The sequence below is a fragment of the Benincasa hispida genome, chromosome 8 (assembly GCF_027475165.1).
Source record: "Benincasa hispida cultivar pf3 chromosome 8, pf3_genome.v1.1, whole genome shotgun sequence".
Taxonomy (NCBI): domain Eukaryota; kingdom Viridiplantae; phylum Streptophyta; class Magnoliopsida; order Cucurbitales; family Cucurbitaceae; genus Benincasa; species Benincasa hispida.
In genome coordinates, this window is record NC_143485.1 from 35,699,740 (window position 1) to 35,770,933 (window position 71,194).

Sequence of the window (71,194 nt, forward strand, 5' to 3'; positions counted from 1 at the left end):
AATTTTAGCTTAGGATATTCAATCATGAAGGTAATGGATTTTGTTTGTTTAGAACCATTAATTAGATTCCTAACTGCAAAAAAACAACAATGATTTTGAAAGGAGGAAAAAAAAACACAAATGGGGGTTGATTGAACTCTCTCTATAAAAATTGTTTTTTTTTTGAAAAAAAAAAGACTTTAAAGTATTAATTGGAAAAAAGAAAAGAAAAAAAGAAATGGGCTTTAATGGACCATATGGGGATGGCCCACTAGTGGTTGGGTAAAAGACAAAAGGAAATTTGTATTGGGAAAGGTGGCTGGCACTTGAGTTGGACACCATGAGCCTTTGTTTGTCATATGGATATCTATTATTACACACCATACCCTAACTCCAACAACAAAATGCTTTTATCCACATTATATACACATTTTCTTTTTCTTTTTCTTTTTTAAAAAACAAACCCATTTCAAATTTTCACTCTTTCTTCTTCTTCTTCTTCTTCTTCTTCTTCTTCTTCTTCTTCTTCTTCTTCTTCTTCTTCTTCTTCTTCTTCTTCTTCTTCTTCTTCTTCTGGGTTAATCATCTTTTTTAAAGAAAGTTGGATTTAGTCAATAATAATATAAACTCACATATCTTGCACAAAAAAAAAAAAAAAAAAAAAAAAAATTGATAATATGTTATGGGTTTAATTTTCACCTGCATCTAGGTTTTAAAATCGCGCACATTTAATCTTTAAGATTTGAATTTAGTTTCTATTTAGTTTTTAATTTTTGAAATATTATAATTTTTAATTATTCTTTTTTTAGTACTATAATTATTGAGATGGGGATCGAACCTCCAATCTATAAAAAAGAAGGTTATGTCAATTTTCGTTGAGTTAAACTCACTTTCACAATTTTATTTAGTCTTGAGATTGGAGTTTCATTTCAATTTGGTCCTTAGGTTCCATTTTAACCTCAACTTTTTACTAAATACTCACTTCTGTATTTGATGGTAAAGTTTATTAATTAATTTAAAATAATTGTAATTAATTAAGTTTCATTATTTTTTATTACTATTAAAATTAAATTTAAAACCGGGAGATTTTCAAAAATAAAAAAAAATAAAGAAAATTATTTACACAAAATAGCGAAAAAAATTACTATTTAATGTGAAAACTTTTCTTTCAAATTTTATTTCATTATTATTCAAAATTAATTAAAAGACTTTAAATGTCAATTACTAAAAGTAAATACTTAATGAAAAATCGATATTAGATGTGTAAATCTTGAAACAAAGAAACAAAATTGAAACAAAATCAAAATCTCCAAAGATAAAGTAATAATAATTTGAAATATAATAATTTAATGAGTAAATGTGTAACGTTTTTAAATTTAAGGATTAAGTAGAAATGAATTTGAAAAGAAAGTATTTTTTGTTAAAGAAAAAAATGGAAGCCTTAGATGAATCCACTAGAGGGGAAACTTCCTCTTGGCCCTTTTTTCTAATCAAAGGATGTGACAAGTGACCCCCACCAAAGATGATGTGAGGATGTTATTAATTGTTGGAGCCCATTTTCCCAATAACAATAAGTTGCCAAGTGCCATTTTGGATGTGAAACCATAGATGGAGATTGAATTGTTTTTAAAGGAGTGGGTGCTTTGTCTTTCACATCCATAAACATATAAATGTTTCCAAAAAATTAAAAAGAAAGTAGTTTCAAGCAAATTAAATCATCCATTTTGATTCATTAAAAACCATCACTTTGAAGCTTCCAAAGTTTTCTTTTTTTTAATTATAGACAAAAGGGTATGTTCTTGTGATCTTTAAGGGGAGAGTTTGGTATTAATTATTGTTGATATTAATCTCTCAAGTCTTGATAATCATTCATGATTAGAATGAGTGTGGGTCTCTAACTCTTCTCATTATTCCCCAAATTATTGGTTTGGTCAACTCTTTTAATATTGTCATCACTAAATGCAATTGCATGCTTTTCTATAGTGTTGATTTTCTTTTCAAACTCTCTACTTTTTCTTTCCTTTGGTCTCTTTGTGATGAAGTATTGGCTTTTGAATTTACACTTTCTTTTGATGATGTGTTGCACACATGACTTGCATATGAATGAATAGTTCTTCAATTTTTTTCAAAAGATCATTGGAGACTTTTCACTAGCATGTGTCTTCAATAATATTCTTTTGATGTTTACGTTATATTTTTACTTTTCTTTTTAAGTTTCAAATAGAGTTGTCTTAGTATATGTTTGTTCATATTATCAAGACATTCAAAATAAAATCATCAATTATATGAGATTACTTATATTTGAAAACGACAACTTTATAGAGTAGAAAAATTGAATCTTTGAAAAAGAAAAACATCCATATCAAAACCAAGACAATAAACTAACTACAAGACACATGCACTATTTATAGTGTAATGACAAATGCATAGTACAAATAATTGGGATATTAGAACACTACCTATAAATTATTCTCTTTCACTATAGTATTTGTTTAGGAGATGTGGCAGCAATAACACCATAGGTATATTTTTACTTGGAAAGGAAAAATAATTCAAAGTAAGTTGTCACTTGATTTATTTTCTTAAGATAAAAGTCCTAGTGGTAAGATAAAACTTTAAGGGAAAAAGAAACATTTTTTTATTCTTAAGCTTTAGGTATAGTTTATATTTACTCTCTAGATTTCAAAATATTACAATTTTACTTTTGAGATTTAAGTTTGTTTGAATTTAGTTCTTAAATTTTAAACTTTTAAGGTGAACACTTTCAACATTAATTTTTCATTAAATTACTCATTTTTCAATTTAGTGTTAATGTCTATAATTAATATAAAAGAATTAAACGAATATAATCAAGGGAGATTTTCAAAAATAGAAAAATAAGGAAAACTATTTACCTAAAATAGCAAAACTTTAATCTTCTTTGATAGAGACTGATATAAGTTATTAGTGTCTATCAGCCATAAAAGCTGATAGAAGTCCATCACGGATAGACATTAATAGAAGTCTATTACTGATAGACACTGATAGAAGTTTATCAGTGTCTATCGGTTTTTTTTTTGTTGCTATTTTTGTAAACAGTTTGACATTTTTTTCTAGAAAAATTATTTTAAATGATAAAATTATTGAAAATATTTACAAGATATAGCAAAATTTTAGAATTATCAATGATAGACGCTGATAGATAATGATAGACTTCTATCGGTATTTATCAATGTCACTGATAAACACATATAGAAGTCTATCAGTGTCTGTTATTGATAGTTCTATATTTTGTAAATATTTTGGTTCATTTTTCTATATTTGAAGACAACCATTTTTTCTATCTATGAATTTTTTCCTATAATAATTAATTAAGTTTCACAATTTTTCATCACTAATACAATTAAATTTAGAATTTCACTTCATTAATTATCTTAAATTAATTAGTAGACATCAACTCCAATTGAAAATGAGTATTTAGTAAAAAAATCAATGTTAAAAGTGTAAATCTTGAAACTTCTCAACAATAAAATTGTAATATTTTGAAACATATAGATTAAATTGAAACCAAACTCAAAATTTAAGAATTAAATGTGTAATATTTTGAAACTCGTGAACTAAATAAAAGCTAAATTCAAAATATGGGGACTGAAAATATATTTTTCCCAAATTTCAAATTAACTAAAAATTAGTCGGAGAATATGATATACAAAAATTCATAGCATACAACTAGTTGGAAGCAATTGTCAAGTCATAGTTTCATATCTATCCTAAAAGCAACTGAGTTAGGCACCTTTTTTTTTTCCTTATGGACCAAGGTAGGTTGAAATTAAAATTGTTCATAATATTATCACAGTTTCATTTAATGCTTAGAGATTTTAGATAGGCAGAAAAGAAAGATCCTTTTCATGTTGTTAAAGAATACGTTGTGAGGATAGATAAAGGGTCAGTGATCAAACAGAACTTCAAAATAGTAAAAAAGGAAGTAACTTTGAAGTGTAAATCAAGGTTTATTATACTAATCTTCCTCAAATTAGAACATCACTGTTCAGCGCACATCCAAGGATTTTGGCAAGTTTCAAATCCACTTTTTGGTTTTCTTTTTCTTTTTTTAATAACTTTATGTTGTGGAAATTCTTGCCAGTATATTACCATTGTGTATGCACGTTCTTTAAAGTAGGTTTTATTCATATTCTCATTCCTCTGCAAACCCATAGGCCCTGTTTCTCTTCGTTTATCCGATCATTGGGGAGCAATTTAAGTTTCATTTATTCAGGTTTTTGTTTGTATTTTTTTTTGTTTTCAGTTTAATCTTTAACTATTGCTCCCATTTTCAATCTCTTTACTGTAGTTGCTCTAACTTCATTCTTTTCATTAAGCTCAGCATTCTTGCTTGTCTCTCGAGCTCTTCCATTCACGTGAAATTCAGACATTCTTTTGTCGTCTTATGCATTTCAGTTGTCTGTATTTGGGATTCTCCAAGATGGGTTTCTTTTTTTTAACCCAATTGATTGATTGCTTCCAACCGATGGTTACTTGGGGAAGATAATTTTGTAGCTTACTTTCTATTTATGGGGGAGGTGGGGGAGCTTCTGGGGATTATGCAGATTGCTTTGATGGCTCTTAATGTAACCTAGATTTTGTTTGTTAATGATGATTTGGGAACTATGATATGATTTGGGTTTGTTGGGGTTGAAGAAGTTTACAAGAAAGAAGATGGTGTTTTGCCTGTTTATTCTGGTGGGTTTGTTTTGAAAGCTCATAAACTTTGATCTTTCTGTATAATGGAGTCGTGGAACTATGGTTCTCAAGGGAAGGGATTTCTGTCTGATGAGATGAATTCATCTACTAATTCACCTCTGAGAAGTAAATATTCTTTGTTGGGTTGGGAATTCAAGAACCCATGTAGTTTTGGGGACAACATGCTTCTTTCAAGTGGTGATCAGCATGTGGAGAATCAGAGCTTTGGGGAACTGGAATTTCCCCAAATGGTTGGAAAACAATTACCTGATGATTCTGTCAGTGATGTCTTGAATACTAAAATTGCTGGAGGTAGAAACTTGAATCTGGTTTTGCCCACTTCTCATCCACTTCATGGAGAAGAGGAGTCCACTTCAAAGTTCTCTGGCTCCATCGCAGACTCTAACAATCGAGATTCATCTCTTATTGATTTGAAGCTGGGCAGATTTATTGATCAAGGGGATGCTCACAGTTCTAAATACTGCAAGAGAGCTGCAATTTCATCTTCCACTGAATCATCAACTTCTCAGAAGAAAATGCGATCTCAAGGGGTGAATTTCCAGACAGCGTTTTGCCAAGTCTATGGATGTAACAAAGATCTCAGCTCCTCTAAAGACTACCACAAGAGGCATAAAGTTTGTGAGGTTCATTCAAAGACTGCCAAAGTTATTGTGAATGGCATTGAACAGAGGTTTTGTCAGCAATGCAGCAGGTTGGTTATATTTTTACTCATTTTCTCTTATCATTTTTTCAACTGATGACAAGTGCTATGAAAAAGCACCAAAATATTATATTTAGACAGAAATTCTCCCATGGAATCACCTCAATTCATGATTCTGTTCTTCAACAGCATTTTTGGTCTTTTTAAGGGGAGAGAGTTTTTGCTGATCTTTATATCAACTATGGATCCTAGAACTTGCTCTTTCTCATCGTGATGACCATTGGGCGTATCATGAATTCTGGCATATATTATCTTGATTAGTCAGCTTGATTTACGGACTATGATTAAGGTTGCTGCTTGATTAAAGAACTTGTTTTTACCTCCAGGTTTCATTTGCTTGTTGAATTTGATGATGGTAAACGCAGCTGTCGTAAACGGCTTGCAGGTCACAATGAACGAAGAAGAAAGCCTCAAGTCAGTTTTCATTCAGGAAGGGCACAGAGGTTGCTTCAGCCATATAATGGTATTATAGCATATATCATATGATATCTTCTTTCTATATTCTTTAACTCTTCATCGTTCCATCTCACTATACGTGACTCTCTCTCATGATCCATACACAGCTGAGTCATTTTAAACTCTTGATTGTAGATTAAACCTACATGGATTTGATTTCTTTTTTCTTTTTGTACTTGTTATTTTATTCAATTTGGGGTATAAAAATCTCACTAGGTGAAGTTCTGCTATTAAATGTTCTTTCATTTCTCTCCCTGAAAGAGTTGTTTCTTACCCTCAAAATAAAATAAAATAAAATAAAAGATGACAACTTCAAGGCTAGGCCTAGTTGAGATTGAAGAATAATGAAAATTTTGAGAGTTTATCCCCTTCTTTTAGCCCTTCTTGTGAAACATTTCTTAAGAACCTTCTAATGCTTTTTCCCCTCTTTTGGGGGAAGGGGGTGGGGAGTGAATGAAATTGTGATGGTTCTGTTCTAACTATCATCATTATTGCTTCATTTGGATCGTACAAGTCAACAACCACATTTAAAAGGTGAAAGTTAAGTGTTACAGCTGTTTATTTAAACTTTGTTGGATTCTGGTTGGGTACTTGGTAGATGAATTTTGCCTTTATGTTGCCATTAGTGTGAACCTAATGACACCTGATACTGGCACCTAGCAATTTTCAAACAAATTTTGTTAAAAACAAAAAATTCTGGTAAACATGGGTACTTATCTCATAGTGTATCTGTAGTAATGACAACTATAATACATGGAATATTTGGGTATTCTTCGCAAATAACCTGTAATTTTCAGGAGATTGGCATTTGTTGATTATTAAACGGTCAAATGATTGGTCTTTTCAAATGCTCAAGACTGGTAAATAAAAGAATCATTGCATATCCTTTTATAACTGATGAAGAATGTAACAATTTGAGAGCTCTAGCTTCATGACATTTGGATACTGGGTTTGATAAGATCAAACTGAGAAAATCTTTTCAAATTTGTCTTACTTGGAAACCATGCATCCATTTGGTGAGTAAGTGTTCCGTCGTTACGTTTAACAACGTGGGTGATGATAATAGTCATCCTTTGAATTTTATTCTTGTTGCTTAATTGTCCTATCTCTTGTTTGTCCTTTCCATCCATTTATGCCCCTAATGTTACTAGATAACTCTGGAGCAACCTAAGTTCCATTGGTGCCCTTACTGAATAAGCTTTGCTATGGTATATCTATTTTCTCATAAATTTGAGTCAGTCCCAAACATGATTTCAATGCAAACATTCAAAGCTGACAAACTAACCATTTTGCTTCTCTTCCTTCAGGGTTTATTGGCCGTATCTAGCTTCTTAGTTGTTTTAAGGTTTGAGTCTTATAAAAATTTTACAGAAGTCATCTATGGATCAGCTATAACCTATCTTTTTGAGTTTTCCCTGAGAGAATATCAAAATTGATAAAGCCGCACTGGGTTGAACATAATGAGAACTGCACAACTGTAGTTTGTTTGCTAACCAAAAGTTTTACAGTAGTGAGAGCAATTGTAAATGTTTGGCAATATCTTAAATCTTTCAAGGTATATGACACGAGAGATTCAAAGTCAAAAGATTCCTGACAGCCCTCCATTCTGAACATGTGCTGCTTGATTGCCTAGCTGTTTTTAATGCCTAGTTGACATGTTTTACCTATTTGTTTTTGGGTATTCTAGGTGTATCTTTGAATCTGATACTGCTGTTTACAGTATCTTTAAACATCTTCATTGATTCACTATATTTGTTAACCACAATATTACAGCCTTATCTATTAGTTTCTCTAATTTATCAATCTCCACTTTTTCATTAAAAAAATCACCACTTTTAATCTCATATCCTTGTAAGCACTAAACATATTGTATTCCTTTATGTTTTCAATGTAGTGAATTGCCCTTCAGCCAATGTTGTCATGTTGTTCACAATACTGATAGAAAATTTCAGGTATTGGAGACAGCAGATTTCAGGAGAAAGCGTTGACTGCAACTTCATTTATCTGCAAAGATATACTGTCCAGTGGTCTGTATTATCCAGAAAAGCTTGGAGAAAATGATTGGTGTAAGCGTATAAAAGTTGAGGGCAAGAATGATTATACTTCTATTTCTGCAACTTCACTGGGCAACAGGCATTTGAATGTGAAATCTCCCTTGCTTCCCTATGATTTTGAAGTACAGATTCCTCCTTTTCAAGAAAATGGAACTAGTACAGCACCTACAGTTAACATGTTAAGTGAGACAACTTGCCAATATTCACATAATGTGGGAGGTCCCCATATTGATACACATCCTTTGTTCCACCATGCTACCTTATCAAGCGAAGACTTTGGAGTTTATGATGCAGCATCAACCATCCAAGGACTTTCTGGAATTCCGGACTCTGGTTGTGCTCTCTCTCTTCTGTCATCTCAATCACAAAGTGCATCAAACCATCCATCCTTAGTTCACATTCCTCGTGCTTTCATTATGTCCGAGAGTCAATCAAATTACAGCATGAGTGAACTCTCTGAAAAGCTCATGGGAGTGAGCCCACAGGCTTCTTCAACTGGGATTTCGAGTAAATTTGCCTCGGGGATGAGTGAAGCTCAAATCGGTCCCATACCGACGTGTGAAAGTTGTGATCGTACTGTCACCTTTCAGATTCCTGATAGGGTTCTTCATAGATCAGGTTTGGCAAATCCCAAAGCCAATCTTTCCTATGAACGCACTCCAACTATTGACTTGCTACAACTCTCATCACAACTCCAGCGAGTGGAACATCAAAGGCACTCCATGCAGGTAAATAAATAAGAACATTATACTTTTTTTCATTTAGTTAAATGTTATTCCAAAAGTTGCTTGTGCTCTGTGGAATACATTTTCATTTTTATATATTGACTTGAAGTCTGAAGATGAAGCTAAGCACTCAAACTTTGTCTTCACAAGCAACCTTTTAGGTTTTCCTTTTTCTGGCTTAAATTGGGAACCAAAAATCTCTAGGGCCCCAAACTTCTTCATTTTTTTTTTATTTTTTATTGAAACAACCCCTTTCATTGAGAAGGGGCCCCAACCTTTGTCTTCATTTTGCTTGTTGAAATGTGATAGTTTCCTTTTTATAATATAACTCACTGGGTTCTTGGTTCAAGCACTGACAAGTACAATGGCAATTGCAAGGTATCATTAGGAAAGTACACAGGCATTTACTTCCTTGTTCTTTGTGCTGTCAGGATCAATGAGATCATTAAAGTAAGGGCCCAAATTAAAAGTAATCTAGAAAGTACTTTTTTTCTTAGCCAGACAAGAAAACCGGTTCCATCACTGTTAGCGAGAGAATGCTACAATAAATGCTTAGATCACCATTGCTAATTCTATGTTGTCATGTTATCTTTTGCCTATTGTAGTATGACAGTGTTTCTTTATGACCAACTCAGGTCCACGGAGGACTTTTTAAGTGATCCAATGTTGTGGGGAACCTCTAGATTGTTTTTAGGTTTATTGTCATCATCAAGAATCGAGCCTGTACTTGGCTTGTCTTATTAAGAGCCTATTTGGATTGATTTAAAAACACTTTTTTAAGCACTTCGAAAATCAATCCAAAGAGGCCCTTAGTTATCACTATCAGTCTAAGCTTTCTGTCAAACATATATTGCATCTTATCTATAATGTGCGTTAAGGTGCATAATGTACTAATTTTCTTCAATTACATGCTTTTTCTGAAAGGAACTCTTCTTTTGGCTATTGGTAGATAGTCGTTTACTTCACTCATTTATTGACCGAGAGTAAAACACCCCATCCTTCTCTTTATGAACACAAATTAGGCCCTTGCTCGTGGTTGGGCGAAATTCTCCCTCGACGAAAAAATGTCTAAGCACCCCTTTTACTCTTGGTACCATTAAATATCATATAGTGTTGACTGAAACTGAATGCTTCTTCTGAAACAGGACTCTGCGTAGGAGAGACGTCATGGAGGCTGGCGAGAAGTCAAAGCTTGAACCCATCACCCCTATGTCAATGGTACATTTTGTTAGCCAAGGAAAGAATAAATTGTTGTATAATCTTCCCATCTAGTACCTCTAACCTTGTCTTCTTTCCTGATTCTGCTGTTGTTTTTGTAATACTAATACCAATGCTTTTATCATGGGACTAACTAGTCGAATCCCGAAAAATTTTTGTTGTCAAATTTAGTTCATATGGTTATTGTAGTCCTCAGAGATCTACCCTTTGGTTAAGATGCTACACTTGTGCTTAATGTCTCATTGCATGTGCCTACGGTTGAAGGTTTTGTCCTTAGAAGTCCTTTCATTGCTTTCATCCAATTCCTTTTGGAAAGTTTATATATATATATATATATATCAAGAAGCAATCACTTTTATTTGAAAGGGGATCTGGGTATGGCTGAAGTTTGTTATCAACACTGGATCTGGGTTAGGATTTTCCTCTATTTGAAAGGGGAAAAATTGCTTCGAGTTGTTTCAACACTTAAACCAAACGAAAGGAAGCAAAGTAGGAAGCAAAGTAGAATGGTGTGCATAGTTTGATTTGGTTTGGTTCAGTTTTGGGTATAGAGAACAGAAGTAGGATGGATGGAATGCATGTCAATTACTGGTGTGTTAAATTTACTGACAAGATATATATTTGGCCCATATTTAGTCTCTATTCTTTAGAAAGTTTCAATTTAATTCTTTATATGTGGGTATTTTTTTTTTTTTTTATCCCTTATGATTATTTTATTATCATTATTCATTTTAGATCAACAACATTGATCAAGGTATACACTTTAACTAGTTGAACTATGCCTATGTTAATGAGACTAATATATCAAAATTTGTTTATGGACTTACATGATGAACATTGATTGAGTTTGCCAAAAGTTAGAGAAAAAAATTCAAAATTTCAATCAATATCCTACCAAATGGAGTATAAATTAAACAAATCTCTTCTATATGATATATGTTTGTAAATTTATCATCCATCATGATTAAAAAGGCTAAGACATAAGGGACTTCTAAAAAAAAGCCTATAGATACTAAATTGAAAAATACATCTATATTAGAGACAAACATATATTTAGCCTTCCATTTATGCAGTATAGATAAAGGGTAATGGGAGAAGTTTTGGGAATGATTTTTTAGTTGGATTGTGTTCCTTTTTCCCAAAACAAACCCTGCTCTTTAGTTGTACTCAAGAAAAGAGAAAAAGTCTATTCTTTATCCAAAATTTCTTCAAAACAGCTAGATATTAGCTATCTCAGATTTGGTTTCTTTTAATTCAAAATTTGAACTTAAAAGGAGGAATCTTGATCAATCATTAGCCATTACCTCCCCCATTTTCAAATTCATCTTTTCCATCATTGACTGAAAAAACGAATCCTTTTTTTTATCAATATGTTAAACAGCAACAGCTCAAGTTCTACCACTACGACATTCACTATTTTTGCCACCTTAAAGTCAGTACTGCTTCAGAAGCCAAATATTTAAGTTCCAGAATTAAGCAGGAAAATCTTACTGTAAAATAGTCAAGGAAACCAAACAAAACAGACCAATCGCTCAACAAAATTAAATAATAATTTGAATCTCTCGGGCAACAATCTCAGACTGAAATAGCTAATGCTCATCAAATTATAGAAATCATACGAAATCATCTTCTTTTACTGTGGCTAAGGTCATAATGATAAGTGAATAATAATACTACATTCTCTACCATGCTGCTAAACCACCAATACTCTGAGCTTCCAAACGAATGCTAAGCCGGTAACAACGGAAGGTAACATCAGTAAAATCTACCGAGAAGTATCGATAATTTAAGACAGATAGAACTACTTCTGGGCACCATTAGGCAGATTGGTAGCTTTACTGTCTGATGGGTTCAGCTCATCCCAAGCTTCAATCCAAGTGACCATGGCATCTGCAAGCTTGGTGAAGTATTCATCAACACCACCAAGCTTTGCTTTAACTTGCTTGGAGAGTTCAATGTAGCATTCCTGCACTGTGGTGCAATCTTTTGGAAGTTTAACAGCTTGGAAAAATGGTATCAGTTCTTCTTGCCAATATATTCCCTTATATTCTTTCTTCAGGTTCACAAATGGGTTGCTTGCTTTGCTGTGCCAAATGTAGGGCAATCCCGTCTTCACTCCATATCCAAGATGGTCACATATAACCTAGTACACAAGATCCCATGGTCCAAATACGATCAGCTACGATTGAGGTAGTGCAAAACATGGGAAAACAATAATGAAAATAACAGAAAGAATCATCTGATCATCGAATGACAATGTACCTTCATGCACCAGCCAGCCCACATATCGTCGTAGCGGCCAATTGGCTGACCATCACCCATGAGACCAAAATACATCGCTGGGCCAATCAGATCACGGTCAAATGCCAGATTCATTCCACACATGGGGAAGAGGGTTGACTTCGGAATTGTCAAGACTGCATCTACATACCTATAGTGTAGCTAAATAATCAACTTCTGATAACTGGGCAAGTAAATGCTGAACTCTAGTATAATGCAAAAGGTTTATACCTTTTATTTCTCTCAAGAGGCTTCACGAGCTGGGTGGGAGCATCATAATCCGGGATGTTCAGCCACAGGCCATGAGACACTGCAGTTAGGACACCCTCTCGGAGACTAAACGGATATCCACGGACGAAGTCAGCGCCCTCACGGTAAGGGTCGTATAAGGTATTGAAGAAGTGTGGTGTAGCTGGGGTCAGAAGGTTCTTGATGTGCTGCTCAAGTGCATTGATGTCCTTGCCAGATGGATCCTTAGCAACCTGCAAGATCAAAACCAAGAACAATCCTCAGATCAAGAAGGAACGATCTCATCACTCATTCCTGATACCGTTCTAGGCAAAACAAAACAGAATTTCTTTTCAACATCAACACCCCCATATAGAACTAAGAAACCTACATGGATCCACAAATCCAGACCTTGTAGATCATGGATCAGAAAGCTGAACAGACAGAATCTTAGCTCTAGCAATCCGAGATCACTTGCTTGCCTAATTCTGTAGCAGATCCACGAGTTTAGTCAACTACATTAGAAAATTCTAAATTGATTTGTGATCTCAGGTAAGTTTTCAGACAGATCTACAACCAACGAGTGGATTCTTTTGCTTTTTAAAGCATGCAAATTTAGGAATACACAGCTGACACCATGCATGCAGCTGTTATAACAAAGCAGAGAGTTCATAAATCCAACAATCTAAAACTCAACCAACAGCACTAAAACAGGGGAAGGCAAGATCAACATTATCAAGACTAACTATCAAAAACCCAAATCAGATATAAGATCCAAAATCCAGAACAGGGGAAAGAGAGAAGAGAAAGTACAAAACACAAAAATCTCAAATCAAGAATTGGGGAAAGACTCACAAAGCAATCATCGTCAATGGTGTAGATATATTTCTTCTTGGAGACCATGTAGCCGAAGCAACGGCAAGCAGAATCCTTAAAGGAAATGCAAGAAGCTTTAGGACCCAGAATCCGATTGATATCGTTACGATTGTAGAGTTCATAATCAAAACCCTCAGGAACCTTAATGACCTTAGAAGGGTCACCGTCCTGAACAATGATGAGATGGTAAGGCTGGAAAAAGGGCCTCCACATCTCAAGAAAATCGAGGTTTCGGATGGTGGGTATGACGATATCGAGCTCATCTTTCAACAGGGGAACTGGGGAAACTTTGGAATCCGCCATTTTGAAGTGGAGAGGGATGAAATGAAATTGTGGGTTTTGAAAGATTGAGCTTGAAATGCAATGGAAGATGGAGAAGGGTTTATATATTTGAAGAGAAGAGGTTCAAATCACACTGATTTGCACAGCGGAGACGGACCAATTTATTGACTATTCTGTTCTTTAATCTCCATTGTTCAAGTAAACGCATTTTCCTTTATCGGTTTTCTATACCTTTAAATTCCAATTTTAAGAAGTTTCGTTACATTTCTTTAATTTTTATCCAATGTAAATTATAAATCGGGATTATTATTATATGCACTTATTTTCTCAAGTAAAGAATTTGATTATCTATTACCGCCTTTGTTGTAATATATATATATATATATATATATATATATAAAAAGTGAGAATCACTTTTGATGAGATCAAACCTTCAACCTAAGAGAAGAAATCTATGTTGATTATCAAAATCTAATCTCTATAATATAAAAAAGTTAGAATTTAGTCCTATGGTTTGGTAATACCGAGACTATTTACAAAGGATTTTGTTAAACTATAGAGATTATAATAATCACCTCTTGCTAGAGTAAATACTATTTCCAAATCCCTAATTAGCTACAGTACACACTATTTCAAAACCTCCATTTGCTACGGTATTTATTATTTGCTATAGTTTTTACTATTTTATATTCATCATTTTTTTATTCTTTGCTAAAGTGTTTACTATTTTCTTCTCAAACTAAAATAGTTTACAATTCAAACAGATACCCATTTTTTAACGTTTGTTAGTGTTTATCGACATTCCGTATTCGTATTGACAAGCAATGTAATCTGAATGACGAGTGTGAGGTGATCAATTAAATTGCGTCAAAAAATTACGTTGTATCGTTATCATTATCATTATGGTTATGGTTATGGTTATGTATACCATTATTGTTACGGTTTCAGAGAAAAAAAAACTATGAATTATGATACATTTAGTGTTATTGTTACCATTATGGTTTGGCTCTCAGAGGTAAAGGTAACCATAATGGTAACGGTAAATTTGACAAAATTCTTAATTTTAGGTAAATATGATCAAAAGCGATCTAATTACAAAAATCAATCACGCATCAAAGAAAGTTTAAGAATTTTTATGAATGAGCAACTAAGTTTAGATGATCGAAGAGAGAAAAATAAAAAGAAAATTCTCAAGGAACCTAATTCAACTAGTTAAAATATATATTTTCAATCAAAATATCAAAGCTTCGAATTTTTCGTACTAACAAAAATAAATATATATATTAATTATCTTTCACAACGTGTTGACATGTTTGCGATCAAACTCTAGTTGTTATTTTAAAATGAGTCAATAGAATAAGTACCCACATCTATACATGTTCATATGGGAAGAATATTATCAATAATATTGAAATAAAAACGACTAATTGTGTCGGTCACATGGAACAAAACTTGGCAAGCGGGTCAACTCACCATATAATGTGATTAAACAATTTAAAACCAAAACTACAATTATTGATGACCAAATATCATTGGTTTAAACAATATTTTAGTTATAATTTTAGGTTATTTTAGTTTCCTTATTTTTAAAATGTTATGTGTTTTTTAATTTAACTTCTATACAATTTAATCTTTATATTTTTAAGCTTTCAAAATATTTGTTTTAGTTGACTATTTTGAAAATTGACATTTTGAAAATATATACTAAAATAAACAAAAGTTGAACGTATATGACAAGTAAACTAAATAGGAATAGAAATGAACTAAAATAAAAATATAGAGGCCAAAATAATATTTAAATTCACATTCTTTTATGTTTTAATAACTGATAGATTAATTTGAGTGTAACTAAATGGACATGACATAAATCTCAAATAGAGATGGTTAAGGATTTTTTGTACGGGATGACGGTCTTAATTATATTTCACAGATATAATTATATGTTGTTTGCCCTAAATTTTAAAAATAATGAATCGCAAACTTAGACCATTAACCCTAAGAGTGTGTTGATTATCTATACTACCCCAGGACTTAATAGCACAAACTTAACGACTAGGAGTGAAGGGAGTCATGATTTTAGCCAGTGTGAAAATCTGGTTTTTCGTACAATAATGCTCTCACACACTAAGGTCCTTTCTTTGTCCCTCCCTTGTGCTATTGCTCATGCTTGCATTCAACTAATCAAATATAATAGTAGTTCCTCCACATGTAAAATTTTTGTTGGAAGACAAGTCACATATTTCACAAATGTGTTGGGTCATTGATCTCAACCATACATATTCTCAAGAACCTCGGCATGATTTGAAGAGGTGGCTATGACATTTTGTTTCACGGAACGTCATGATATAGTAGTTCCTCCACATGTAAATATATAACATGTTTGAGATCTAGCTTTAATTTATCTACATAACCAACTAAATATAAATTTGATTTGTTTGAATAAAGTAAACTCATATCAATCTATTAGGGTTTGTGCCCTAAAGTCCCGTGTCCTATAGTTTGTAAACAACTTTGTAAGAACGCTTGTGATGTATAATATATATGATATTTACTTCACTTCTTGACTTTGCACATTTAGATGTTTTTATTTTACCACAAACCAATAAAATTAATATCCCTGGTTGTCTTTATGTAACTTAAGCATGTATGTAGTGACATACAAGTGGATCATGTCTTAAGTGACAACCAAAATAGACTGTAGTATGTGGATATAGGAGGGAAACCTTATCTTGGTAACACTACGGATACGGCCCGCTTTGTGGAATTGTTACAAGTGTTGTGATTTGTCACAGATGGTTTAATCCTGATCATTCGTGTAGCAGACATGCGAGCAGAGACATCCTATACAAAGAGTTTGTATAAGACCTAACCTCGAAGTATTAACGTCTTGTCATATAACTCCATTCATGACTGAGACTTCACTTCACTAGGATGACCATAGGTAACATGACCTCAATCCTGAATGAGTTGGGAACTCCTACTATTGAGGGCGGTTCTTTGATTTGCATGGGTGTGAGTGGCCAGAGCACCGACTCAAACCTACCACTTTGGGGATTCGTCTAATTTGGGAGCTGGAAACTCAGCTTCACAAGATGGAATTTACTCCTTCCTCGAAGCAAGGGTAAGTAGATAGATTGCACTCTTGAAAGCTGATCTTGGGACTTGAGCGATGTGGCACCACACACTTTCTCATGGCCCGAGAGGTGTTCACACATAGTAGGACTATGTTGTATTGTTCATTAGAGGGATCGGTGGTACTTAAGGAGAAAGATTTAACTACATGAGCAAAAACGGTAAATTGGTCTGTTGTAATTACGAGCATCTGTGAAGGGTCATCGTATTTATGATTGGTTATATCCAATGGACATAGAAATATATCTATGGCAAGAAGAGTTCAACTGTCGGTCTTTAGTGAAATGCTTGACAGTTAACGGATGGTGGATATCGTGACTAAAGAGTTTAATCAGCTATTCACGTACCGTTGGAGCTGCGAGCCATAGGTCCATAAGGTCCCCTTGGTAGCTTGGATACAAGTTGAGAGTCAGTTTTTGGGTCAGTTTGAAAGTTCAAATTGACAAGAGAGAGTTTGATTATATATGATATAATTGAACTATTTAATTGTATATGATACAATTAACTTTATATATGAGATACACTAATTTGGAGGAAATTGGATATAGATATGATTTATATCTAGTGGAGGAAAATACTATGATTAATATATGATTTTAATTCATAAGTTATGAATATGATGTGATCATATTGGACGGTTAAAAGGGTAATGGGATGGTGTCTCTTCTGCTTTAATAATAGATGAGTATGTTGAAAGATCACTTTGGGACGCATAAATAGCTCACAGTGTGTTAAGCATGGTGTGCGCAGACATTGTGTTGAAGTGTGTCATCGCTTAGAAAATTTGTGCCTATACGATAGTGCCTGAACGATCGCTTAGTGATTACACCCGCGCGCGCAATTCACTAAACGATCATTTATCTTTTCTTAAGCAATCGTTTAGCGCCCGATATTTACTAAACGATCATATAGACAATCGTTTAGTTTTTCTACACGATCGTTTAGAGATCGCTTACCTTTTTCTATATGATCGTTTAGACGTTCGCTTACCTTTTCCTACACGATCGTTTAGACGATCGCTTACCTTTTTCCTTCACGATCGTATACTTCACCTAAACGATCAAGCATTTTGTCTATACGATAGATGAGCCTATCTCCCACTTGCTTGATTGTTGTATATGATCTCTCTTCCTCCTTCACTCTACCAAATCCGAACAAAGACCACCCTTTGGATTCTCACTCTAAGAATACTGAGGGCTCTGAGTGGTGGTGTCATCTCTGTTTCCTTCTGTTCATGTGGAGACTATTCGAGATAGACGATTGGGTTTTCCTGAGCAATAGCTTACCGTCTCAGAAAAAGTGAGATTTGTTATGAAAAAGAAGTCTTCAACTGGTATGATCTCTCAATCTTTTTAGCATTATAAATGCATTATAGTATGTTTGAATGTATATATGAAAATTATGTCACAATGAATTGGAAAGATCTGCTTCCGCTCTAGGTACTCTTGAATAAGAGTTCCTTCACAATCATCCCTTGAAGATAGTGGAGTACATGTTTATCCGTTTCAATGTCTTTTTGAACTATTTCTAGCTAATAAATTTACAAAAAAAGCTATATCAAGTCGTGTATTATTAGCAAGGTACATGAGTTCACCTATTGTACTAAGATATGGTACTTCAGAACCAAGTAGTTCTTCACTCTCTTCTCAAGGTCGAAATATATCTTTTTTCACATCCAATGATCGAACTATCATTGAAGTGTTCAATGGGTATGCTTTGTCCATTTAAAATATTCTCAAAATATTTTTTTATATAAGTTGATTGATGAATAAATATTTCATCTGCTAAATGCTCAATTTGCAGGCCAAGGCAAAATTTTATTTTCTTGAGATCTTTCATCTTAAATTCTTTTTTTAGATATTCTATTGCCTTTGAGAGCTCTTCAGAAGTTCCAATTATATTCAAGTCATCAACATATACAGTGCTAATAGAAAATCCTGATTGTGGTTTCTTTATAGAAATACATGGACAAATAAGGTTATTTTTATACCCTTCTTTTAGTAAATATTTATTTAGACAATTATACCACATTCTTTCAGATTGTTTTAATCCATATAAGGAGCTCTGTAATTTAATAGAATGTAATTCTCCAACATTTGAATTCTATGATTCTGATATCTTTAATCATTTAGGTATTTTCATATAAATATCATTATCTAGAGATCCATAGAAATATGTTGTGACTACATCCATAAGATATATGTCTAGCTTTTCATACACAGTCAGGTTAATTAGATATCTTAATGTTATTGCATCCACCATGGGAGAATATGTCTCCTCATAATCAATACCAGGTATTTGCGAGAAACTTTGTGCAACAAGTCTCGTTTTATATCTTGTGACACCATTCTTTTTATTTTTTTCTTACAAAGACTCATTTGTATCCCACAAACTTGACATTTTCTAGTGTTTGGACTACTGGTTCGAAAACATCACGTTTTGAGAGTGATTTTAATTCTATCTCAATTGTTTCTTTCCATTTAGGCCAATCTTTACGATTTCAACATTCATTAACAGATGTCGGCTCATAATCACCAATTTCAGAAATAATATCATAAGCAATATCATAAGCAAAAATGTTGTCGACGACTATATTAGGTCAGTTCTATCTCTTTTCTATCATGACATAATTTATCGAAATTTCATTATTATTCTCAGTTGTTTTATCTTCTTTGGTATCCTTGTGAAGAGTCAAATTTTGGATATTTTCTAAAATATCCATATTCTCAAACGAGTTATTGACTACTTTTCTTTTTCAAGGATTTTTATCTTTGGAACCCACTGGCCTACCGCGCTTCAGACATATTGTTGGCTCGTTAGTTATGACAACTTATTGTATTGGGATGTCAATTTTAGAGGATGCATTTACAGCTAGTATATGTGACTTAGTCACTTTCTTAGCATTTGTAAATGCATCTGGCATTTAATTTGCTATATTTTACATATTAATTATTTTTTGAACTTCCAGTTCACTTTAATTTGTATGGGGATCTAAATGAGACAATGGATACACGATCCATGTAATATCTTTTTTCCACTTATGAATTTCTTCCCCTAATGTTGAAACGATTGTCTTATTAAAATGACAATCGACAAATCGTGCAATAAATACATCACCCGTCAGGCATTCAAGATATCTAATAATTGATGGAGAATTAAATCCAACATATATTCCTAACCTCCTTTGAGGACCCATCTTAGTACGTTGTGGTGGAGTAATTGGATCATATACTGCATATCCAAAATTCACATATAGGAAGTGTTAGGCGCTTGGCCATACATTAATTGTATTAGGGAGTATTTATGATAAGTTGCTGGCCTAATTCGTATAAGCGATGTTGTATACAGAATTGCATGTCCCCATATAAATACTGGAAGCTTTGCTCTCATAAGCATTGATCTAGCAATTAATTGTAAATGTTTTATAAAAGATTCTGCTAACTCGTTTTGTATATGAACATGAGCTACAGGATGTTCAACATTGATCCCAATTGACATACAATAATCATTAAATGCTTGAGACGTAAATTCACAAGCATTATCAAGACGATTTTTCTTAATTCCAGAAAATTATGCTCTTAACTTAATTATTTGAGCCAGTAATCTTGCAAATGCAAGATTCCAATTTGATAATAAATACACATGTGACCATCTACTAGATGCATCAATAAGAACCATAAAATATATTAATGGTCTACTTGGTGGATTAATAAGCCCAAAAATATTACCATGAATTCGTTCTAAAAAATGCAAAGGATTCAAACCCAACTTTAGCTAGTGAGAATCTAATAATTAATTTTTCTTAAGAGCAAGCAGCACGTGATAATTCATTAGATTGAAGAATATCATGGTTCTTCAACAAATGGCCATGTAAATTTTCAATAATTTTTCTCATCATTATTGACATAAGATGACTTAGTCGATTATGCCAAATAGCGAATATATCTAGATTCATGAACTTTAGGTTCATTGTTGCATATGTTTCAATTACGCCAATATGAGTATAGTATAATCCAGAAGAAAAATTAAAGTAGCAAGTGTTTCTACTATATGTTTTTCATTTTAAAAAGTGGATGTAATACAAAGATACTATGTATTATTTTTATTATTAGTTTCAACATGATAACCATTATAACATATATCTTTAAAGCTTATTAGATTTTTTTTTAGGGGATTTACTAGAATATCAAGCATGATTGATTTAGATTTTGTTCTCTTGGGTAAAATAAAGTTTGCTTTTCCAAAATCTTCATTCAAGTTTATAAAACCTAATATTGTATTGACATTTGCTTCAAGTATTATCAATTTAGAAAAAATATTTTCTACTCTTTTAATATTGTCAATCAAGTTTATATATACAATAAACTATTTGTACGAAGTAACTTATTACAAGAATTCTAAAAAAAATTGACTAATTCATAAAAATTGACTAATTCAACTCTAAGTTAGTTTCCAAGTAGAGGGGTTTTCTATGATCAGCTTAAATACCTCAACCTAGACAGAATCTTAAATAGAGTTCTCTTATAGCCCATTTTTATTTCTAATCCATAAGTTTTTTTTTCCATATAAAATTTAAAGATAATCCTACATATCTATTTACATATTTGAAAGATAAAAGCTAATATTATCATAAGATCATCTTACTATCTAAAAGATAGTATAAATAGGTGAAAATCTTTACTTTCATTTAAAGAAGAAAAACTCAAATCTTATCCAGAAATATGCAATCCAATTAAGGAAATAAATATCCTCGAAGTATATGGAGAAAATTCTGGCGGGTCTTTAACGTTCTTGGTATTCCAATAAAACGACTTCAATTTTTGAAGTAGCAGAGCCTAGTTATCACTTCAAATAGGTAAAGCCTAGTACTGATAACGTGTTGTAAAACAAGAGAATAAAGAACAAAGTGGGAAGAAGAAAAAGTAGAGGGTGAATATATTCTCTATTTAATTGTATACCTCAAAGGTCCCAATAACCAATATTTATAGAGTTTACAAGATATGAAAAGGTAAATATATATAAAAAAAATAATGGAGAAGATATTTAAAAATAATACGTGGGAATATATAATCTATGCACATCTATATCTAATTCAAATACATCTTTTTCTTTTTCCTCTTTCCTTTTTTTTTTAATTTTTTTTAATTTATTTATTATTGTTTTATTTTTATAGCATCGTACCAAGGAAATGTAAGCTTGAGTGAAATTGAATTTGTGGGTTCCACTATATGACCAATAAAAATGAACACGTGGCAGAAACCCAAAAGCCAGCGTGAAGAAGGGCATTGATTGCGTGGGATGAAGGTGACGTGTCAGCACAAAGTTTAGGTAAGTAAGTGGTGGCCGAATCGTCCAGAATGGAGTCCTTCAAAGCCGCCGGTGGCGAAGTTATATGACCGTCCGCCGTACGGCCTGAAAATAATCTTCACATAAATAATAAATGTCACTATTTCTAAAATATATTAGCCCTACACGTGGCCTGCGGATGACGGTGCATCTGACATTTTTGTCGTCTAATTAAAACTTCCCTAATTACTAAACGTCAACGTTTCACGAGCCTTAGACCCTCGCCGACCGGTGGTGCCGCTTTCCATTTTTAATTCTGACCAACGGTCAAATTTTTAATTTGAGCTTTAAATCTACCTAATAATAAGTAAAAGTAACCATTTAGTCTATTTGATTTATAATGATTTAATTCTTAAATTTTTAATTTTGTAATAATTTTATCCCTAAACTTTATCATATAATAATTTAGTGATTTTACTTTCAAATTTATAATAATTTAGTTTCTATCGTAGAAATTATTGTTAAGATTTAATAAGATTTCTTGCATAAGTAAACTGATAAACTAATTAGAGAATCGATATTTTTATAAAATACAAAGTTTACATCATAAAATAATAAAAATTAACATCGAACTTTGATAAATTTTTTTATGTTAGGGACTAAATTGTTACAAATTTCAAAGTACGAAGACTAAATTGTTACATATTAAAGTTTAGAGACTAAATTGTTATAAAATTGAAAGTACATGGACTAAATCATTACCAACTAAAGTTTAAGCACTAAATTATTACTTTCATGAAAGTTTAGGGATCAAAAGTGTTTTTTAAAATAAGTCTATAAATACTATTTTTACCTTTAAATTTTAAAAACTACAAAAAACTTATAAAAACTTTTATTTTTTTTTTAATTTGACTAAGAATTCAACTATTGTACTTTAAAAAAATACAAATCATTGTAAAAAATTAGGAGGAAGTATGCTTACTTTTCAAAAATAAAATGATTATCAAATTGGTCTCAGTGATTTTTTTTTTATTTTTTATTTTTTTTTTTACAAAAAGCACACATAGCAACAGCCAACACAACCGGAAAAGCACCAACCTCATCACACAAATTATGGGGAAAATACAATTTTGAAAAATAACTTTCTTTTTGGTAGTTAAATATCTTGTAAAGTGAAAAGGTGAAGCTTTAAACTTTTCACTTCAAAACTATAGTATTTGTCTTAGATCATTTGGTCATTTATACTTATGTTTGCAATTAATGAGAACATTTTTTTAAAGTAAAATAATAGGATGAAAAATCATATCAGTTGAGTTTTCCTTCAAAAAGATAGTATTTGTTAAATAAAGGTCAATTAAAACGCATTCCTACCAATTACAAAGTTATAACAATAGCTCAACGAATAACAAAATAGGAAGGGGAGGAGAAATCTTATTTTAATCCATTTCTAAATTTTTTTTTTAAGAAAAAAAAAAAAACCTATTTTACTTTGAATTTTTTATCTTAAAAAAAAAAAAAGTAAAAATACTTGAAATTTTTCTAATACAATAGGAATAGAATGATTCAAACTAAATACTTCATATCATTAATACATCTATATATCAATTAAATTGTGTTTAGTTTAGCATAGTTTAGTTTAGCTATAAATCTTCAAGGATTTAAATAGGATAAGTGTAACGACCCGACTTTCTATTATACTTAAATAGGATATGCATAAGCTTGACAATATATTTCTTGAAGAAAAATTAAACAAAAGCAATACAACCTTTCCTTTCATGAAATAAAGCTCAATAATGATAAAATCATAAAAGAAAACATTGTTCTGGGTACCTCTAAACCACTCTAGAAAAAATTAAATAAATAACTGACTAAAAAAATCAAATTATTTAAATGTTTGACTCTAAAGAAAATATAACACTATGAGAAAATCATTGTCATTGTCATTGTCATCCCAATAGCCCTGTCACGGATTCTTCTTGTCATACGTCGGTTTATCTTTACCTTTATCTGAAAAACATGAAGAGAAAGGAATGAGTATATAAATACCCAATAAGCGACCCACTAGGTGAATTGTTAACCTTCCTACTGAGACTCAAGTGCACATACGCATCATAGGCATAAGCATAAGGCGCGGACCCAAAGGCACGCTTTCATAAGTAGTGACCCCGAAGGGACACAGTCATAGGCATAAGTGGTGATCCCAAGAGAGTACTGTAACATAAGCATAAGATGTGAGCCCAAAGACTCATTGCATGTAATGTGCATAGCCCGGTAAGAATGCTAACAGCTATTATAGTTCAACTTAGGCATAAGCATACAGTTGTAGTACAACATGCTTAAGAGATTTGAAAATAGTCTTTAAATCCATCCAACAATCAAACATGCATCAAAACATAATATCAAGGTTTCTATGGCATAAACATGAGCTTCCATAATCCCAACTAGTCAACAAGCATATCATAATATTCCAAGCCAACATAGGAACCAATCTTAACACACATTCTTGGGTGTTCAAGGGCGAACCGACAGTAGGTAACTTACCTCAATAATTGAGTATAAGTAATTTAATCTCCCCTTTTAGTTTGAGAGACCTTAAGTCAACACTACTACCTGAACAAAAAATCAATTGGACCTATTAGATTTAAATCCATACATAAAATTATCTTAAACTTCCCCAAATCACTTATCACTTATCCAAAACGTAATGTGACTCTTAATTACTTCCAACAACCAATAACCCCAACCTTATGTGTGTGAGTTAATTCCAAGCGCTAAAACTCAAATTCCAGCAACCTAAAAATCACAAACTTACCCCACAAAATGTCCAAAAACACCCCAATTTCACCGTCGAAGTTGCTGGATAGTGCCGAATAATGCCTCGAAACTTCGATATGAACATCAACACGTCATGGGTATAACTTAACTCAATGAGCATTAAAAAACCCATTCAAGAAAAACCAAATAAACCTTAAATCTCACCCAAAAATCCAAGGTTCTAGCGATCGGAGGCGCTAAACAAATGGCAATGGTGAGCTTTACAACGATCTGCCTATGGACCTACAAGGCTGACGAATGGTGGTGGTGAACGGCGCTCGGAGAAAACGTGCGACTGGAGGAAACGCACGGGTGAAGGAAACCACGACTGAAGTCGAGCAAACGAATAGCTGGGCTGCATCGCGAACGTCCAGCGGCTTCGCGTGCAACTAGCATGGGTTTGACGATGGGCGATTGGAGACGAGAGCGGCGGCGGAGGACTGGGCTCGAGGCGATGCGGCACAGAGGTTTGACCGACGAGAAGAGAAAATGCAAAAAGAGGAGCCAAGACAATTCCTAGGTATCTTTAAACCACACAAATGAAGGAATTGCATACTCATTGAGAAGTGTGAGTTTTCATTTCTTTTTCCGCTTCCTACCACGATTTTCCTTCCTTCCAGCCGTAAAATCGTATAGCATTTTGTTACTCAACGATCGTGTAGCATTTGTAAGCGATCGTATAGCATTTTATTACTCAGTGATCGTGTAGCATTTGGTAAATGATCGTGTAGCATTTGGTAAGCGATCGTGTAGCATTTGGTAAGCTATCATATAGCATTGTGTAGGCAATCGTATAGTATTGTGTAAGCAATCGTATAGTATTGCGTAGGCGATCGTATAGCATTTTGTTACTCAACGATCGTGTAGCATTAGTAAGCGATCGTGTAGCATTTGGTAAGCGATCGTATAGCATTGAGTAGACGATCGTATAGCATTGGGTAGGCGATCATATAGCATTTTTTTACTCAGCGATCGTCTAGCAGAGCTAAGCAATCATGTTGCCGAGTTCAGCGATCGTGTAGCATTTGGTAAGGGATCGTATAGCATTTGGTAGGCGATCGTAGAACATTTTGTTACTAAGTGATCGTGTAGCATTTGGTAAGCGGTCGTATAGCATTTGGTAGGCGATCGTATAGCATTTTGTTACTCAGCGATCATGTTGCAGAGCTAAGCGATCGTGTAGCCGATCTCAGCGATCGTGTAGCATTTAGTAAGTGATCGTATAACATTTTGTTACTCAGCGATCGTGTAGCGGAGCTCAGAGATCGTGTAGATAATTTAAGCGAACGTAGAGATAGAGAAGATCGACACACAGATATACGTGGTTCACTACGAATCTGAATAGGTTTCGGGGGCAACTTCAAGGTATTTCAACAAATGCTTGATAGAGATAATCTCAACTTTTTTTTTTTTTAATTCCCACGTACTATTCCCAGACATTGTTTTTCCATGCACAACCAAACACAGTCATCCTTGATTCCCAGTAATTTTATTCCCAGACATATAATTCTCAGACATCCTTAATTCTTGGGCATTGAGAAAACCTCAATCCAAACGGCCCCTTAGGGAGCATTTGACGCGCAGGTCCAGAATCTTAAACCTGGGAATGTTAAGTTTGGGGGATTAGGTTGGGAGGTTTATGTAGTCTATGTTTAAGAAAACTGTGTTTGGAGTGAAGATTTTAGAAGTCCGAGTTTAAAAAGCCTGTGTTTGGAGTGTAGGCTTAAGTAGCCTGAGAATGAAGTGCAGATTTATAAATATTTAGTTTATGAAATATTTTCTTATATTTAATCACAAGTTAGATTTTAGATTAGTTTAAATTTGTCATCAAGTTTAGAATAAACTAAAAGATTTAAAAGAATGTTTTTTTTTAAAAAAAAAAATTGAAATAGAGATCTTGACTAAAATTATAATTTTATTCAATCTATTGTTTTAATAATTTGATATTTTGATCTTACTAGATTTTGAAATAAAATTTCATAGATTTTTTTCACTTTAATTAATTCGAAAATGATCACCTCTTTTTTTACTATAATAAACTGACTTAAAATTGAAATAAACTAGTATTTTAATAATAAATTCAATGATTGAAAAACTATACTTTTTTTTCTTATCAAATTACATTTGAGGAATAAAAAATCATAAATTTTAATTTTTAGTTTTTATTTGGTCACTAAGTTGTTTTAAACATTTTAAATCTTTACGTTTAGAAAATGATTCTAATTCTTCGAGCTAGTTAAATTGACCAATAAAAAAATAAAATGTTATTAAATTAAATTAGAGCTTTCAAACATATATAGTTCTAGACATATAACCTAAATAAATATGACTATACAATTGTAGTATATTGGCATGTTTGGAATGACTTAGAAAAAAAAATATCTTTCAAAAATTCATTTTTAATTAAACACTTTTGATAAAAATTCATTAAAAGAGAAAAAAGTACATATATTGCAATTCTTTCTTGAAAGTGTTTTTATATACAAATTTGTCTTTGTTATATACTAAGAGTATTTTTATTAATGTTTTCCAAGGTTGGTTGGTGATGGTCATCGCAGATGGCCAACAGAGTTAGTGGCCAAAATTTTGCCTAGGGGGAAGGGAGGTTGCCAGAGGTTGATCAATGGTGGTCAGAGTTGGCCAATGGCGACTGGAGGTTGGCTAACGATGATCACCAAGGTGGTGGCTAGAGTTGGTTGGTGGCGGTCGCTGGAGGTATTGCCAAAATTGGTTGCTGGCGTTTGCCGGAGTTGGCCCCTGACGATCGTCAAAGGATGGTAGCCGGAGTTGGCTGGCAGCGATCGTCGGAGGGAGGTGGCCAGAGTTGACCGTGGTGGTCACCTAAGGTGGTGTCTGGAGGTTGGCTAACGTACTTCCTAGATTAAATTAGAGAAAAAAGAAAAAGAAAAAAAAGGGGTAACCCATGAGTTTGAATAATAAACAATATTCAAACCTATGAGAAAATATCCATGCCCCAAACAAAAGTTGGGCTTAGGATGCATAACCCATCCAATCTCAACCCTTAAAACAAACCCCTCTTATTTAACAACTCATCTCTCAAATAAACCCTAATTTTTTTTTAACTAAACAAATTTCTAAACAAAAATACTCCCTAATACTCTCATTAAATTAAATAACCCACAACAAGGTAAATCTAAAAAACAACTTAGTTCTAAATCTCCAAACCACTCCTCACATATTTTCAAATCCAAAATAGAATTCAATTTTTTTTTCAACAACAGAAAATCCTCAATTAACCTAAAATAAAACAAATTGAATTCACTTTACAAAATTTTAAGAGGTCACAATAAGGTTGCCAGTAATTTCAAATTTGAAATGGAAGAAATATGGAAGAGAAAAAGAAAAAGTGAGAGGTTTGTGAGACATATTTTTAAAAGAGAAAAAAATGAAGACAAAACGTCAAATCATTTAGATGAAGCAAAAGTTAGAGAAGGGCAATTCATTAATTCAACGTTCCTTTCTTTACGAAACAACGTGTCATTAAAAGGAGAGAAATTTTGTAAAATTGGGCCACACGATCTTTTATGTGCCAAAAGTTAGGCAAGGCCAACCTATTCATAAAACTATATTATACCCCCCCCAAAAAAAAAATATTGAATCAGCATTGTTTCGATTCTAATTTTTATCCAACATTTTAACAAGTTTCTGCTCAATTTATAGTTTTAAAATAATTATAAAAGGTCAAAGAAAATATTGTAATCTTTTAAATAAAAGTTATTTTTTAAACGTTTGAGAAAATTGGGTATTTTTCGTAATTTATCTTAAAATAAATAAGGTTACATCTGGATTTTGAGCATTATATGGTTGGATATAACAGTCGTTTTCAATTTGGTAATGACATAATCTGATATGTTTTATAGTTTGTTCCAAATGGAGCTAATAGAATTGTCTTCCTTACCATCATACGTAAGCAATTTCAATAGAGAGTTATTGGCATTTGGCAGTTGGCAGTGGTTTGAAATGGATCAAACATTAAATATCAATAACAGTGTATTCCATCAAAAGGTGGGACTTGTCCAAATTGTTCTGTTTGGTTTTTTCTCATTTTCGAGTTCAACACAAGAGGTGATTTGAATCTTACACGTTTTGATCGAAGACATATGTCGAGTTGATAAATTGTTTGGTTTTGTAATCAAACTATTTTATCAACATATTACTTGGAACTTAGCAAGTCTTCTTTTCTAGTTTTGGAGAAGCTAATGCTGAGTTTTGGTTGACTTCTCTTCCTTTTTAATTTGTGTTTCTTTGAAGAGTTCAAAACTGCTTAATAATTCTTATAAATAAGTCACTTAGCAACATAACATATGAAAAATGCCTACAAATGCAATATATAAGGCTTGCTTTTGAGGCTTTGGATCATATAGCTCCTCCTAGTCTCTTTTCTATTTAAATCAAGTCTCTCCAAAGTTAGGAAAATGAATTCAGATAAACGCACGTTCCTAACTATCTCAGCCACTTTCTTTTTATTTATGATTTCTCTAACAGGTAAGCCACACTCTAATGAACTCTACCACTGAGATTCTAACACATACATATTAATCCTAACTGTCACACTCATCTTTTTCTTTTATTTTTCTAGCGGCTTTCGACTCACTGGACCCGGATGGAAAAATCGAAATTAAATGGGATGTCATGTACTGGACTGCAGATGGTTATGTGGTAATACTCTTCTTTGACACAATTGTATATCCTATTCTAACAATACTTAAATTGTATGTAACATGGTTTGGTTGAGGAGTAATGTGCTATATGTAATATTAAATTTCCAGGCAACTGTGACTATAACGAACTTTCAAATGTATCGACATATCACGAGCCCCAGATGGACCTTGGGATGGGTATGGGCAAAGAGAGAGGTCATCTGGTCGATGCAGGGAGCCGAAGCTACTGATCAAGGAGATTGTTCCACATTTACAGAAACTATGCCACACAGTTGCAAAAGAGATCCATCAGTGGTTGACTTACTTCCAGGTGCTCCTTATAACAAACAGGTAGCTATGTGTTGCAAAGGTGGTGCTTTGACATCTTGGGGACAAGATCCTTCATCTGCTGTCTCTGCCTTCCAATTGACTGTTGGTCGTTCCGGTAGTTCGAATAAAACAGTGAGACTTCCCAAAAATTTCACCTTGTATGGTCCAGGGCTAGGTTACACATGTAGCCAGGCAAAGATTGCTCCGTCATCAGCTTTCTATTCATCAGATGGTCGACGAAAAACTAATGCATTGAGTAAATATCATAACTACACCAAACTATAATAAAAGATATCCATATTTTATGTTCACTTACATGTCTTACTGTTCAAAACTCCAAAGATAGGGAGGATTCATGAGATACCTACAAGACTATTTTCCACATAGTTATTGCTGCCATCGTCAAACTCCCTTGTTTTTTGCAGTGACTTGGAATGTGACATGCTCTTATTCACAGTTTCTTGCTTCTGAAACGCCAACCTGCTGTGTCTCCATGTCATCTTTCTATAACTCAAAAGTCACTCCTTGTAAAGCATGTGCTTGTGGCTGCCAAGACAGAACGGCATGTATCCTGTAAGCGTCAAGAATCTTTTTTATCTCTTTTCAAATTGTCCATTCATATTTATTCAGCAACCATTAGAAATGGATCATGATGCAGGACTGAAACAGATCTTCAAAGCATAATGGCTACTACAAATGACAATGCTCCATTGCTGCAATGCACGACACATAACTGTCCAATTCAAGTCCATTGGCATGTTAAGGAAAACTACAAGGGGTATTGGCGGGTCAAGATAACCATCAACAATCTCAACTATCGATTTAACTATTCACAATGGACTCTTGTCGTTGAACACCCCAATTTCAACAACACAATGGAAGTTTATAGCTTTGTTTATAAGCCACTCACCCCCTTCATCTCTAAGAGTAAGTACTTTTCTTTTTCCTGAAAATATCTGAGGGAAGAAAAATTTACAGATCGAAACAAGATTAATTTTATTGGTTTAGATATTTTCGTGGTCATTCACTTGCATTTTTCTTTCCTTTCGTCATGCAGACGACACAGCTCTGTTCCATGGCATAAAATCTTTCAATGATGTGCTACTTCAAGCAGGGCCAAATGGAAATGTCTACTCAGAGATGATATTTCAGAAGGATTCAACATTTACATTGGAACAGGGTTGGTCTTTCCCTCGAAAAGTTTACTTTGATGGAGATGAATGTGTGATGCCATTTCCTGATTCTTACCCCTTCCTACCCAACTTAGCTAATGCAAATCCAATTCTATTGTCAACACTAGCTTGCATTTTTCTTCCCATTTTTCTTACATTTTTATCTTAAAACTGAAGCTCAACAGCAAGGGTAGAAGATCAGTTCCTTTTCCAAGGAAAGTATAATCTGGTCTAACAGAACATGAAATCAATTAAATGTCAATACTAGAAAATCAGAACTATGTATTTCTTGAAACTTCATTCCATGTGAAAATGATCGATTTCATTACTTCAAGCCATTCCCCCAGTTACATACAGTTTCAAGCTTGACCAAACTGGAAACTGACCTTCCTGCTAAAATAAAATAAATCAAGGACATTTCTTTATTCCTACTACCTAGTGTTTCTTTGTCCGATTCTCATGGGTTTCGTGTAAGAACAACAAATCCTCCTGGGCTACCAGTGAAAGTTGTACAATACAATTGTTTTTGTATAAAGAATAGATTCAGTAGAACTAGCAAACAGTTGATATCACACTCAAATACCAAAAGTTTGAAACCATTTTCTTTCACTTAGTTAGAATTCATACAAACGTAATTCTAATCCTAACAAATCAAAAACCATAACCATATTTGAAAATCGCAAATGCCAAGAAAAAAAAAAACAAGCAGGAAATTAGGGGGGGAAAATCAAAACATAAATCGTACCTCATCAAAGATTCAAAATTTAGAAAAAGGGATAAATGGGTAGTCCTCGATTTCTCCATTGCAAAAGTCGCATTCTTCTCTGTTGAATAAAGAATAATTTAACAGAGCCGAGAGTTCAAATTAAATAACGAAAATGCCACTGTTGGGTCTGGGTCCATCTAATTCCGAGATGAACCGAGATGAACTGGTTCGATCCGATCGAACCGACAGATCCCACACCTAAATTCCAATTCTCAACCTACTCAGATTGAAAAACAATGAAAAATCCCCCAAAGCCCTTTCAATTTACAATCTTTTTAGTAACCATTTTCTCTTTTTTTTCTTCTATTTTCTTAAACCACCACTTGTGTTTATGAGAAAACAAAAGGAAACATGTATTTCTAATGGGTCTCTGAGCGGTGAAGAATGCGAGAGTGGAATCAAAGTGGAGAGGGAGTTAGCAGCGAGGGTGCTAAACTGAAAGAACTGTGGTGTTGTTTCGTAGGAAATGGAAGGCAGCTTTGAACAGACCCTTCAAGATGGAAAGCTTTATAGACAAGTCAATTCTCTCATTGTCGCTCATCTTCGCGATCACAACCTCACCCAGGCAAGCTTTTCTCTTCAAGCTTTTGATTATTAAGTATCTGGGTCACCTCATTTCAGATTTTGTATATTGATTTTGGTCTCTGTTTCAATTTTCTTAGTAGAAGTTTTGTGCTTTTTGTTCTCCTTTGAAGTCCTCATGGTTCCTGGAAATTGAAGATATCAAATTGAAGTAATTTTGAGTTAATACTTGAGAGGGAACAATATGATATAAGTATATAACCATGCTATGTTTGTAGGCTGCAAGTGCTGCTGCTTCAGCTACAATGACACCGCTGAATGTTGATGCTCCACCTAATAGGCTTATGGAGCTCGTTGCAAAGGTCTGAATTTGTTTACTAGAATCTTTTTGTCTAAGCCTTTTTGAGTTTGGGGTTGCTAAGTGGAATTTTCTGTATTAAGGTGATACCAGGGTCTTGCGGTGGAGAAAGATGAGATGTTAAGAGGGAATCCTGCTTCTGCATTGTATGAATTTGGTTCATCAGTGCCCACTACATTTGGATCTACACCGGGCTCTCGTGCTTCTGCCATCGACTTCAGGTTGTAAAGCGTTTCCATGTCTGATACACTGTTGATAGCCTAGGGGTTCATTGTGTCATGTATATCAGTTTCGTGTGTAGGATTTGTGCAAGCAGAAGTAATCCCACAACCTTGTTTTGATTCTTGTTCTTTTTGTTTCCTCCATACAGCGCTGCACAGGATACAAAAGGTTCGTCAAAGAATTTTCCAAAGCATGAGACTCGACATCTTTCAGAGCATAAGGTGATTAAACTAAACACAACACTTTTTCTTTATAATGTTAAGACTCGTGTTGAGGGGAAATGGATTGTTATGGCCTGAAATTTTGTTACCTTTTGTAAGTTTTGGCTTTGGTGAGGCTTACATTTTGAGAGAGAGAGCCCTCCTTCTAGGTTGTCACTTGTCACCCTTGTATTATATTTGTTTTCAATAACATTGTCTTGTTTTGCTGGATAGATCCTACTCATCATAACATGCATATTGTATATATATTAGGCTGGGGAAAAAGATTTTTATTACTGTCATATTTGATGCATCGGTTTATGTTTAGTCTAGTTTGTTTATTGTATATTCTTGCTGGGCTGATGGATTAAACTTGTCTAGAATGTCGCCAGATGTGCAAGATTCAGTGCTGATGGGAGATTTGTTGCAACTGGAAGCGCAGATATGTCAATAAAGCTGTTTGAAGTATTGGCGCCTTTTCTTTAAGTCATTTGATGGGTTACTTCAATCTACATGAGATCTGACTAACAAACCATTTTTCTTTACAAGGTGGCAAAGATCAAGCAGATGATGCTGCCAGATTCGAAAGATGGTCCTGTCCGACCTGTTATAAGGACATTTTATGATCATATTCAAGTTAGTCCATCACATCACATTTCATCACCCATATGTGTTATGCTGATAGTTTTCTCCTTTCAGAGATCTTTTATATACTAAAGTTTTTACCCCTAAGTTGGCTACTTATCATATCACCATGGATAAGTGATCTTGAATCAGCATGGAATAAACTATCTCTGAAACAGCTATTATTTTCTCTTTGATATTATGTTTAAGTAAGAAGCGATTTATGTTCTCTCCCTGCCTGCACAACTGCTAAGGGCATTTATGTTTTTCATTTTTTGGTTGGTCACTGTTGCCGTTTCTGGACTTCTTGCATCTAAGGGAACAGGATGCTTTTTTCCTTTTGACAAGGAAAAGGATTTTAGTACTTTACATCACTCTTTTCTTCATTATTCTATTTTGTATATGCTTCTGTATTCTCAATTCCATTTTCTCCTCCATTGATGACTAATTCTTCTCCTAATTAATTGCAGCCAATAAATGATTTAGATTTTCATCCTCAGAATACTGTTCTTGTATCTGGTGCAAAAGATCACACAATAAAGTATGGTTCTTTCTTGATCCATTTTACCTGAGGTCGTTTGTACAATACTGTAGCTCCTTACCTTATTGTTATCAGTATTCAGTAGTACTATTTTATTTACGATTACAAAATTCCAAATGCAATCTAGAAATAATGATTGTCTTCTGCCATCTTTAAGATTATAATTTCGTTTCTAAAGATACCTATTCTATTGGTAAATAAAATATAACTGATCTTACAAATTCGTACAATGCTTTCTTTTCCAGGTTCTTTGACTTCTCCAAATTGACTGCAAAGAAAGCATTTAGAGTTATCCAGGTTTTGCTTGTATCTTATTGTACATTTGGCTGCAGCGTTCAAATCCTTCAGCAAATTTTACTTCTTTTACTTTAGAAGGCATTCTCTTGAATTCTTCCTTTTGCCTCTGTTTGTCATTAAGGATACCCATAACGTGCGTTCTATATCTCTTCATCCTTCAGGAGATTATCTCTTAGCAGGTATCATCTTCTTCCTTTTCATCAAGTGATAGCTGTTCTTTGCATTTTGATATTTGAAAAGCATGCAAGTACTGGTCTTTGTTATTAAAATTAAATTAGAATGCATTATAAACTTGAGTTCTATAACCAAGCTTTCCTCCCATTTCATGATTTTTTTACTTCTTTTGCTAATTAAATGAACATGTACGGGCACCCCTCCATAACCTCCCCTCTTTTAAGAGGAGTAAAAAGGAATGAATATTGCAATAGAGGGCGAGTTAAGCTAGCTATCCACCTACCAAAACTAACAGCTCGGTTTTGGCTTTGCTTGTACAAATGACTTCAGGAACGGATCATCCGATTGCCCACCTATACGATGTCAATACTTTTCAGTGTTTTCTATCTGCAAATGTTCCAGAAATAGGAAATAATGGAGCCATAAATCAGGTGCTATGAACTTCATTTTTCAAATTCTCAACAATCCAAATCCTATTAGATGTAGATAGAACTCACAGTTCATGCTTATTGATTATATAGGTCAGGTATTCAGCAACAGGCAGTATGTATGTCACTGCTTCAAAAGACGGTGCAGTTCGTTTATGGGATGGTGTGAGTGCAAAATGTCTTCGCTCCATTGTTAATGCACATGGCACAGCGGAGGCAACCAGTGCAAAATTTACAAAGGATGAAAGGTGAGCTTGCAACAATCATAATGGCTTTTCCAAGTACATGGAAGTTTCTGTTGAAATGTTCAATCTGTCATTTGATTGATTGACTTTCAGACTATTGGCTTACTCAAATGTATATGATTTTGTTACTTGCCTCCACAGCTCTTAAAAAATGTTATTGATCTTTTTATTGGTTTATTGGAGTTTTGTTTAATGACTCAATCATGGATATCTCAGGTATGTTCTCTCTTGTGGAAAGGACTCGAGTGTAAAGCTTTGGGACGTGGGGACGGGGAGATTGGTCAAACAATATGTTGGAGCTACTCATATGCAATTGAGGTGTCAGGTCTGGTTTCATTTCCAAAAGCTTTTTTCACTTTGGAGATTTACCATAGCTGGAACTCAAATCGGAATGTAATTGAAAACACGGTCAATAAGGGCCATAAAAATGATAAAGGGCTCGAAGAGAATGAGTTCAAGTTATGGTAGCCACCCATCTTATTTAATATCTTACAAGTTTCTTTGATAACCAAATCTAGTGGGCTCAGATAGTTGTCTCGTGAGAATAACAGATATGTAAACAAGTTGGTCCAAACGCTTACAAATAATTCAAAACAAGAATAATAAAAATAATTTCTTCGCCAGGGACATTCAAATACACATCTTTCCATCGTGGATTTAGACAGACAAAAATTAGTTCTACGCCTGCTTTGCTTTATCTCATGCTACGTATTCTAATTCTTTAGGCTTCATAAATCTAGGCACAATCCAAACAGAACCTACATCATTGTAAATGATTTTCTCTAGTCAATCTAAACACAATTTTTAACCCTGGGTTTAATAAACCAAAGCTTATTAAAATAAAGAGCCAAATATCTCTTTAGAAAATACTCAAAATTGTAATGGCAAGATTTGATGAACAAATTGTTTACATTTCCATCTGACATTCAATAAATTTTTTTGAACAGGCTGTCTTCAATGATACTGAGGAGTTTGTGCTATCAATAGACGAACCAAGCAATGAGGTTGATCCTGCTTTTGTTTTCACTTCTGAGAGCTGACATTGATGTCCTTTGCTAGCCTATGTTTTGAATCTGAATAAGATTTAAATGTTTGCAGATTGTTATATGGGATGCTTTGACAGCAGAGAGAGTAGCAAGGTGGCCTTCGAACCATGTCGGTGCACCTCGGTGGCTCGAGCACTCACCAACAGAGTCAGCCTTCATTTCCTGTGGGACCGATAAATCGATACGTTTTTGGAAGGAAATTCTCTAGTGTTGAGGAGAAGATGGGATTGTTTCATTATCCAATCCAAATGGAGGATTGATTAACGGCCAACTACAAATATAGCATAAATTAGAAGTATTTCATTAGTGTCCTATTTTGCTATTTTTTACATGAATTGACAAATGGGCATCATAATTTCATAAATGTTATGCCTCGAACACTATTCCGCCCTCATTCTGAATCACAATCTCCTCCATTCACGCCTGTGTTCTAAATACAAAAGGTGGTTCATTTTTCCAAATAAAAATTCAGAAGGGAAAATGTTCTCATGATTTCATTTCGTGATTTCCGTTCCAAAACTAGCGACAAAGGAGATGGGAGGAAAACCTCGAAGCAACTGGTCGGATAACGATGAAAGCAATGATTTTTACCCCAATATATTGAAGCTTGGAATTTTTCCGCAATCAAACTCTCAATTGCTTAAATCCTATTTATTAATCATTTTATTTTTTGTGTTTATTTTTTAAAATTAAATTTATGGATACTACTCTTACCTCCAAATTTTTTCCTTTGTTATCTACTTTTTCATCCTAGATTTAAAAAATCAAGTCAAATTTTGAAAACTAAAAGTAACTTTCAAAAAGTTATTTTTATTTTTAAAATTTGACTAAGAATTCAATTATTATACTTAAGAAAAATACAAATCATGATAAAAAAAAATATAGATGATATAGGCTTAATGTTAAAAAATAATAACAAAAAACAAAATGATTATCAAACAAGCCTTACATTTTTTTTATGTTGAGTTGGGAATTGAAAGCATGTCAATAGATATTATACCTAAAATAAATCAATAAGTTCCTCTCCATACTCTTGGAAGATGGCATTGTGAATCAGTTTGTATCACTTTGAAGCAGCAATATATGAAAAACCAATTCTCGTATTTCCACTGGTAGGTTCAACCAAAATGCTCTGAGAATACATGAGAATTATGTAATTGAATACTCTGGGCCAGACCAGAAGATTTGTACTAACATCAACCAGTAATTGGAAATAATTGGGTAAATATTTCCAAGTTTTAAAACAAGTAACTGCAAGATCACTATTATGAAAAATATAGCTGAAAGTGAGTATTTAGTAATTAAAAAAATATTAAAGTTAAAAATTTATATCTTAAAACCTATAGACGAAATTGAAACAAAACTCAAATCTCAAAAATAAAATTATCAAACTGAACTTACAGATTAAAAATGTAGCATTTTGAAACTTGTGAACAAAATAGAAACTAGACCCAAAATTTAAGAGAAAAAAAAAAGATATCTTTCCTTTTATAAAGATGTCATCACTCATCCGTTGTTTTGATATGTTATTACGCAAGTTCTCTTTATCGATACAAGTATCTCAAATGAGAAGTGCAGCTGAAACAATCAACAAGCTAGTGAAGACAAATTATAGGAAATTAATTTAAGGAAAGCCCTACCAGCCTGAAGGAAAATGCATTAGACTAATTCTTTTTAAGTTTAGGCCTAGGGATAATGATAACGATAGATGGTTGAACTGTCTAAGGTATTGTCTAATTTTAAAAATTCCAACCAATATGTACATCCTCACGAGTCACGACCAAATGAGTTCTTTCTTTCTTATGTTTTTTAGTATCACAGTTCCAACGTGAATAGTGAAAGACTCGAACTTACTATCTTTGAAAAAGCTACTGGTAAATAATACATTGACCAATTGAGCTATGCTAAGCTAAACGATGAATTCTTTCCTAAATTATGCTCTAAACTTTCCTAAATTATGCTCTAAATAGGTTTACTTTTCATATTCGAAAGTTTTAACCACTCTGCTCTCCTCTTACACAGGGACAATAATATACACTCTGTAGCAATTTATTACAGATCTCATATCTAATCGATAATTTAATGAATTAGACTACCACTCTTGTACCTGAAACTTAAGCGCCAAGCTGAAACTGAAGGCAAACAAGTTTTGGCAGGTCCAATATATGAGGCAAACAGAGAGGGCTAGACGTGAAGTCCACCGTTCATATGCTGACAACAGAAGCGTTTATCTTGTCAGGCCTACCGAAGTAATTAAGCTCTACAAAAGTGCCCCCTCCTTCACCCTTGGCCAATCTTCCGGGATTCACACATATGCATCTTGCTTGCTCTTCCTCTGAACCTCCTTCACCAAGAGAAATTACCTGACATAGTGGGAAGGTCATTGAAGCTCTTAATAACATGTATGTTTTATCTACTTAAAGGTGAAACCATGAGGTTAAGATTGAGCTGTAGTCGTTGGTCTAGATTTATCTATAAAGTTTATCAAAATTGCACATCTTTTACTTTTATTGTTGACGTAGTTTTGAGAATAAGTATATTGATGAAAGATAGAAGGCACAATCACTTACCTTCACGAAGTGTTTCATATCGGATGGAAGAATGAGAATATCGGGTATTACAGAGATGTCAAGAGCTTTTGGGGCAAGTGAAAAGTCCAGGGGAACTCCTTCGGCTGGAGGGTATAGAGGATAAAAGCTGTTGTGCATTATAAACAAGTGAAACAAGAGAAACGTAAGATAAAACACTATATTAATATATTGGATAATCAACATTCTTGCGCCCAATATAAAACATGCCTGCGCTGGCGAAGTATATGACTTGCAAGTGTGCTCAGGCGGTCGTTGGTGACTCCCTTAGTTAGGTTTCTTGACAGCTCTTCTCCACTAAGGTGTCTGAGAATATCCATGGTGCTGCAGGCTATCTTTGCCTGAATTCCATTGTCGAAGAAAATGTCATAATTCGTTTGTATGCTTTCAAAAGGAGATGGCTAGACGTCAACATGTAACAAGGCAAAACAGGAAGGGGAAAAAAAACAAAAAACAAAAAAAGAGTATACTTGTTTCTTTCTAGTGTACTTGTTTTTAACAAAAAGGTAACGACGAATGTTCAAAATGTCTTTTTCCCCTTTTTCTAATAAGAATTAAGAACAAAAAAATTATCTCATGGTATAAATTCGGTAAGTGCAGGTGCATAAACTAAATGTAATTCTTCATTTGTAAGAAATAGAATACCAATGGACTGCTATTGTTATTCCTAATCCAGAACAAACACACATCATGGACAGACTAAAAACCAAGATGGTCTTGGTGGGATCGATCTTTTTTTCTTCCTGTTTTGCTTTTGTTATATGTTGACGTCCTTTTTTTTATAGTGGAGCATCCAGCGCACATTATTTCCCTTTTTTTCTTTCTTCTTATAGTATCAAAACAACCAGCTATTAATTGATAACCAAATACTGCGAACTTCAATCTTCCAACATAGGAAAAACTTGATGAAAATGAGTTCATAGAAAGCTCATTTCAGAAGGCAAAGATATGTATCCCTGATTTACCTGATTTGCTTCCAAATTGCATGGGTTTGGGAGACTGGATATCTGAACCAAAACCAACATGGTTCAACCGTAAGCATTACTCAAGAAAATGAAGCTCCATAAAATTTAGAAGTAACTCAAAGCTTAAGAATAAATTACCTGAAGTCTAAGATCAGATGGAATGTCAAAAGCCGGCTGCAGAACAAGGTGATCTTTAATAATTTAATCATTTTAAAATTGATAGATCTGCCTCAACAATTTATACCTGAGGAAAAACAAAGTCGTGATTAGCATCCCTTATAGATGGCATCAACACTACACGTGCATGAGGACCCATGTGTTCTGCATAATCTTGTACCTGAACAAAATAAAGCCAAATTTAAAAGGAAAAGAAAAAGACAAAAAAAAGTTCTTCAAAAGTTTACTGTATTAATTATTACCCTTCTCAAAACTTCAAAGTTGAAAATTTCCTCAAAGCTCATCTCCACAGTTCCTCTCTTGATATCAGAATGTTCAGAATCAACAAATGGTCCAAGCTAAAACAACATAAAATGTCAATGATAATAAGTTATATTGACAGGTCACTTTGTAAAATCAAAATAAACGAATGAGTATTTACCAATATTAGTAGCTGGGGAACTCTTCTTTTTGCATATGCTAATAACTCAGTCAACGGCTCAAACAATAAGTTGTCCGTTGTTGTATAGGGGCCTGACGCAATGATCTGTTAACAAATTTTCAATAGTGTATTAAAGAAATTTACTAGATCGAATATTACCTATTCCAGTATGATATCAACTAGTAACATGCTGCAAGAGTTAGGACACGATGATGACTAATACAAAAGGTGACTGAAAGAACATTAGCCATTTACAAGAACACACACCATCGATAATTCTGACAGTGTAGAAGATTGATTAATTGGTTGGATATCATGGTTCAAAGCTATCTTCTTTGCTGGAGGCAGAATGGGGTCTATAGTGGCAGACAAAGGAAAAGAATCCACAAGTTTGGATGCAATCAAGCAGTGTCCGCTAGGATTATGCCCTTCAATACCTACTACCTGCATGAAATCAATTTTTCCTGTAGGTATACTTTTTGGATGATAGCACAAATGGTATTAACATTGCATGTTGTACCTGGCCAGGAAAGATTGAAAATTGGCTCAAGTTTTGTAATTCTAGACGAACTCGCTGCCCCCCTGAATGCGCGACACTATATCAGAAAAAATAAATGTTAGAGTTCAGTTGACTACTTTACAACCAGTAATAAAGTAACTCTATTGTTTACTTCCTAAACAGAAACTGTGGTGGCAATAGAAAAGTAATGCTCTTAGACGGGAAGAAAATAAACAATATTATAATAATACCTGCTTTGCAACAAGGTGGATTTATCGTTCAAGTGTCCTTCACCATCACAATAAATCATGCCCACTGCAAACATGCTTTTCTGATACAAAGTCATACGTTTAGACTTGTGGTATCGCCAAGCAAACTAAGCATTTACTCAGCAAAAGTGTATCATGGTGTGAAGCATAAAGTTGTAGAATAGAAGTTAAAACACAAACAGCTAGATAGACTTAGTTAGGTTTGTAGCATAACTCCTAAAACCTTAACCACCTAGCTCCTGATCAAAACTTTACATGCACTTAGTTTCATAGAGAAAGCGTGCAAGACAGCAATTAAACTACCTGTGAAGCAACTGTAGGATCCACTGCTTCTTCGTAGAGCCCAGATGCAGCAAGAGCTTTAGCATGCCTCATGATTCGGTTATCAAGAGCATTAAACTATAAAAAACAGAAACTAAACCATTTTAGAACATGTATTGGAGTTGTGCCAGTGAGCCAAATACAATGCTACGATAAATAATGAAATACCCTATCTTCATCCTTGTCATACATGAACCTGCAATTTGGTTCAAGTCCAAATCCCGATCCATGGATTGTCAATAAGCATCCCTGCAGGGGTCGAACCTTCTTGATAATTGCATCTTCATCATTCTCGCAATTGTCTTCCTTTTCAGCAGTCACCTTATCAGGCATGCTATTAATGTTGAACCTCACAACAAATTTTTCTGTTCTTTGGCCAAAAGGTGTCACATGCTCTGAAGGCTTTCCCGAGGAGAACAAGCCTTCATTCGTGTAAGGTGTCAAATCCAACCGCTCTTTGTGGAGGCTCTGAGATTTCCCATTTGGGGTCTTAAGAATGTCTCCATTTAGATCTTCATCCTCATCATTCAAAATCCTAAAAGAAAAATGTTTAATTAATTTTTTACAATGATATTTAGAGACATTTGTCATCCCAGTAGGGAAAGTTACTATATTTTTAACGAGACACAAATACCAATTTAGTGATATTGTATGTATTATTTATGAACAGTTATTATTCAATATTTCTGTTATGAGTATAGTTGGCATTTTCTCAGGCCCTTTAAGTCCTGTAAAATTCCTATTTATACCAGGGTTACAAATTTTTTCAACCCTCCTCAAAATAACTCTTTCACAATTTAGTGCAAGTTTTCAAATGACCCTGTCATGACTGGGGGGGAAGCATACATGTCAACAGTCATACATGTGCTCGAGTACACATGAAGATCCGGATCCCCTTTAATGACTGCATCTTTTTGCTCATTCTGTAAATGTTGTAAAAACCCATCCATGTGTTCGATTTGCACCACTGACCCATCTAATTGCCTGTACAAGACATTCAATTAGCTATTGACGGAGAAACAATTATCACCAAACCCTTAAGAAATGGAGAAACAGTCACAAAACTATTAATATAACCAGAACTCAAGCTTGTGCTAAATAATTTCAAATAATTTAGATACTTGGCACTGTAGCTCAACAGAGAGGCAAAACTCCAGAAATCAAGTAGATACTAAATCGTATGGCCATGAGGAAGAAAAAATAGTTTAAGAGAAACAGCCACCTGTTGAGATAGTAGACCTCCCAGCTAGAAACAATGTCCGAAGGCTTTAGATTGTAATTAACACAGAACGTAACACCTAGTGCAAGAGAGCGGCAGTCAGCGGTATCCAATCATAGACATAAATGATATAACAAACAAAAACGAGAAGTAAAGCTTACATTTCTTGAGAATCTCTTCCTCTTCATCGAACGTGAAACCACCCCTCTTGAATTCTTCTCCGATCACTTCTTCCATGGCCCGCCTGAAACGGCCCAACTTCTAAGACACGTACTACATAGGGTTGCTACCAATGCATGCTAAAGAAAACTTCAAAGGCTAATAGGACTTAAACCTTAGATAGATTAAATCTCTTTTAAGTGAAGCAAATCTTTATTGAGGATCCCTAAAACATTTTAAAACATAAGTATAAGTAATACACGTTTTAAACTTCAAAGTAATATAAATTTTAAAAAATGCATAAAACTTAAATTTGTATACAAAAGCAAAACAACTATGCACTACTAAGTCTATCATGGCCCTTTTCCAGCAACCTCCATTAGTCACCTAGTACATCCTTGTCTTTACTTGAAAGGTGAGTTAAATAAAAAAGAGTATTAAAAATACCTAGTAAATAACCTCCCTATCGGGGTTGATATATGCAAGCACATGCAAGACATGAACCTTTGATTGGTGGGACCCAAACTTTTTGATAAAAATAAAAGTAGAAGAAGAGAGAAAACATGAGACTAATTTACGTGGAAAACCCTAGGCCAGGGAGGAAAAACTACGATTGAATCTTATTATTAAGTTATACTGAAATATAAAAAGACTGCTCAAATAAATAGACAGACAGAAAGCCCTAGGCCCATAAATAAATTACAAATAAACCCCTAGGGCAAATCAACCCTTTTTCGACACTCCTCCTCAAATTGGGACGTAAATATCGATCAGACCCAACTTGCTGACACATTAATCAAAACTCTGTCTTAACAACCCCTTTGTAAGGACATCTGCAATCTGCTAATTTGAAGGGATGTAGGGAATACATATGCTCCCATTGTCCAGTCTTTCTTTAATAAAATGTCTGTCAATCTCGACGTGTTTAGTCCTATCGTGCTGGACCGGATTGTTGACAATACTTATTGCTGTTTTATTGTCGCAAAACAACTTTATTGGAAGCTCACTGTCTTGTCGAAGATCTGTTAATACTTTCTTCAACCAAATCTCTTCACATATCCCCAAACAGAAGGCTCTATACTCGGCTTTTGCACTACTCCTGGCAACCACTCCCTGTTTCTTACTTCTCCAAGTGACCAGATTTCCCCAGACAAATGTACAATATCCAGACCAGTCCGAATCTATATATGCTTCTATACCACGTTTACTAGATTTCCTTAACAGAAGACCTTTACTAGGAGTGCCCTTTAAATACTGTAAGATGCGTTCGACCGCTTTCATATGTTCTTCATAGGGAGCTTGCATGAACTGACTAACAACACTCACGACATATGATATATCAGGTCTCGTGTGAGATAAATATATCAACTTCCCGACTAACCGCTGATATCTTTCTTTGCTAACAGGAGCTCCATTATTTTAACATTACTCAGTTTGACATTATACTCTGCAGGGGTGTCTACGGATTTTACACCCAGTCATTCCTGTTTCTTTGAGAAGATCTAGAGTATACTTTCGTTGTGATACAGATATACTCTCTTTCGATCGGACCACCTCCATCCCAAGAAAGTATTGTAATTTTCCCAGATCTTTAATTTCAAATTCTTCAGCCATCTTTGTTTTAAGTCTTATGATTTCATCAGTATGATCACCAGTCAGAACATGCCCCGGTCAGACCGACAGGAGAGTTCGCCGAAAAATCGACCGGACCGGCGTCAATGCAATCAGAGAGGACCAATCGTCCTACTCCCGAAGGTTGTTAGTCAGAAAACGCCGTCGATTGGTCGCACAACCTGGTGTGGTCGATTGCCCTAGGGTTCGAATTCTTCGAAGTTGCGACTGGGAGTTCATTCGAAGTCGTGGCTGGGAGTTCTCGTCTGGGTTGTGCGAAACCTTCTAGGAGATCGACCGGCCTGTGCGTGAAGGCTCCCACCGGACGATCAATGGATCTGGTCGTTGTAACATATCAGAATAGTCGCCGAACACCGTCTGGGTTGCGACTGGACGTGGTCGAACACTGAACAAGGATGGATCTGTTCGCCAACCACTATCTGCACTTGAGATGTCGGCTGGTCTGCGGCTAAAGGGTGGCTGGACATTACAACAACCATGAACTCATACACATAAAGAATGTCCCACAACCTTCAAAATCATTACTTTTAAGCACAATGGCAATGCATTCATACACTTGCATGAAGCCCCCATAATGTGTTCAGTGTTCTATTTGATGTAACACTTATAATTTCATGTTAATGCAACATGGACAAGCAATTCCATAGATTTCTAGCATTTAAATCACTTACATTCAACATTATTATTTAAAGTGATTTCAGTCAGAAGAAACAAACTTTCAAAATGCATCTCCTTTGTATTAACAACATGCACAATAACTTTTCACGCACTTCTCAATCACAGAAATAGCATAACCTTCAATATACATAGCTTAGCATATAACGAATACGGATAGTCCTAGCCAACTACTCACACAATTCTCAACCTATCTCTAAAGCGAACTAATAGTAAAGTTGCTTACCTTAATGGCAAACCAAACATTGGTTTGACCCAACTTAAAAGTTCTTTGTCGGTTTGATACAATTTTTCATAACTAAAAACTTCAACCAAATGTAATTTGAAACTCAATTCAAATGTTATTACTTACTCAAAGGACACTTACGCGACTTTTTAACCTATTCTTGCCCAACGCTGACTTTGACTCTTGTTCGAGAAATTGCAAATAGAGGAACTTCAAAGGCTAAAGTCTAACTAACAACACTTAAAACAAGTTTGAAAGTGAATAAAATGAGTCCTTACCCACTTATTTCTGCCGAAAAAAGCTTAATTCCTTGTTGGTTCGTGTTAAAATATTTTCAAACTTATAGGTCTGAACTCTACCAATTATGGACAAAATGATTTAGAGTCATTCAGGTTGTGGGTCACGTTCAAATATGCTACAACACTTAAAACCAACTCTGATAGCGTGCTAAAATCCTCCAACCCCTTAAATCTAAAGGCAAAACATCAAAGGTAACCAAATTTGGAGTCAATTTGTCGTGGGTAACGAATACAGAAAGTAAAAGTGAAGGAAAATTCTTACTCAAGCTGCTCACTGCTAACTGCCTACTGGACGTGGAAGATTCGACGACGCCTGAACGATTCCGACGACTGAGAGCGTGTTGTGCGGCGGCCGGCAATCACACGGCGATATACCTGGCGGCACGACGGCCAGCACGATCGGCGATTGTAGATGGGTTCGGTTTAAATGCCAAAAATCGAAAATGCTTCAGCGGTTGAGATTTTTTAGGGTTTGAAAAGCGCGGCTTCTCTTTTGAGTTGCCTGAGAATTTGCGAGAAAGGAGAGCCTTCGCCGATCGTGGTCTACAGGGCAATGGATGTAAGTCAGTTCGATTTTTCCGATCGGTCGGTTTTCTTTGGAATATAAAACTGATCGGTTCAGTATTTTTTCCTCGTTGGGTTTGTCACCTTTTAATTCTCTCTTCTGCTAACAAAACATTTTACAAATTTAAAATCGTATTTCAACATATATTTTCAAATTTTAAAACATCGTACTATAATTATTCTGTTTTTCTTTTGTCTAAAGCAATAGATTTTGTTTGACAATACAGATAAGTGACGAGTCAAAAATCCAACCTCAAACTTTAAGATTTATTTTATAATACAAACATTGTGTCTATACTCATTTTGACACTTAAGTAATAGAAATTTAAAACTATTAGTTTTTTCATTTTAAAAAATTTGATATAGAATTTTTAAAAAGAGATTTTCAAAAATAGAAGAATAAGGGAATATATTTATACAAAATAACAAATTCTTAATATTCTTTGATGGAGGCTGATAGAGGGCGATAGAAATCTATCAATGATAGACGTTGAGATAAGTCTATCAGTGTCTACCAATTTACATTTTTTCTATTGTGAAATGTTTTCATTTTTAAATTTGATGAGAATTATCTCAATTTCGTAAAGAAAATATTATTCTGATTTTATTTAAAATAATTATTTCAACAAAAATTATTTAGAATTATGATTCAAATTAAATATTTTTTTTTAAAAAAGTTATTCAAACCAAATATGGCTATCACTACCATGTGGGACATCTTTTTTATTTTTTCAGAAGCTCATTGTCATTGTAAAGTGCTTTTTGCAAAATACTCTCTTCAATTTATTTTATCAAAATCTCTTTCTTATTCAATTTCTCTTTTTAAATAAAACTTTCTAGAAATCTAACCTCAAAAGAGAAATAAAACTTTCTAAAAAGATTTATCTTAAAGTCATTCTCTTTATAAAGTGTTTTTTGCATAATATTTTCTCTTCAATTTATTTTTCCAAAATCTCTTTCTTGTTCATTTCTCTCTTAAATAAAACTTTCTACAAATCCAACTTCAAAAGAGAAATAAAACTTTCTAAAAAGATTTATCTTAAAGCTTGAGGTTGGATTTCTAGAAAATCTTTTTATTTAAAAAGAGAAATGAACAACAAAGAGATTTTGGAAAAATAAATTGAAGAAAAAATATTTTGCAAAAAGGCACTTTATAAAGAAAATGACTTTAAATAAATCTTTTTAGAAAGTTTTATTTCTCTTTTGAGGTTGGATTTCTAAAAAGTTGTATTTAAAAAGAAAAATGAACAAGAAAGAGATTTTGGAAAAATAAATTGAAGAGAAAATATTTTACAAAAAGCACTTTACAAAGAGAATGAGCTTCTGAAAAAATAAAAAATAAAAAAGACGTCCCACATGGTAATGATAGTCATATTTGATTTGAATCACTTTTTTTTTAAGAATATTTAATTTGAATCATAATTCTAAATAATTTTTGTTGAAAGAATTATTTTAAATAAAATCAAAATAATATTTTCATTACGAAATTGAGATAATTCTCATTAAATTTTAAAATGAAAACATTTCACAATAGAAAAAATGTAAATTGATAGACACTGATAAACTTATCTCAACGTCTATCACTGATAGATTTCTATCGCCCTCTACCAGCCTCCATCAAAGAATATTAAGAATTTATTATTTTGTATAAATATATTCCTTTATTCTTCTATTTTTGAAAATCTACTTTTAAAAATTCTATATCAAATTTTTTAAAATGAAAAAGCTAATAGTTTTAAATTTCTATTGCTTAAGTGTCAAAATGAATATAGACACAATGTTTGTATTATAAAATAAATCTTAAAGTTTGAGGTTAGATTTTTTACTCGTCACTTATCCGTATTGTCAAAAAGAAATCTATTGCTTTGGACAAAAGAAAAACAAAATAATTATAATACGATGTTTTAAAATTTGAAAATATATGTTGAAATACGATTTTAAATTTGTAAAATGTTTTTCTAGCAGAAGAGAGAATTAAAAGGTGACAAACCCAACGAGGGAAAAATACCGGACCGATCGATTTTATATTCCAAAGAAAATCAATCGATCGGAAAAACCGAACCGACTTACATCCATTGCCCTATAGACCACGACCGGTGAAGGCTCTCCTTTCCTGCCAATTCTCAGGCAACTCAAAAGAGAACCGCGCTTTTCAAACCCGAAAAAATCTCGACCGCTAAAGCATTTCCGATTTTTGGCATTTCAATTGAACCTATCTACAATCGCCGATCGTGCTGGCCGCCGCGTTGCCAGATGTATCACCGTGCGATTTTCTCTCCCTCTCTCACAGATCTTTCATTCCTTTTCCTTCAACTCCGTTGATGGTTGGCCGGCCGCCGCACAACACGCTCTTAGTCGTCGGAATCATTCAAACGTCGTCGAATCTTCCACGTCCAACAGGCAGTTAGCAGTGAGCAGCTTGAGTAAGAATTTTCCTTCACTTTTACTTTCTGTATTCGTTACCCACGACAAATTGACTCCAAATTTGGTTACCTTTGATGTTTTGCCTTTAGATTTAAGGGGTTGGAGGATTTTAGCACGCTATCAGAGTTGGTTTTAAGTGTTGTAGCATATTTGAACGTGACCCACAACCTGAATGACTCTAAATCATTTTGTCCATAATTGGTAGAGTTCAGACCTATAAGTTTGAAAATATTTTAACACGAACCAACAAGGAATTAAGCTTTTTTCGGCAGAAATAAGTGGGTAAGGACTCATTGTATTCACTTTCAAACTTGTTTTAAGTGTTGTTAGTTAAACTTTAGCCTTTGAAGTTCCTCTATTTGCAATTTCTCAAATAAGAGTCAAAGTCAGCATTGGGCAAGAATAGGTTAAAAAGTCGCGTAAGTGTCCTTTGAGTAAGTAATAGCATTTGAATTGAGTTTCAAATTACATTTGGTTAAAGTTTTTTGTTATGAAAAATTGTATTAGACCGACAAAGAACTTTTAAGTTGGGTCAAACCAATGTTTGGTTTGCCATTAAGGTAAGCAACTTTACTATCAGTTCGCTTTAGAGATAGGTTGAGAATTGTGTGAGTAGTTAGCTAGGACTATCCGTATTCGTTATATGCTAAGTTATGTATATTGAAGGTTATGCTATTTCTGTGATTGAGAAGTGCGTGAAAAGTTATTGTGCATGTTAATACAAAGGAGATGCATTTTGAAAGTTTGCTTCTTCTGACTGAAATCACTTTAAATAATAATGTTGAATGTAAGTGATTTAAACGCTAGAAATCTATGGAATTTCTTGTCCACGTTGCATTAACATGAAATTATAAGTGTTACATCAATAGAACACTGAACACATTATGGGGGCTTCATGCAAGTGTATGAATGCATTGCCATTGTGCTTAAAAGTTATGATTTTGAAGGTTGTGGTACATTCCTTATGTGTATGAGTTCATGGTTGTTGTATAATTTACTTATGTTGAAAAATGTTGAAAAGTGTCGAAAAAGGGTTGATTTGCCCCTAGGACGAAACCTTTCTAGCTTAATAATAAGATTCACCAAGGTTGATGAGTCTCCTTCGACGACAAATTTTGAGATGGCTGACACGATTAAGGAAGCTGTCCAACAATACCTAGAGACTGCCTTACCTCGCCTTCTCCAACAAATGAGTGCCGACGGACAGATCGGATCGCGCCCAGATGTGAGCAATGTCCAGCCACCCTTCAGCCGTAGACCAGCCGACATCTCAAGTGCAGATAGTGGTTGGCGAACAGATCCATCCTTGTTCAGTGTTTGACCACGTCCAGTCTACTGAGGTTGCAGCTTTTGCCCAGCCAAGCCGTAGACCAGCCGACATCTCAAGTGCAGATAGTGGTTGGCGAACAGATCCAGTTCAGACCAAGTCTACTGAGGTTGCAGCTTTTGCTCATCTGGATCAGATAGTGACAAGAAATCTCCACCTATCTGTGAGCATTGCAAAAAAACCATGGCACACGAAAGACCAGTGCTGGAAGCTTCATGGAAAACCTCAAAATTACAAACGACGTCAGTCACAGGACAAGACTGGTTCTGGACGTGCTCTGGCCAACGACTCGGCAAATGACAAGACTTTGACTTCGCCTCAATTTGACAGTCAGAGTAACTTAAGTGTGGTTGGGGTCAGTGCAATTGCACACTTAGGTATGACTCAGTCTTTTGGCTTTATTAGCATTAATGGTAAACAACCTTGGATTGTGGATTCTGGAGCAACAGACCATCTGACCGGGTCTTCTGATCATTTTATCGCATATCACCCGAGTGCCGACAATGAAAAAATTAGAATCGCAGATGGCTCCTTTGCCCCTGTCGCAGGGAAAGGACATCTGTCTCCGTTTGATGGTTTGATATTGCGTGATATGCTGCATGTTCCTAAGATTTCGTATAACTTGCTATCTGTTAGTAAAATTACAAGGGATTTGAACTGCCATACTGTTTTCTCACCCGACATTGTTTTGTTTCAGGATCTGGGCTCGGGGACGACGATTGGTACTGCCCGGCACGATAGGGGGCTCTATTTCCTGACTGATGAAACTTTCTTAAGGATGGTTATAGGACTATTTTTATTTCTTTGAACTTCTCTGTTGTTGAAACTGATTTTATGTTATGGCATTACCGTTTGGGACATCCTAGTTTTCAATATATGAAGTACCTTTGCCCGCATTTATTTCATAATATTAATGTCATCCTTACAGTGCGATGTGTGTATCCGGGCTAAACAAAGCCGTGTTTCGTTCCACTCTCAACCTTACAAGCCATCCAAACCATTCAGTCTTATCCATAATGATGTCTGGGGTCCCTCGCCTACCACTACCTCTACAGGGAAACGGTGGTTCGTCACCTTTATTGACGATCACACCAGATTGACTTGGGTCTTCCTTTTGACCGATAAGTCTGAGGTGTCCTCTGTTTTCCAACAATTTTATGCGACCGTTGAAACCCAGTTCAACACAAAAATTGCCATTTTACGAAGTGACAACGGGCGTGAATTCATTAATAACTCATTCTGGGACTTCCTGGTATCTAAAGGAATTATCCATCAAAGCTCGTTCGACAAAATAGACATCTGGTAGAGGTCACCCGTTCCCTTATGATATCTACCTCTCTTCCTTCCTATTTGTGGGGCGATGCTATCCTCATGGCAGCCCACCTTGTCAACCGCATGCCTTCCCATGTCTTGTCCTTCCATGTAGCTTAGACAAGTATTGGACTAGAAAATTAGAAGGTTTATGTCCAGAATTATGGAGCTGGAGCTTCCAAAGCGATGAAGTATGCCTCCATGCTCCTTATGCTGTTGATGGTGTCCTCCTCCATAACCGGTTAACAAGGATCAATCACCAAATATTAAACCACCACACAATATGCGAGAGTGGAGGTGGAGGTATGAGCGAGAGCGAGAGCGAGAGTGGAGGTATGAGCGAGAGCGAGAGTGGAGGTATGAGCGAGAGAGCGAGAGCGGAGGTGAGCGAGAGAGCGAGAGCGGAGGTGAGCGAGAGAGCGAGAGCGAGAGCGGAGGTATAGCGAGAGCGAGAGCGGAGGTATAGCGAGAGCGAGAGCACTGCAGAGAGCGAGAGCCGAGAGGGGAGGGATTTGGCCTTTATGAGCGAGAGTGAGAGGGATTGGGCGAGAGGTGAGGGATTTGGGCGGAGATATATATGTTGTGCTCTGCAAGATTGGAATATCTGAATATGGCACACCTATGTAACAAATGGTGCTGGAAAAAAATGTCAAAAGAATTACCAACCTGGGCCTTTCTGTTCTCTTGTGTTTCTTCTTTTTCTTCAGCTTGACACTTTCCAGAGAGATCAAACCTGAAAACAAATTATTAGGAGCAAAATCAATCTTGAATATGCATTTTGAGTTTTTCGGTCTATGCCCCTTCAAGAAAAATGTTTTCAGGACCATAAGTTTTCAAAATCCATGAACCATATTATGCAAGCTAAAACACGGGTCAATAAAGGAGTGAAAGATAATAAACTTCTCCCTAAAGGAAACAGAGAACAAAAATTCAGAACATCTAAGCCAAATTTAAAATAAACTGGATCAAATAGCCAAAGAGAAACTCTAGTTCTTTCTTCACCTTAAACTCATTTGAAACATGAAAATATACAACCACTTGGGGAAGGGGAGGGGGGTTTAAGATGGTGGAAATAAAATACTACAGGTTAAACACAAAACATGTAACTGCTCAGTCAAAAAAGACTCCCCCACATGATTCGGTACACAAGATGATTTCATTTTTCTCTAGCCCATAACTTTATCTTCCTAATAAACAGCAACTGCAAGAACTTTAGAGATATCAAAGTAAAAATGTGCTTCAGTGCACTGATACAAGCAAAAATGCCACATTTCTACCATTCATGGAATGATTGTAAAGACATAATCGAACTTGCAGATATTGATAATACTCTCAAATTTTAATACAGAACGACATACCAGTAAGCTGTCCAACACCTGAAATGTTAACTTATTCTGAATCTGATGAGTCTGATCTCGTACTTTGTCGTACACTTCTCCTGGTTGCGCTTCGACGGAATGAATGTTGGATCTCCTAGAAGAAGACGACTAGATCTACTATGGCTACGCGTGAAGAACGGCAAATCTTCCACGACTAGATCTAAGGTGTGGCGAGGAGGTGGCGAGATGGTGTCGAGCTACGGCGAGCGGCGGGGCGAGGTCCAGGGAGCGAGGAGGTAGCTGATGGGGAAAATAGGGTTTAGAAAAGAAATGAAAAAAAAAATGGGAGGGGGGGAGGGGAATGGGTTTTGTTTTTTTGTTTAGTTTTTTTTTTAAAAAAAAAGAAAACCGACCTTATACATCCGGTTTCACCTTTTCCAACCGACATTAAAGCCCAAAATTCTTGTAGTGGATCCAAATGGCAAAGATTAGGGAAGAGAGATAGAAATGAAAATAGAATCCAAAGTTTTGACCATAAAAAAAAAAAAAAAAAAATCAGATCTAGATCCAAATGACAAAGATGAGGGAAGGGAGAAAGAAATGAAAATATATTGATTTTTAGGGTTAATTTTGAGTGGGTAAAAAAGGGTTTTAATAACCCATAGGTTTGACGATAAGGAAAAAAAATATGGATCTAAACGGCAAAGGTGAGGGAAGAGAGAAATAAATGAAAATATATTGATTTTTAAGATTAGTTTTGAGGGGATAAAAAAGGGAGTTTTGAGTGAGGAAAAAATGGGTTTTAATAACTCATATATTTTCTTTATAGGCTTAACAAACATGGATAATAAATACTCACCCAATCCAATAAGTCATACCCATTTATCAAACATCTCATTAGAAACTACCCTTTCATAGATACAACTGTTTAACTACTAAAGCAAGTTTGCCTTAAAAAACTATTAAAGCAAGTTACAAGGAACCATTAGACTAATACATGTTCGTATTTGGCATCTTATTCTCATTGTCAATTCACCTGATTATAATTAAGATGTGTTCTGTTATTAACAGTTGAGATAACTCTTGACGTTATTTTATTTATTTTCAGTTATGTTTTTTCTTTACTTTTTGTTTAATAAATAAACCGTATGTATTTAAAGCATTTTTCATGCACATCTTATTTATAGTCCACATTTTCTACTGTTTATAAGCAGTGGATATATATGTAGGTATACTTTAAATCAACAATCTTGGTTTTTTTTTAAACATAATATCATAGTATGGGATGAAGTTAAAAAAACATAGTATTTTTTCAAACTATATAATGACAAAAATGGGGTATATGGGAAAGTATTTTAAAAATAGGTGGATATTGAAAGTATTGGCAAAAGTATAGTAGTGAAATCATGTATAAGGTGCACAATTACCATATGGCAAAATCGTATACGGGGTACACGGTTAACGTTTAATCCAATCAGCACCACATCGGTTGACTTGGTTGACCGGTAGCATAGAGACTCGTGGACCAGGTCCATGATTGTCATAATCGTGGACCCAGTCCACTATTTTTTTTCTTTTCTTTTTTTTTTTTAATTGGAGATGTATAACAATATTAAGACTTTAGGAACGGGTCCACAGCTTCCTTCATTATTAAACTTAATTATATATATTTAATCTATAATGAAAACATAATTATTCTGCACTCATATTTAAAAAAAAATGTCATGATATTAAAGAAGATTTACAATTAGTTCTTTAATTTGAAAATAAAAGTTTACATGAAATTTAAAAATGACCCCCCTGGCCCTTACCCTTCATGGGGTTGTCTTCGTGTCCCTCTAAATTAGGTTCACCCTGTTGTCGTTGTCATCTATGATGATTAGGTCTTCGATCGGTGTCAGCAACATTCAGTCGTCTTGTTTGTTGAATAATACCTTCTATGTTAACCAATGTTTGCTGACACATTAAACCCAACTCTGGTAAGTTGTGTTGCACTGAATATTGTTGTACATCTCCGATAAAATCATTTTGTACAATGAAAAGAGTAATATTAAACAATATTCATATCATATATATGAAAAATGTCTGATTTTAAATCTTTTATCATGCAGTAATAGTAAGCGTCGTCAGGTGTGATAAATCGCCTCGTGATTGAATTGTACTAGGGAAAGTAGTCATTTGATACAACTGGCCCATTTATTAATTCTCCCCGTGCACAATGATCATGTCATCCATGCCAGTCGGATATATATTCTGCGTGGATTCGACACCAGGCTTGGTCGTGTTTACCTCTCAAATCAATATGTTGTAGTGCTGGGAGTATATAGGACAACGAAGGTATTGTTTGTCGCAGACTGAACTGTCTCAACACACGATCTGGATGATGTCACTCTACTATATGGAAGTATATAAGAGGGCTAACGGTCAACCAGATGTCTTCACCATCACGACAATAATCAGGTAGTGATGACCAAATTTGTTGTGTGTATGACGTCCAATTAATCTGACAGGAAAAAAAATAAGTATACATCCAAAATGTTTTAAATATTCATTTATATATACATTTGTTACCTGATTGTGCATAAGTCTGTCGAATATTTTTCGATACACGAGCACATATTTGTTGATTGTTCAGAGGCGGCTAACACAACACTCCATCTAAAATTATAAAAAAAATACAATTAATTTATATTCTTATATAAAATGATAACGAAATAAATATATAAATGAAATAATACCTGGCACTAAGTGGACGATGATCTGGGGCTTGTAACTGGACTTGTGGTGCTATAATTGGAAATCTATCATAAGCTCGTACCTGTAGTAGTATCAGTGGCCCCACTATTTCCAACGCTTGTGCATTGGTAGCTCGACAAAGTTCTCTATACAACCATGCAAGACATGCACCACCCCACGAGTACGTACCAGCATGCTCAAAATCAGACAGTAGCGAAAGGAACATGAGATGCACTAGAGTATTTGACTTGTCAACGAACAAAAATCCTCCAATAAGCTGCATAATGTATACTCGTGCATACCTACGTTCGTTGATGTCGTTGGCATCGAGAGGTAATTCTGGTAGCATTAAATTTGTTGTTGGGGGAAGGGGTGGAAGTAGACTTGAAAGTTTTTGTGATTTCCTTCTTTAGATTGTGGCTATGATTTATACTTGAGAAATTTTAATTTTGAGTATGTGTAGTAACTTTTTGTAGGTGAATAAGAGTTGCAAAAAAATATTTAAATTTGTTCTAGTAAGTTTTGTGATGATTTTGTTTAAGACTTTGGTTTGAGTTTTGTGACATGTGGGTTTAATGATAATTATGTGACTTATGGTTTTTGATATCGGAGTAGGAGATTAATATTTATTTTGTCGATTTTAATTATGGTTATTAATTTAAATTTAACTATGTTTCATGATAGTTACGTGACTTATATGGTTTAAGTCTTTGCTTCAAATATTGATATTATGTTCACATGTTAGGGCTAAATCGATCTTTGTCGGTGGTTACACATAACAATGAATCAAGATTGTCTTCACACACCTTTTTGAGATGGATAAGTATTTTGGTGAATTTTTTTTGTGTACACATCTTAGTTTGAAAGATATTGTTTGTTTTGAAACTTTATACAAAGTCCTAACAAATTTACATTGGTTTTAGGTTGGTAACTTTTAAGATTTTGTGAACATACATGTGTGGCAACCTTATTTTGTAAACTTTGAAGCTTGGCTTGCTTAAATCAATACCAAATATTAGCATATGTATAATGTCCTACTATATAATTTTATTGGTTTCATTCAAAGGTTATAACTAAAAAAAAAAGGCTTCCAACGAATCAATTTTTTTTTAATATATATATTGTTTTTGGAAGAGAAATTTCGAACCAATCACAGATCGCTACATTATTTACTAAATTAATTATGAAATTCCGAAATCATCAAATTTGTGATCAATTAAAAGTTGACATATGTCCCAAATTGAAGTTGAAGACAAATTCTGTGTTTTCGTCACAGGCGTTGGATTGAGTAAAATTAATTTTGCCCAATTCGACGTTATAATTTAGGCTTTAGTCCAGTTACGCCAAAAAATGGGTTTAATTTGGGCCTAACTGCCAAAGTAGGCCCAAATCCAATTAATTGAGCCCTAAGCTCAAACCCATAGAACAACCAGCCTAAACCCATGGGCCAACCAGGTCCAAGCCCATGAATCCCATCAGAGAACCCTATAAACAGAGGAACTCTTCTCATTTCAAGGGGTTAGCAATTCTACATTCAGGGAGCTTAGAGAGAATTCACCAACAAGCAGAAGATTCCTGAGACTCCTAAGATCCTTGAAGACACAAAGATCTTTTCCAAGACTCCTACTTCAAGAATGTGCATTTCTTCTTCAAGTCAAGCACATTCATTCAAACGAGAGAGAATAAGAGGATCAAGTACTAAAAGATCGAACCACCACTAAAAGAAATTTGGGTTTTAATGTCGGTTGGCAACCAACATTAAAGATAGTGTTATTAAAATCCTTTAATGTCGGTTTTAAACCGACACTAAAGGACTTCAATAACACAGCCTTTAATGTCGGTTGCAACCGACATTGAAGGTCTTTAATGTCGATTGCAACCAACATTAAAAATCTTTAATGATTAAAGCCTGTTGGTTGCAACCGATATTAAAAGTCCGACATTAAAAGCATAATGTCATTAAAAGCAAAAGAAAATGAGATGTCAAGGGTGCAGTAAATAAAATTGATACATCACCAGGTTCTTCTTCCCCACCCCCCCCCCCCCCCCCCCCCCCAAAAAAAAAGGTAACCAAATAAATAAAATAAATGTACACACACAAAGAGGAAGACAGTAATAATAAAATACTTTATACCTCACAACCCAGAAATTACATAACACGAACACACACAACCATAACCACCAAATTATTTAGTCCATTCCTTTCTAAAATTCACAGTAGTAACTCTACTTTATTAGTATACACAAACATGAGGAGTGCAAGTCCTCATGATGTCCCGACAACTTCTCCTTGATCTTCTCCATTATTCCATTCTTCTTATGCTGCCCACCGTACTGGGCCGATGAATAACCGCCCGGCGTTGTGGTTGACAATGCTTGGGGCTCATGATGATGTCCTGGCATTTTTTCCTTTACCTTCTCCTTCAGCCCCTTCTTTCTCCTCCTCCCTCCATGACCGTCATCTTTTGACTGACACATTTTCACAATAAAATCATTAATTCTTCCGTTTTAAATCAGACCAAATAAAATAATGAAAATATATGCAAACATTAAGGTTGTTTGAAGGAACTTGCAAGGTGGAGTTCTGAATGCGTCCACCAATTTTTTTTTTAATATTTTAATTTTTTTTATAAAGATGGATGATGCAACATGAACTACGCACCTAATCAAATAAAAAAATTGAACAATGATGGAGATTAAAACATATTATTGATATTTTTTAGTCGTGAACTAAAAACACAACTCCACCTTCTACATGTAGCTTAGATAAGTTTTGGATTAGAAAATTAGAAGGTTTATGTCCAAACTTACGGAGTTGGAACTGGAGCTTCCAGAGCGATGAAGTATGCGTCCATGCTCCTTATGCTGTTGATGGTGTCCTCCTCCATAATCGGTGCCACCATGAAGTATGCCTCCATGCTCCTTATGCTATTGACTCTTAGTATGAAACCCACAAACCAAGGTATAAATCCAAAGTTCTATAGCCTATTCCTTTGTACAATTTACTCTTAGTCCCAAACTTCATAAGAATTTTAGTGACTGTTTTGGCAATGGCAAAAGAGTAATGTTTCTGAATATTTACCTCTTGTACTTTGTTTCCAGATCGAGCAAGTAATTTGTACTGATTTTCATACATAGAAGCCATATAAACCTGCATCAAATGGAGAGTTTGGTGGAAAATGATCTGAAGACACTGAGCTATGTCCAAGACCATATAAATATAAGGAACTAGATAATACTCATTCACCACATATACTATAGAAATTACATGAAAGCTTGGGATAATATGGGGAGAATTTTCCTTTTCGTTCAAGTTTCAAATATTATCCTCATGATAAAAAGAAAAGAAAAGAAAAAAAAAAAAAAAGATATTGATGGATCCTGCCTAGTCCTGGCAAAGGGTTGGCTTCCACCATCACTACTTCCAATAGTTCCTAAGTTTTGCTTGTATACTGATGGATCCAAACCTTTCTATCTTAGCCGTGATTCAAAAGCTAAGAACTTCCACTTGGCAGCAAGATTACAGTACGGAATAAATCCTATTAGGGAGCCAAATGATACCTTCACAAATCAAAGTAAGAAGAAGTAGCGCCAAAAAGAAATAAGTTAACTTCAAATACAGGCAGAACAAAGCACATAAACTGACTATAATATACTTACAACAAAACCTCGAGTACTCGATCTTATTACTTCCACATTGGCTCTGTCTCCTGACTTCACTCGATCCTCTGCTTTAGTCCAATTAGTAAGTTCGTGTTCCTGCAGATTTATCAAACACCTGTGACTTAAAAATCGGTGATTGAAATAAATAAGTTAAGTAAATAGTAGTATGCACAGCCTGACCTCCAAAGCAGGGACAGCAGAGAAGTTCTCTGTCTCAACGACACCACTGACGTCCGTTTCAAGGGTGGAGGCCTCTTCTCTACTGAGTTTTATTGTCTCCTTAAAAGAATGATCTACTCTGTTAACAGTGCCAGTCAACCAAATTTATTTGGGTATAAAAAGAAACAGGATATTACACATCATAAGACTGCAATTGCTACCTTCTTGGTTTACCCAATAATGTAGCTTTTTCGGACACCTTCATTGTTGAATCCAAAATATCACTGAATGATTCGCTCAACATTGTTGAGTCCTTTACATAATCTATATCACTTGGTAGATGACCAAATACAAAATTACATTTTCATAATCTTAACAAAAAAACGTGTGTTTAACTTTAAATAAAGGTCACAAAAGTTTCTGGATCAATATTAAACTGCATACCTTGAAACAGGAGGACAATAATGGTGTCGAGAGTGGAGGTCTGAGCGAGAGCGAGAAGGGACTTTATGTGTGAGAGCAAGAGTAAAGGTATGAGTGAGAGCGAGAGCGAGAGGACTTTATAAGCGAGAGGGGAGGGATTTGGGCAAGAGCCGGGAGGGGAGGGATTTGGCTTTTATGAGTGAGAGCGAGAGGGATTTGGGCGAGAGGGGAGGAATTTGGGCGGAGATATATATGTTGTGGTCTGCAAGATTGGAATATCTGAATATGGCACACTTATGTAACAAATGGTGCTGGAAAAAAATGTCAAAAGAATTACCAACCTGGGCCTTTCTGTTCTCTTGTATTCCTTCTTTTTCTTCAGCTTGACACTTTCCAGAGAGATCAAACCCGAAAAAAAATTATTAGGAGCAAAATCAATCTTGAATATGCATTTTGAGTTTTTCAGTCTATGCCCCTTCAAGAAAAATGTTTTCAGGACCATAAGTTTTCAAAATCCATGAACCATATTATGCAAGCTAAAACACGGGTCAATAAAGGAGTGAAAGATAATAAACTTCTCCCTAAAGGAAACAGAGAACAAAAATTCAGAACATCTAAGCCAAATTTAAAATAAACTGGATCAAATAGCCAAAGAGAAACTCTAGTTCTTTCTTCACCTTAAACTCATATGAAACATGAAAATATACAACAACCACTTAGGGAAGGGGAGGGGGGGTTTAAGATGGTAGAAATAAAAAAACTACAGGTTAAACACAAAACATGTAACTGCTCAGTCATAAAAGACTCCCCCACATAATTCGGTACACAAGATGATTTCATTTTTCTCTAGCCCATAACTTTATCTTCCTAATAAACAACAACTGCAAGAACCTTAGAGATATTAATGAATTCACGCTCGTTGTCACTTCGTAAAATGACAATTTTTGTGTTGAACTGGGTTTCAACGGTCGCATAAAATTGTTGGAAAATAGAGGACACCTCAGACTTATCGGTCAAAAGGAAGACCCAAGTCAATCTGGTGTGATCGTCAAGAAAGGTGACGAACCACCGTTTCCATGTAGAGGTAGTGGTAGGTGAGGGACCCCAGACATCACTATGGATAAGACTGAATGGTTTGGACGGCTTGTAAGGTTGAGAGTGGAACGAAACACGGCTTTGTTTAGCCCGGATACACACATCGCACTATAAGGATGACATTAATATTATGAAATAAATGCAGGAAAAGGTACTTCATATATTGAAAACTGGGATGTCCCAAACGGTAATGCCATAACATAAAATCAGTTTCAACAACAGAGAAGTTCAAAGAAATAAAACAAGTCCTATAACCATCCTTAAAGGAAGTTTCATCAGTCAGGAAATAGAGCCTCCTATCGTGTCGGGCAGTACTAATTGTCGTCCCCGAGCCCAGATCCTGAAACAAAACAATGTCGGGTGAGAAAACAGTATGGCAGTTCAAATCCCTTGTAATTTTACTAACAGATAGCAAGTTATACGAAATCTTAGGAACATGCAGCACATCATGCAATATCAAACCATCAAATGGAGACAGATGTCCTTTCCCTGCGACAGGGGCAAAGGAGCCATCTACGATTCTAATTGTTTCATTGTCGACACTCGAGTGATATGCGATAAAATGATCAGAAGACCTGGTCAGATGGTCTGTTGCTCCAAAATCCACAATCCAAGGCTGTTTACCATTAATGCTAATAAAGCCAAAAGACTGAGTCGTACCTAAGTGTGCAATTGCACTGACCCCAACAACACTTAAGTTACTCTGACTATCAACTTGAGGCGGAGTCAAAGTCTTGTCATTTGTCGAGTCGCTGGCCAGAGCATGTCCAGAACCAGTCTTGTCCATTTCTTGTTATAACAAGGATAATTTGTTGAAGAATGACGTGACGTCCATAGCTCCTTGCTTACATTCATGAACTTGTTTGCATAAAGTATATAGGCGGGATGCATTCTGCTTCTGCAAATACAACTGCTATACTGCATCCCAGATCTCTTTGGCAGTCGTCGTATAAAGTAACGGTCTGCTAATTTGAGGTTTTATGCTACCAGAACTGATCGTAGCAATGAATCTTCTACTCTCCAAAGACGCTAGTGGGGACTACCGGGTTCAGGTTTGGCTATCTGCCCAGTTAGATAGCCAAATTTCTGTCTTCCAGAGCCATTCGTATGGATTGAGACCATGGAAAATAATTTTTGCCATTCAATTTTTCTCCAACTATAATTCCTGCAGAATGTCCTATTGATTCAGATGATAAATTCATAGCAAGTAAAGAATGGAAAGAGTTTACCGGGTTCTCGGAGCATAGCTATAAATTTGACGATTCCGGTTGAACCATTTTTGAGTTTGTATTAAGAACCGACCCAAAGTCAGCGAGCTGTTGCTAGAGGAAAACAAACTTGCTTTTAATCTCATCAGAACATGCCCCGGGCAGACCGGCAGGAGAGTTCGCTGAAAAACCAACCGGACCGGCGTCAATGCAATCAGAGAGGACCAATCGTCCTACTCCCGAAGGTTGTTAGTCAGAAAACGCCGTCGATTGGTCGCACAACCTGGTATGGTCGATTGCCCTAGGGTTCGAATTCTTCGAAGTTGCGACTGGGAGTTCATTCGAAGTCGTGGCTGGGAGTTCTCGTCTGGGTTGTGCGAAACCTTCTAGGAGATCGACCGGCCTGTGCGTGAAGGCTCCCACCGGACGATCAATGGATCTGGTCGTTGTAACAGATCAGAATAGTCGCCGAACACCGTCTGGGTTGCGACTGGACGTGGTCGAACACTGAACAAGGATGGATCTGTTCGCCAACCACTATCTGCACTTGAGATGTCGGCTGGTCTGCGGCTGAAGGGTGGCTGGACATTGCTCACATCTGGGCGCGATCCGATCTGTCCACCGGCACTCATTTGTTGGAGAAGGCGAGGTAAGGCAGTCTCTAGGTAACATTATACAACAACCATGAACTCATACACATAAAGAATGTCCCACAACCTTCAAAATCATAACTTTTAAGCACAATGGCAATGCATTCATACACTTGCATGAAGCCCCCATAATGTGTTCAGTGTTCTATTGATGTAACACTTATAATTTCATGTTAATGCAACATGGACAAGCAATTCCATAGATTTCTAGCATTTAAATCACTTACATTCAACATTATTATTTAAAGTGATTTCAGTCAGAAGAAGCAAACTTTCAAAATGCATCTCCTTTGTATTAACAACATGCACAATAACTTTTCACGCACTTCTCAATCACAGAAATAGCATAACCTTCAATATACATAGCTTAGCATATAATGAATACGGATAGTCCTAGCCAACTACTCACACAATTCTCAACCTATCTCTAAAGCGAACTAATAGTAAATTTGCTTACCTTAATGGCAAACCAAACATTGGTTTGACCCAACTTAAAAGTTCTTTGTCGGTCTGATACAATTTTTCATAACTAAAAACATCAACCAAATGTAATTTGAAACTCAATTCAAATGTTATTACTTACTCAAAGGACACTTACGCGACTTTTTAACCTATTCTTGCCCAACGCTGACTTTGACTCTTGTTCGAGAAATTGCAAATAGAGGAACTTCAAAGGCTAAAGTCTAACTAACAACACTTAAAACAAGTTTGAAAGTGAATAAAATGAGTCCTTACCCACTTATTTCTGCCGAAAAAAGCTTAATTCCTTGTTGGTTCGTGTTAAAATATTTTCAAACTTATAGGTCTGAACTCTACCAATTATGGACAAAATGATTTAGAGTCATTCAGGTTGTGGGTCACGTTCAAATCTGATGAGTCTGATCTCGTACTTTGTCGTACACTTCTCATGGTTGCGCTTCGACGGAATGAATGATGGATTTCCTAGAATAAGACGACTAGATCTACTATGGCTACGCGTGAAGAACGACAAATCTTCCACGACTAGATCTAAGGTGTGGCGAGGTCCATAGAGCGAGGAGGTGGCGAGATGATGTCGAGCTAGGGCGAGTGGCGGGGCGAGGTCCAGGGAGCGAGAAGGTGGCTGACAGAAAAAATGGGGTTTAGAAAAGAAATGAAAAAAAAATGGGAGGGGGGAGGGGAATGGGGTTTGTTTTTTTGTTTTTTTGTTTTTTTTTTTAAAGAAAAGTGGATCTTTAATGTCGGTTTTAAACCGACATTAAAGGTATACCTACAATGTCGGTTTAAAACCGACATTATACATTCGGTTTCACTTTTTTCAGTCGACATTAAAGCCTAAAATTCTTATAGTGCACATCGCATCAAATCAACATCAACACTAACACTAGCTCGAGTTCAACTCCACAAGCATAAGTTTCTCCAAAAACCTTGTGTGAACAAATTGGCACGTCCAGTGGGACATCTCTCTCTCAACATCCAAGCAACTCAATGGCATCTAGGAAAGCTGCATCTAGAGCATCCTTCGCAAACGACTCCTACACGGGACCTGTCACCTGTAGCTGTTCAAAGGAAGTCATTCAAGAGAATCAAGGTTTCGTCGTCGCACACGACACCCTAAGGCAGATGACGGAATCCCCCTAAAGGCGGGATTATCATCAAGGAGAATCCCTTGTTTGATAGCTTTGCTTCTAACCCCAACATGTTGAAAAGAGAAGCACACCCAGAGGTGATTTCTGTCATGATGGCAGATGTAACAGCCGAGACGGCCATGTCGAAAACGGAAAGGAAGATAAATTTCTTGATGAAAGCCATCGAGGAACGAGATCATGAGATCGCCCCTTTTAGGCAGCAGATGCAGTTTTGAGATGTTGCTGAATCAATCTAGGCACTTGCTGTCAAAGCAATTGACAAAGGAAAAACCGTGTTGCAAGAAAATCAGCTGCAATAGTCAACTTCGGTGGCCTCTCTATCAGTTCAATAGCTACAAGACATGATCATGACCTCGATAAGGGCTCAATATGGAGGCTGGCTCAGACCTCTTTCATGTTTTCTAAGTCGTACTCCCAAAGAATCGATAACTTAAGAATGTTGGCTGGGTATCAACCTCTGAAGTTCTAGCAATTCAATGGAAAAGGAAACCCCACACAATATATTGCTCACTTTGTGGAAACGTGCGAGAACACAAGAACCAAGGGAGATCTACTAGTCAAGTAGTTCGTTAGAACCCTCAAAGGACACGCTTTTGACTGGTACACGAACCTAGAAACTGAAGTGATCGATAGCTGGGAGCAACTTGAAAGGGAACTCTTAAATCGCTTCTACAGCACTAAACGCACCGTCAGCATGATGAAGCTGACAAATGCCAAACAACGGAAAGGGGAGTCGGTCATTGCTACATCAACCAATGGAGGGCTCTGAGTCTGACTGTAAAGACCAACTCACCGAATTATCTGCTATGGAAATGTGCACTCAAGGTATGCACTGGGGACTATTTTATATTCTGCAGGGAATAAAGCCCTCGTACCTTTGAAGAATTAGCGGCTCGCGCCTATGACATGGAGCTGAGCATCGCCAATAGAGGAACGAAGGATTTCTTAATCCCTAAGATGAAAAAAGAGAAAAAAGAGTTAAAGGGCGCTGAGAAGATTGTGAAAGGCGCCATGAAGGAATCAATGATCGTTAATACGACCCCATTGAAGTTTTCCTCGAATGGAAAAGAGAAGATGGCAGAAAAGAAAGGCAAAGTAGGCGAAAGACATCGCCTAACCCTGAAAGAGCGGCAAAAAAAATTCTATTCATTCCCCGACTCCGACGTTGTGAATATCTTTGAGCAACTGCTGGAGAACCACCTTATCCAGCTACCAGAACAAGCCGACAAAGAGGACGATCCTAATTACTGCAAGTATCACAGGGTCATTGCCACCTAGTTGAAAAATGTTTTGTATTGAAGAAGCTGATCCTTAAGTTAGCTTGTGAGAGGAAAATAGAGCTAGATCTAGATGAGGTGGTCCAAACAAGTCATGTCGCAGTGATGGTAATTTCAAGCCCACCAGCGTCAATCATATGCTATGAAGAAAGTGAAAGTTTGGTTTAGTTTGGGACCTTCAAACCTATGGTTGTACGATTTCAGCAAGAGGTCTAAGCCACAAATCCTCAAAACAGAGGAGAGCGCATTGATAATGACGATAACGAAGGCTAGATCCTCGTGACACGTCAAAAAAAAAAAAGTTGAGCCCTACCCAAAAAGAGTTACATTCCTATCAAAGTTATAGAAGAGAGAGCAAGACCTAAAAGAGGAACGGAAGAAAGAAGGCGAGGAAGCTCAAGGCTGTTGAGGAGGAAGATAAGGATGTTCCTCGTCCTAGGCAACAGGTGACGTTGGCAGATTTCCTTCCGGAGAACCTTTGTGATTGGGGTTCCAGAGAAACTCCAGAGGCTGCTACATGTCATGCTGTCAGCACCACAGAAGAAGAAGATACTCTTCCCAGCCCATTGAAATCGACAGAAGAATCAAAGGGCTCATTGTCATTCAGCATAGATGATATGCTCTCACTCCCGTAAAAAGCTAATGATAGAACACGAGACATACACAGTGGAATTAGGATCTAATTACACTCTAATTGCTTATAATTCAAAGAAAACTAGCATGCAATTGAAGGGAAAAAAACAGTAAATATAATTGCCTTAAAGCTCTCAAAATCCGCTTTTCCTCGTTGAATCTCGACCCGAAAATGAACGGAGCACCACTAGAGTTGACCTACTATCCTCTAGACTCAGAACCGGGTTGTGGGACCCGGTGGATGAAGAAAAACCGAGAGAGAGAAAGGAGATGGAAAATGAAAGAGAATTTGGGTAGGGTTTGGGTTTGTTTTTTCAGCCCAATTTTGAAAAAAAAAATTTGGCAAATTGACAAAAATCTTTTATTTAAAATCAAAAGCCCATTTTATAGAAAAAACCATGCAACAATTGCATGAACCAAAATCATAAAAACCCAACACCTATAATCCACTATCTTAGTGGCTTAATGTCTCCACTTTAAGCCAACACCTAGCCCACTATTTTGTTAGTGGAATTATCCAACAAAAGTTTGGATTTTTCCCACTATAGTCAAAGGGCAAAATAGTCATTTGGTCAAAGTCAAACTTTGACCAAAAAGTCAACATTTTGAGTTTTTATGATTTTTTTCGTGTTGACTAATTTTGACCTCCTGAGCATGAATTCACATTCATTTTTTCAAAATTCAAATCACATTTGAATATAAGGTCGGTCAAAGTTTGACTTTTCTAAAGTCAAAAGTCAACTCTTTGACTTTTTACATATTTGACCATTTCCATCATTTCCGAGCTTCCGAATATGAATGTTATTCTTGATATTTAAATCATATTTAAATATTAAAGTTGTATCTCTAAACCGAAAAATCCGACCACTATATCACATATACTTGTTGGTTTCTCTCTCTTCACTTAATTCGAACAATTCGAATCATTCTACCATACTGTTCTAAGTTTATTCCATACGAGCTAGTAGGGGAACCTAATGGACCTATAGATTATGGGCTCCAACGATCCGAAATTAGCTGGCTAAACACTTTAGATATAGTTAATCAACATTCGTTAACTAACGGGTCATTTCACTAGAGTCCCGTAGTTGCACTCCCCTCACTATAGATATATTTGTGTCCATTTGATATAACCATGATTAGTAAGCTAATCCTTCACAGGTTGTTCATAATCTTGGCTGGGTTATAAAAATCGTTTTACCCCCGAGACTACACTTATTCCTTAAATTCTACTGATCCTCTAATGAACAATTGGTTTAAGGTCCAACCCATAAACCGAATCCTTCTCGGGCCAAGGAGAGGGTGGGGACCCTTGTTCAATACCTGGATTCAGTACTAAAGGGAATAATCAATCTACTATCCTTATAACGAGTAGGAGTGAATTTCATCTTGCACCTTATGTTCCCAGCTATCCACCCGATCTTATCCCTGAAATGGGAAGCTTATTGGGCTAGTGATGAGAAGTTGCCTTCACCTATATAGATCTAAGAATAATTCCGAGTAAATAGGAGTTTATAATTAGCTCAAGATTAAAATTAAGTTACCTAGGTCATCAATTAACGAAATAGTCAGTTTTATACATAAAACGACATTTGTAACATAAAAAGTGACTATTTCATGGTTCAGTCTTATGCAAACTCATTGCATAGGATGCCCCCTTTCACATATCTCTATATAAACGATTCAGGATCACATCGTTTGTACTAACTACAAAGTGGGACGCATTTATAGTGTCCCTAGAATAAGGCGCCCAATCTTATTCATATACTATAGACCATTTTTGCTATATATTTGAACTTGATCCACCTTTATGTCACTACATAAAGTTCAAACTACATTATATAGCCTCAGGACCTTAGTTTATTGGATTCAAGATTACAATTTCAATAACAACTTTATCGAAAAACAAATAGAATATGTTTATTAATTTACAAACTACGAGTTTCAAGACATAAAATCCAACATCTAAGACGGCCCTCATCGAGGCGTTGTTGGAATCCAACACGTCTGGTGCATCGACCTCTGCAACACGTGCGTATGCCTCATGTTGTACATTCATAGGCTTTTCAGATGAAGATCTCTGGATACATTCGGGAACAAAAAGTTGGTCGGATTCTCATCGATAATGGATCCACTGTCAATATAATGCCTAAAGCAAATATGAAACAGTTAGGCATCCTCATGGAAGAGCTGTCAAACAGCAAATTGATGATTCAGGGGTTCAATCAAGGCAACCAAAGGGCGATAAGCATGATATGCTTAGAGCTTCTCATTAGGGACCTGAAGGCTGATGTGTTGTTTCATGTTATAGACTCAAAGACCACCTACAGGCTATTACTGGGGCACCCTTGGATTAATGGGAATGATATGATTACATCCACGCTGCATCGATGTTTTAAGTTCTACCAGAATGGGATTAAGAAGGTTGAAGCAAACTCTAATCCATTTTCAGAGGCTGAATCTCATTTCGGGGATGCAGAGTTTTACTTGAAGAATGAGAATATCGGTGAAGCAATGCCTGTAGAGACCTCGTTAGAAAAGAAAACAAATAGATCTCGATCAAGGTCACTAACTGGTACAAGGAAGGAAACGGGCCCTGTCCTTTATGGACGGATTATCTAGGTATAACCAAATACAAATGGCTCTTGCGGATGAGGAAACGATGACATTTTGAAACACAAAAAGGGATATATTGCTACAAGGTAATGCCCTTCGAATTGAAGAACACCAACGCCACTTATCAACGTGCCATACAGAAGGTGTTTGGCGATATGTTACAGAAACACGTATAATTCTATGTGGATGACCTTGTAGTCAAGACCAAACGACGATAAGGCCATTTGAAAGATCTGGGAACTATGTTTGATCACCTGCGAAAGTACCCGTTAAAGATGAACCCTCTCAAATGTGCATTCGGCGTGACCTTAGGGAAGTTTGTGGGCTTCATTGTGAGACATTGAGGGATAGAGATAGATCAATCCAAGATCGATGCCATCCAGAAGATGTCGAGGCCAAAGAATCTACACGAGTTAAGAAGTCTGCAAGGGCGCCTGACCTACATCATTAGGTTTATTTCTAACCTGGCGGGGCAGTGTCAACCCTTTCAAAGACCGATGAGAAAGGGAGAAAAAGTCGAATCAGATAAGCCCTATCAAAATGCCTTTGATAGCATAAAGAGGTACTTGCTCAGTCCTCCTGCCTTAGGAGCCCCCAGTAGCAAGCAAGCCATTGATATTGTACATCGCAGCGCAAGAAAGAAACATATTGTTATTAATAAAATAAGTGTTGTTTTATAAGCATTTACTCAATTCAATAAATTGAGATCCGAGGTTATTTTATGTAAATTTAAACAAGTGTGTAGAGACATACAAGTGGATATTGTTTAAATAATAACCTAAATGGTCTATAGTATATGGATAAAGGAGGGATACCTTATCCTGGTGACACTACAGATACGGCGTGTTTTGTAGGTGTTACAAGTGTTGTAAAGTGCTACAAATGATTTGATCCTAATCATTCATGTGGAGATATGTGAGCGGGGGTATCCTATACAAAGAGTTTGTATAAGACCGAACCACGAAATGATTAGTCTCTTTAAATAACACCATTGATAAGAGAGACTTACATTTCATTGGGTTGATCATAGGTGACATAATCTGAATCTTGAGTGAGTTGGGAACTTTTGCTCATGAAGGCGGTCCTTTGGTTTGTATGGGTGAGAGTGAAAAGATTGCCAACTCAACAAGCCTACCATTTTGGGGATTCGTCTGATTGGGGAGCTGAGAACTCATCTACACAAGACGAAATTCACTCATTTCCCGATGCAGAGGTAAGTAGATAAATTACTCCTTTAAGGGCTAATTCGCTAATTCTAGGTCTTAAACATAGTGGCCACACAATCTCTTGAGAAGAGAGGACTCATTCATAGTGGGACTATGACTAATTGTTCATTAAAGAAATCAGTGGTACTTAAGGAGTTAGATGTAACTATAGGGGCAAAACGATAAATTGGCCCAGTTGTGCTTACGAGCGATTTGTGAAGGGTCATCATAAGGTTGATTGGTTATATCTAATGAACACAGAAATATATTTGTAGTGCGAAGAGTGCAATTGGAGTGCTTGACAGTTAACAGATGATGGATATCATGATTAAATAGTTTAGTAAGTTATTCATGTACCGTTGGAACTTCAAGCTATAGGTCTATAAGGTCCTCTTGGTAGCTTAATGGGTTCAAGTTGAGAATTAGATTTTGGATTAGTTTGAAGTGTTCAAATTAACAAGAGGGAATTTGATTATATATGATATAATTAAATTAAACTAAATTAAATTAATTATATATGATATAATTGATATATTATTAGATTGGAGAAATTAATATAAATATGATTTATATTAAATGTAATAAATAGGACAAGATTATGATTTATATGTTGCATATGATGAAATATTAAAACTATAGGTTATAAATATAATAAGATAAATTAGTTATTGTATTTATTTATAATTTATTAATTTTATGATAATTAATATTTCTTTTTATAATAACCGACCTTGGTGGGTGGTTATACATGATTTTATGGTAATTGTGAGATAAAAAGTAAGAATAGTTTTTCAATTCATTTGGTCGAATCATCTCACAGAAATCACTATCAGATTACTAATCGAGTGACTATGTGATAGCACCGAGTATACTACACGATAGCTTAATAGAGCTGAAATGATCGAGCTTCAAGTTACTATACAATAGTACTCATTTCTATGCAATCGAGTATCAAGTATATACCATAGGCTTCTTCTTCTACACGATCGTTTCATCGCATACTCAATCTTCTACTCGATCATTCACTTCCTCCATCCCTCTATCCAAAATCATACGGAGCCCACAACTTTTGGATTCTCATACCGATAATACCAAGATAACCTTGTGGTGGTGTCAAGCTCTGTTTGAAGATCGAGGATCAAGTTGTACT

The 71,194-nt window shown here is 35.3% G+C and overlaps 4 protein-coding genes, 1 long non-coding RNA gene and 1 pseudogene across 12 annotated transcripts; 3 read left to right on the top strand and 3 right to left on the bottom strand.

Moving 5' to 3' along the window:
• The first annotated feature begins 3,813 nt into the window (after positions 1 to 3,813).
• Positions 3,814 to 10,087, top strand: LOC120083019 (uncharacterized). 3 transcript variants are annotated; one of them, XM_090316227.1, is made up of 5 exons: positions 3,814 to 4,029; positions 4,417 to 5,410; positions 5,746 to 5,882; positions 7,828 to 8,657; positions 9,800 to 10,087. In XM_090316227.1, the coding sequence occupies exons 2-5, from the start codon at positions 4,743 to 4,745 to the stop codon at positions 9,809 to 9,811; spliced, it is 1,647 nt and encodes a 548-aa protein (XP_090172353.1). In that variant the 5' UTR covers positions 3,814 to 4,029; positions 4,417 to 4,742; the 3' UTR covers positions 9,812 to 10,087. The 3 variants fall into 3 exon arrangements, with proteins under 3 accessions (XP_090172353.1, XP_038894426.1, XP_038894427.1); XM_039038498.2 differs by lacking the exon at positions 3,814 to 4,029 and adding an exon at positions 4,095 to 4,234 and having other exon boundaries at positions 4,343 to 5,410; XM_039038499.2 differs by lacking the exon at positions 3,814 to 4,029 and adding an exon at positions 4,103 to 4,234.
• Positions 10,088 to 11,330: 1,243 nt separating this feature from the next.
• On the bottom strand, positions 11,331 to 13,823 carry LOC120083020 (putative UDP-arabinopyranose mutase 2). The gene is made up of 4 exons (XM_039038500.2): positions 13,236 to 13,823; positions 12,384 to 12,634; positions 12,135 to 12,303; positions 11,331 to 12,015 (listed from the first exon to the last, which is right to left on the bottom strand). Exons 1-4 carry the CDS (start codon positions 13,557 to 13,559, stop codon positions 11,674 to 11,676), a joined length of 1,086 nt encoding a protein of 361 aa, XP_038894428.1. The 5' UTR covers positions 13,560 to 13,823; the 3' UTR covers positions 11,331 to 11,673.
• Positions 13,824 to 29,071: 15,248 nt separating this feature from the next.
• Positions 29,072 to 31,126, top strand: LOC120083750 (COBRA-like protein 4; annotated as a pseudogene). The gene is made up of 6 exons (XR_016531279.1): positions 29,072 to 29,276; positions 29,371 to 29,450; positions 29,561 to 30,017; positions 30,187 to 30,334; positions 30,402 to 30,688; positions 30,819 to 31,126. The product of XR_016531279.1 is annotated as a COBRA-like protein 4 (transcript).
• Positions 29,444 to 31,805, bottom strand: LOC120083752 (uncharacterized). 2 transcript variants are annotated; one of them, XR_005483532.2, is made up of 3 exons: positions 31,679 to 31,805; positions 30,078 to 30,332; positions 29,444 to 29,979 (listed from the first exon to the last, which is right to left on the bottom strand). It is a non-coding gene; the product is annotated as an uncharacterized LOC120083752 (long non-coding RNA). The 2 variants fall into 2 exon arrangements; XR_016531280.1 differs by having other exon boundaries at positions 29,444 to 30,005.
• Positions 31,806 to 31,869: 64 nt separating this feature from the next.
• LOC120083751 (Transducin/WD40 repeat-like superfamily protein) lies at positions 31,870 to 36,798 on the top strand. 4 transcript variants are annotated; one of them, XM_090316373.1, is made up of 14 exons: positions 31,870 to 32,264; positions 32,500 to 32,583; positions 32,673 to 32,800; positions 32,950 to 33,022; positions 33,383 to 33,466; positions 33,551 to 33,637; positions 34,096 to 34,166; positions 34,412 to 34,463; positions 34,585 to 34,642; positions 34,968 to 35,068; positions 35,159 to 35,313; positions 35,527 to 35,635; positions 36,258 to 36,314; positions 36,409 to 36,798. In XM_090316373.1, the coding sequence occupies exons 1-14, from the start codon at positions 32,166 to 32,168 to the stop codon at positions 36,562 to 36,564; spliced, it is 1,314 nt and encodes a 437-aa protein (XP_090172499.1). In that variant the 5' UTR covers positions 31,870 to 32,165; the 3' UTR covers positions 36,565 to 36,798. The 4 variants fall into 4 exon arrangements, with proteins under 4 accessions (XP_090172499.1, XP_090172501.1, XP_090172500.1 ...); XM_090316375.1 differs by having other exon boundaries at positions 31,928 to 32,264; positions 33,394 to 33,466; XM_090316374.1 differs by having other exon boundaries at positions 32,208 to 32,264; positions 32,663 to 32,800.
• Positions 36,799 to 38,130: 1,332 nt separating this feature from the next.
• On the bottom strand, positions 38,131 to 53,135 carry LOC150034537 (uncharacterized). The gene is made up of 18 exons (XM_090316377.1): positions 52,791 to 53,135; positions 52,099 to 52,165; positions 42,977 to 43,059; positions 42,819 to 42,894; positions 42,443 to 42,580; positions 41,765 to 42,131; positions 41,579 to 41,674; positions 41,258 to 41,337; positions 41,028 to 41,103; positions 40,775 to 40,951; positions 40,508 to 40,612; positions 40,329 to 40,424; positions 40,154 to 40,246; positions 40,048 to 40,083; positions 39,910 to 39,951; positions 39,155 to 39,285; positions 38,927 to 39,053; positions 38,131 to 38,719 (listed from the first exon to the last, which is right to left on the bottom strand). The coding sequence occupies exons 3-18, from the start codon at positions 43,050 to 43,052 to the stop codon at positions 38,561 to 38,563; spliced, it is 1,875 nt and encodes a 624-aa protein (XP_090172503.1). The 5' UTR covers positions 43,053 to 43,059; positions 52,099 to 52,165; positions 52,791 to 53,135; the 3' UTR covers positions 38,131 to 38,560.
• Positions 53,136 to 71,194: the final 18,059 nt, after the last annotated feature.

What these genes read in the sequence shown, in the direction of transcription:
- LOC120083019 (XM_090316227.1), top strand. Translation starts at nt 4,743, where the DNA reads ATGGAGTCGTGGAACTATGGTTCTCAAGGGAAGGGATTTCTGTCTGAT. An exon ending in TTTTGTCAGCAATGCAGCAG is followed by an intron (nt 5,411 to 5,745) that starts GTTGGTTATATT and finishes TTTTACCTCCAG; the next exon opens with GTTTCATTTGCTTGTTGAAT. An exon ending in GTTGCTTCAGCCATATAATG is followed by an intron (nt 5,883 to 7,827) that starts GTATTATAGCAT and finishes AGAAAATTTCAG; the next exon opens with GTATTGGAGACAGCAGATTT.
- LOC120083020 (XM_039038500.2), bottom strand. Translation starts at nt 13,559, where the DNA reads ATGGCGGATTCCAAAGTTTCCCCAGTTCCCCTGTTGAAAGATGAGCTC. An exon ending in CCATTGACGATGATTGCTTT is followed by an intron (nt 12,635 to 13,235) that starts GTGAGTCTTTCC and finishes TTGATCTTGCAG; the next exon opens with GTTGCTAAGGATCCATCTGG. An exon ending in CCTCTTGAGAGAAATAAAAG is followed by an intron (nt 12,304 to 12,383) that starts GTATAAACCTTT and finishes GCTACACTATAG; the next exon opens with GTATGTAGATGCAGTCTTGA.
- LOC120083751 (XM_090316373.1), top strand. Translation starts at nt 32,166, where the DNA reads ATGGAAGGCAGCTTTGAACAGACCCTTCAAGATGGAAAGCTTTATAGA. An exon ending in AAGCATTTAGAGTTATCCAG is followed by an intron (nt 34,464 to 34,584) that starts GTTTTGCTTGTA and finishes TTTGTCATTAAG; the next exon opens with GATACCCATAACGTGCGTTC. An exon ending in ATATGCAATTGAGGTGTCAG is followed by an intron (nt 35,636 to 36,257) that starts GTCTGGTTTCAT and finishes TTTTTTGAACAG; the next exon opens with GCTGTCTTCAATGATACTGA.
- LOC150034537 (XM_090316377.1), bottom strand. Translation starts at nt 43,052, where the DNA reads ATGGAAGAAGTGATCGGAGAAGAATTCAAGAGGGGTGGTTTCACGTTC. An exon ending in ACATGTATGACTGTTGACAT is followed by an intron (nt 42,132 to 42,442) that starts GTATGCTTCCCC and finishes TTTTTCTTTTAG; the next exon opens with GATTTTGAATGATGAGGATG. An exon ending in TCCACCTTGTTGCAAAGCAG is followed by an intron (nt 41,104 to 41,257) that starts GTATTATTATAA and finishes TTTCTGATATAG; the next exon opens with TGTCGCGCATTCAGGGGGGC.